A 72,089-nucleotide genomic window follows, 5' to 3' on the forward strand; every position below is an offset into this window, starting at 1 on the left:
TCTATTTTTTCGCATTTTTTAGGTGTGCGTTCAGCCATGGACGGTTCTAGAAGATGATTCATGTCAGCCGACCCCAAATCATTTTGGGATTAAGGCTCTGATGTTGTTGTTGCTATTCCTAGCCAATTTACACTGCCATGTCAGATGTTTTTTAGTAATTGGCAGATCATTGTCAAATCACCTTAATTGCACATCAAATGAAATTTATGGACTCAATTTGCTTCACTTCATAGTAAAGGTGTTCAGCTCCATATAGTGGTAGGGCCTACTTGCTACTTTCACTGTGAAGCAGAGAAAAAGAGAGGGCTACAAACAAGCTGCTTTGCAATTTCCCAATATTACTAACTGTCTCATACTGCCACCATATTCAGAAAATTAGCAACTTCATCCACATTCATTGTACCTAACACAATCACCAAGTAAGGTGTGAAGCACAAGAACCCTTTGCAACAATGAGCTTTTCGAGCAATGTTCTGGAACAAAATTCTTAAGCGTCCCTATACACTCAGAAGAAATTGTGATACAACTAATTTTGCGAGTGCCCCAATTTGATAACAATATTCAAAAACTTTACCTACATCCTAGTCACAACAATTTTTCTTCGATAGTTAACCAACATCAACTAAAGTGGCTGTGCTTCTTTCTCTTGTGAAGTAGTGGTCCTTCGATGTAGTTCTCGACGCAATTTTCATCTTGGGTCATTCGGAAACAGCCTCTTTGTGTTGCTAACACAAGGGTAAGGCTGCGTACATCCGACCCCCCCCCCCCCCCTTACCCCGCAATTTGCGGGAGCCATTGAGGCACTGGGGTAATGTTGTTGTTGTTGTTGTTGTTGGTTAACCATCATCAACGTTGACCATTAATTTCTCTAAAAATAAGTACAGATGCACCAAAAGCAGACTCTCTATGTTAGGCAACTCAAGGGTTAAGCCTGCGCATATTCCACCTATCCTGAAGGCCTTAACCCACCATTTCAGAGAGCTTTTGAAGCACTAGGTAATGTTATAGTATAGGAGGCACTAGGTAATGTTATAGTATAGGTAGAGATACAATGTGAAATTTGACATGTTTGGCTACCCAAAACAATTATTTTATGTTGTCATTTTTAAAATATTGTAGCTATGGTATATTGTGAGAAAACATGAGCCGAAGTAGTCATTTGTTCACAAAAGTCAAATGGGACAATATAAATGAGATGGGGGAGTGTAGCTTAGGAATTTTAAAACATTATCATCAAACTGGAATTGGTTTCCCAATTGTTTTAGGGTGCTATTGTTTTAGGAATTTAAAAACATTTGGGCAGGTCGGGGCCCAAGAATAAAACATAGGTACATGAGAAAAATCTATTCCATGGCAGTGTCTCAAAGCATAAGCATCTGGCATGGATTCATAAAGTAAGCTGAAAGAATTTTGAATAATAGAAGAGTAAAACATGTTATAGTAAACGACAAAACCACCTCTTACAAATTGAACAGAATTGATGAACGCAAACAGTTTCTACTTTCTAGAAGTCTATTTGTTAGATGGGAATTGGGAGTAGGGAGAGTCGCCTGAATGCTTTGATGGCAAAAAAGTTTAACCATGTTAGCATACTGCATATAATTACTGGCAAACTTGCACCATCAAAATACAATTAAGTTCTTCTGAACTAAAGAGGCATACTTGAGTGGAAGCAAAATTCTAAAACATCAACCATGAGTACAAAAGTTAAGTGGGATCAAGAGCATCACGTTAAGATTCGTTTAAGGCCTGTCTATGTTAATCCAATATTAAAAAGGAGTAAAACCCAAGATCAAATTGCATAACCCTTTGGAACAGACCGGGAAAAGTATCTATAATCATTATCACCTAATTGCTTACAGATTATTACTAAATATATTGCAAAAATAAAGACAAGATAAGACGTTAAATTAGAAAACGACTAACATGTTCTTCCTTCCACTTAGAAGGGCTCATTGGATCCTGCCACCAGTTCACCTTCGGAGGCCCATGGTGGTCTGCAATAGATCATATAATCAAGTCATTAAAAAGGTAAAAATGACCTTAAATATTTGACAACGGACACTTTTAATAATAATGGAGAATTTATCATCTACAATTACCCTTTGATGTCAAAGTTTGCTTACAACTATTTCATAGAAATTCTTTTGCAATAAATTTAGGAGTATATCTCTACAAAACACGTGTATATCCTACCACCATTTTTATATTTGATGTTTTCGTTTTTCGGTAGGTAGTTTGATTTTCAATTTAACAAAAGAGCTACGCAATTTTAAAAACTATCACCACATTGTAGAGAAATATTCATTTGTACGAGTGAGTGGTTTGACATCCCACAATATTTATTTTCATCTCTTGAGAAGGATTGAGTATTTAAGTGAATGACAAAAAATAAAAGAACTAGTTAAAAACAAAGGATTATCGTTAAACGCCCTTTGTCAAATACATCAGTTTCATAAGCACCAACATTTATTAATTGTTCGGTTTCATAAGCTCTAACTTTTATCAATTTTTCATTTTGTATAACACCCATGGTATCAGATTGTAACTTGTAACGGTTGTGAATTGCAGTTACATACCATAATGCAATGGCGCGTTTAATGTCAAGGTTTTATCACAACTTATTTGTATATTTGTCAAAGAAGTCATATTGAGCTAGTGTTGGCTTTTTTAGCCTTAGTATATACCATCTATATTGGGTAACACACATATATATAAGAGAAAATTTTCGCGGAAAGTCAAAAATCATTTACATATTGGGTGGTACATCGTGTAACGGCCAATATTCAATAACATGCTCTAACCTACCTGTATGTCTCCTTTAATACTCTTTCCCCAACCATTTCTAGCACACTCTTAAATTAAATACATAGGCGTATCCAAGGGGGGTGCAGTGGATGCACCCGCACCCCCTGTTTCTTCAAACATAAGTAAAAAGAACAGCGCATATGTTTCAGTAATATTTAGTTGGTGTAGTGGTTTGAGTCCCTATTTCTTTCCCCTGCCATTCAGGTTCAAATCCAACAGTTAGCATTTTATTTTTTTTGGGTCTTTGGGTGGTGAGATTTGCTGGCCCATATGAGTCATATCATCAACAAAAAACGCAAGCATTAATTCCAACCTCTTGCCCATTTCATATATTCATGGCATTATTACTCCGTACAAAAACTCCTCTATAAGACTGTTCTATAGCATTTGAGTTATATTAATTAGTACTTTTAGCTATTTGGATGTATTCATGTATGAACCTTAAAAAAATTTATTTTCATTTAAGCAACTTCTATTACGATATGTTTTAAGTGTTATTCTATATATGATATAAATTGTTATGTTTTCATGTTATGGATGACCAAGATAAATATTTTATTATTTTATTATTTGTAGTGATGATAAAATAATACTCACTCCTATTCACTCATTTCCTCCCTCTTTCCGTTTTTATGATAGTTGAATTTTCTTCCTTCTTTCCTTTTTTGGAAGCTTTTGTGTGGTCCAAAATCAAATATATGTGGGGTACAATGTTTTGTGTGGTCTAAAATCATTTTCTTATTTCTTGTGCAAAATAAAAGGGGAAGAAATGAGTGAATAGAAGGGAGTATTTTCAATGATAAAAAACTTTCGTAGAAATTCGCACCCCCGTTACTAGAATCCTGGAGACGCCACTGATTAAATATCCCTTAACTAGAAGGGCAAATATGAGAAATCTTACAGCAAACAAATTGTACATATCATAATCTCCATGTTAGAAAAGAAATACTATCACTATTCATTTCATTTCCACACATTTGATTAAAATACTCCTCACGTATATTGAACAAATTTATGGAATGACATGTATGGAGTATCAAATAGTCAAAGATGAATTGAAAACACATCGACCTTTTATTTTAGCTTTGTTGAGTAAGAACAGTTTAACGAGAGAGGCAATCTAGACTTGGATGCTGAATTAGAGTGAAAATCATAAATTGTGTAATTATGTTCATCATTCACAAGTCCTCCTTTGTGAATAGCTGCTAAATTGTTCAAATATCAAAGATTTGAATTAACGGCACCAAGAACAACAATAAATGTTTAAGAACGAGAACACGAAACTCTCCCAAAACACAGGTTATTAGTGAGGGTAAGCCAATTGTAGAATGCACGATGGTATGTTTGGGAACTTAGAATTGGAATTGAATTCCATAATTGAGACATTTCAAGCATGTGGAAAAACCTTAGAATTTAGAATTAAAATTGCTCAATTCCTTATCAATTCCAACCCGGTAAAAATTAGAGTTTTTAAATTCCTGCCCCATAGTAGCCATTTTGATTCCTACCACTATCCAATATTCTTATAATAATTTTTTTTTTGTGATGTGAACTCCGTCGCAATATTTTTCTTTTCAGCTTTTTTTTACAGACGCAATATATATTTCTCTAATCAATTTTTTGTGTGACCTCGAATCAGACATCCCCGTCGAATTTCAATTCTAATTCCCATCATTGAGCAATTGGAATTCGGAAATGATTTACATGTGATTTACAAACAAGTTTGTGAAATTGGATTTGGTATGGAATAACAACATATTAATTTCTACAATTGAAATCAAGAAAATGAAATTCATTCTGTATTTCCAAACACTGTCTAAAATGAAACGAAGATCACACTCCCAAACAAAGTTTTATTTATGAAATATAAAATTGCTGCCATAAACATATCAACAAAGCCCGAAAATGAAATCAATAAAATCGAAATGCATGCCCAGCATTAAGTCATCGGAATCAGGAATCACTTGAACAAAACAAATCACAGATAAACCATCCAGATTCGCTATCCAAACATCAATGGAAGCGATCGGAATCAAAGGTGAAACACACAAACGAAAAACCTAAATAAAACTAGGATCGATAATTTTGTTATACGCCGGAAAAAAACGATGAATGTTTAAGAAAAAAAGAAAAGAAAGGGTACCAGCAGCACCGGCAAGACCCCGGCGTTGAACAAGGAGAGAAGGTTGGCTAGACGAAGAGATCCGTGAGACGGTGGCAACTTGACGAGCCGCGGCTACAATGCGAGAAGCCATTGTTTGGAGGTCACAAATGATCGCAAAGTGAGAACTGAGAAGACAGAGAAATGGAGAGGCAAGGTTCACAAATATAGTCAAGTTTTGGTAATTAGGTAAAAATGCAGATTGCTGGCTCACAAGTCACAACTCAAAAGTTGTACTGTATATATTATCGGGCTTTTTCTTCCCCCGGTTTCATCCCGGATGGCTCTCCTTTCGGGGTGTAAACCCAGCCCGTTCGAGTTCGAGCTCGAGTTCGAATGGGTTTGTAATCGGTTCGATAATTTGGGTTTGCATCTAAAACCGGCTCAAAAGTGTAACACCCCTAATCTATATCTATCTATATTATTAAAGGAAGCTTTTTTCGAGCGATTACGGAGAGTCCAACTTTTCTAAAACGCTTTTGAACGTCCAACTTTTCTAAAATTGTAGCAAATTAATAGAATAATACATACTGAGTTTTACATGGATAAGGAAACAATATTTGTACGGGACACAACTATCTTACATATGAAGTCATAGAGATTAGAGACATAGTAATTCCTTTGTAGATCAAACTCCTCAAGGGTTCCTAGAATATTTAAAAACGTGTTATCTCATATAAATAGCATCCCAAAGCTTTTCAAGGTTCATAGAATATTTTTCTGCACGTAATCTTCTATATTGCTATTATTATTATTATTATTATTATTATTATTATTATTATTATTATTATTATTATTATATTTGCTCAATTTTTTATTTATTTTTTATTTTTCAATTACGATTTTATTTCTTCATATAGCTTCTTTCTCCATTGATTAGTTTTTATTGTATTCATTCAAGTATTTTGGTGGTTTTTTTAGGGAATGTTATGTTGAGATATGAAGACTGAAAGTGATGGAAACAACACGATAAGTCGTCACAAGGTTTGTATATACTATTGCTAATAAATTTCTACTTATATATCGTCTACTTTTACATATGTTTCAGGCTTACAACCCTTTTCAATGAGAATTTGTAAACTTTTTTTATGTTTTAGTTTTATTATTTGAATAAATGATTGCTAATTTTTTACTTTGTGGATTTGTGTATAGTATTAGTATCTTATAGCAATTACTCCTTATTTCTTAAGACGCTTAAACAATTGGTTCAACAACCATTTTCTTTTGTAACAGGTGATTGTAAGCCTGGTAAGAGACGACAATCTCTTACTAAAGATTAGAGAGCATTTGTACATGACAAATATAGGTGGAAGGAGATTTTACATAAGTTTATTGCAAGGCACCATCTTTTAAAAATTAATCATCTATAATAGGTGGGTAGCATTATAACTCAACCCAACAGTCTTTTAATAATTAATTTTACCTTTACTATGGTTACCTTTGAAACAGTTTTACACTATTTTTACCTAAAAAATAGGTTTATACAAAACTGGCGGGATATGTATGTGTATGGCTGAATTTATCTAATTACCTCACTCCAAGACATTAAATATGTTTGGCGTTTGCTTCAATGTGCATAAAGAGTACAATTTATTCAAATCGATACTTCGTATAATTTATTTGCTTATTCAAAGTGGGTGAAACATGTTTAACAATGAGTTTTGAAGATCTTACAATGAATAATTTTTTGTTCAAAAAAGGTTCTGTCTAGAGTGTCTACCACAATTACACAAATGACCTGATGAGAATATAAAGGAGCGGGTCGTCCAAAAGCATAACTAAGTAGAATGATTATGAATGTTATAAAATTGCATAAAATGTGTATTAAAGAATTAAAAGGACTCAAATAGGGTAGAAGTATTATGAATAACGGCAAGAGAATGAACCAAAGGATCATATAATTTATACGAAGGAGAAGATGAAGAATTTATTCTATAATTTACTATAAAATAAATTAAAACGGTTTTATTCTATATTTTATAATTTATAATATTAAAAATTACCTGGTAATGCTTATTTTTTAATGAGCAAAACAAGTCTTATCCATAACTTTATTATTAAGGATGACGGACAATAAAGGTAAACCCGTTTTGCACAGTAACAACTACATTTCTTTAGTTATTCTCATACGGAAACTAATATAGCAATAATTGTTATACAATTCTATTATAAACTCAATAAAAAATAGAAATTGACGTATACTCCTATATAAAAGACGAACGTATGCCAAATACCAATTGCTACGACCTACGTGTTTCTTCAACTAAGATGGTGATTAATTTCAAATAAGATGTCACCATGATGATGAGTATATCTGTATATATACACTTTAGCTATTTAGTTATTTTAACTAAATTATTGTTTATAGATGGGTTTAATGTTCGTGTGGTTTAAGGAGTAGTAGAGTTCATAGGGAAAGGCCGAAGTGGTATGGCTTCTTGAGTCATATTTTAATTTCGTTTCATCACCTTAACTAACTAAATATAAGTATATTTTAATCAATTATCTCTTCGTATTACATGACTTTCGAGTTCCCACAACAATAGTTGAATTTTCGAGAAATGTTAAGAGACTTCAATTTTCTAAACTACTTAAAATAAAATATATATACAGTTAATTAGAAAAATTAAACAACTACTATAGAAAATACTCCAAAATCTACCAAAAAAAGAGATCTCTGTCAGTCATAAGTGAAAGTAAAAAAATAAGAACCACAAAAAGAAAAGATCACAATTTAAAAGTGTACATAATCTACATATAAGTCAAATTTTTTTAGATGGGTAGATGGGGTATATATAGAGAATAAGGTTGTCGACAAGATCAGTTTAGAAAAGTTAAACTCATGTAAGTTTAGTTCAACTCTTATACTTAATTTAATGGAGCTGAACAGAAGTAAGGTCGTGTTATTTATGACTGAAATTTCAGTTCAGTTAAAACAGGAACTTTTCGAGTAATATAAGAGAGTCCAACAATTGTGAAAAACTTTCAAGCTTCCACAGTACATTAAGAGTTGGGATTTCCAGCAATATTAGAATTAAGCTCATACCCATTTTTCTATAAGCTAAGCTCATATAAGTCCAATTCAGCTCTATATAAATTCTATTTAGAAAAAAAATTAAGCTCTTATAAATTCACTCCAACTTTTATATGTTGAGTTCAGAAAAGTTAAACTCGTAAAAGTTCAGTTTAGTTCAGCAAAATATAATTAAGTCTAAGAAAAGGGCCTTAAAGTATTATCAAACCAGCCATAATCATAGGATATTACAAATTGGCCCGGGCATCGCCCGGGCATTAAATCTAGTATATATATAAAAGAGAGTTTTTTCGAGCGATCTGAGACGTCCACATCATCAAAAATCAATTTAGGAAAGTATAATTTTTGATGTAAAAAATAAAGTGGAAAATCTTTTAATTTTTATAATATGTATATTTTCTAAATTATATTCAAGTGATATCATATTATTTGCACATATTATATTCAATTTTTGAGTCTCATAAATATTGTTTTAAAGAGCTCTTAAGATTTTCTATCGTTATCTACGATATGAGATAAAAAATAAAGTGGAAATCGTTGGGAACTACTTGGGAAAGAGTTAAGAATATGAACAAGAAAATAAAAAAATAACTAAAGGTTGAACAAGAAAATCAAAAAATAAAAGGTTTTACTAATGGTAGTCTCCTGACACACTACAAAACTAAAGATTTTACTAATGGTTGTCTTCTGAATGCAGTAATAGAGCTTTAATGAGTCGTTATATGTATGATGTAGAGATCCATATCTAATGATCGAGACTAAGTGGTTTTTACCTTCAAAGAAAAATAATATGTATACAATTGTGGTTTTTTAAGAAGAGACATGTATTTCTTGGTATGTTATATCTTTCACATTGAAAAATAATGTAGGTATTATGAACATACTACGTTTAAATAATTAAATTATGTATCTCACATTGAAATAATAGTATACGGTAGGTTGATTCTATAAATATAAATAGGAGGCATCCTTGAAACTTAGGTATTAATCCAAAGTTTTTTGATATAAAAGATATAGACTTTTTAGTATGTTATATGTCTCACATTGAAAAATAATGTAGGTGTTGTGAATATATTATGTATAAATAATAGAAATGTCCCATATATATACATTTTCTATATTATATTAAAGTGATGTTTATTATTTTGATATAAAAACTTTATATTTCATTTGAAAAAAAATATCGTATGAAAATTATATAATTAGATTGTAACAAAAAAATGTTATCATTAGAGTGTATATTGTATTGTATTGTATTTTCTCATTATTAAATCGGGGTAATGTCAAAGTAGGTACAAAAAAAATGGTGTACTTAGTAGTTAGTATGTTATTTGTCCTACATTGAAAAGTAACGTAAGTGTGGTGAATATATTATGTATAAATATTAAAATTGTCCCACATCGGAAGATTACCGTAAGGCACGGTGATCTTATGATTATAAATAGAAGTAATAACCCAAAATCTTTTGATTCCCTTAAGTATTGTCAGAGATAACTCTTAAAAGAGTTTATATTACTGTCTCTACAATAATGATTTCTAACCTAAGTTAATGTTTGGAAAATCTTTTAGTTATTATAATATATACTATGTATTTCTTATTTTATATTCAAGTGGTGTTTCTAATTTTTATATAAAAACTTTTAAATTTCATTTGACAAAATAATGTCGGTAAAAAATTATGAAAATAATATTATTAGATTCATGGTAAGAAATGCTATCATTAGAGTATATATAGATTTCATATAATTTGCACATATTAAAGATGATGTATTTCATAGTATGTTATATCCCACACATTGAAAAATAATATAGGTGTGATAAATATACTACATATAAAAAATAGAATTTTCCCACATCAAAATATAGCATAAGGTGGGTGATTCTATGAGCATCCTTGGAACTTAGGCATCAACCCAAAATCTTTTGAGTCGCTTAAGTATTGTCTTGGAGAGCTCTTAAAAGTTTATATCATTATATTTTCTACCTATAGATTTTATATGTCCCATATTGAAAAATAATGTAGGTGTGGTAAATCCGTAAATATACAATGTTTAAATAATATAATTAGAATTGTGTTAAAAAATATTCTATCATTAGAGTATAGGTTCTTATCATTTGCACATATTTTAATTATGATAAAAAAATAGAAAATAAGCGTCCATGGTAGCATGTGTAATCTATCAAAGTTCAAGGTTACCATGAGAAATTTCCAATATTATAATGATATAGTTAATTAAATTTGCATTTAAAAGAGAGATATCCGTACCAATAAAACAATAAAGGGGGTATTATTTTTTAATTGTTATTTTTATTGTCACGTCATCAAACTGAACGTTCATTTAACAGCCTTTACATTAGGGGGTACCATGGGCAAAAAAATGGAACCTCAAGGGTACCATAGGCAGATTTTTAAAAGTAGGGGTAACATGAAAAATCTAACAAAACTAAGGAGTACTACGGAAAATTTCCGTATCTCAATTATTTTAAATTTTTTTTTGAAGAAAAATAACGTACAAATATTAATGGAGAGTACTTGATCATATTATTAAATTTAAATATAACTATTAGATATAATGAGTAGCAATTGTCTGTATTCGGTATTCGAGATCTGGTTTGTTGTCGAACTAAGTGCAAAAAAGATGGTGTAATTCCGAGTATGTTATTTGTCTCACATTGAAAAATAACGCAGGTTTGATAAATATATATTACGTATAAATATTAGAATTGTCCCACATCAGAAAAAAAATCCAATTTTTGTGAATATATTACTTATAAATAGTAGAATTGTCCCACATCGAAAGATTAATATAAGGTAGGGTGATTATATAATTATAAATAAGAGTTAACCCACGTATATATTAATCTTTTTTTTTTGAAAGAGATATTTTAATAATATGTAAACAAATCATTAGACATATAATGTAAACATTAAACACTTATAACGTTTTTTGTTTGCATTATAAATAAGTTAATTACCCCGTTGCAACGCACGGGCATTCAAACTAGTTTCCGTAATATATTTCTTTAATTTTATTTTCCCATATTTCATATTTTATTTCCCGGGAAAATATCCGTCTCTTGTCTTTTGGGCTCGTTGGGTTCGAAAACGGTGAAGACTCGTTCTTTCCTTGGGTCTCACTTGTTTATGGAGCAACGTGGGTGAGTTTGGGCCTACGTTTAGAATAAATCCATGAGCTTTTCTATAAATAAGAAGGGAAACCAAACCCTTGCTTTTCTTTTCTCATAATAATCAAAACGCTAAACCTAGTTTCTCTCCTCTCTTCTCTCCCTTTGTGCCGTGTGCCTCCACCCCCTCTAGGGTTTCGTGCCGCCCTTCCTTTCTTCTTCGTTCTTCTTCGTTCTTCATCGTTCTTCGTGCCTAGATCGAACCTATTCCTTGGATCTATCTATCTTCTACGTAAGTTTTTATGTTTTTCGCGTAGTTTTTATAGTTTTATAGTTTATATGTATATATTAGTATACTTATTAGATTTGTTCTTTTTTGGCACGTGTGAAGCGACAATGAAGGCGTGGAAGTTACTCATGGAGAGGACGTTTATATCGTTGAAGACGATCTTTAGGATTATTTGCTTAAAAAGGTAACAAGGTGTTTCTCTTTTAATTGTGTTTATGCCGATTGATGTAATTAATATGATTTAATGATTGTTTGCATGATTGGTACATGTTTGATTATTTGTTATCCTGATTAAATATGTTTGATAGACTTATCGCGTACCTATGCAAAGATAATTTCCCTAGACACAAATTAATGTAGTAATAGGGGTCGAACACAAGGAAACGGGAATTACATCGTGAATTGCTATGGGAATATTTTTATCAAGGTCGACTTCGATTTTGGGTTTGGTTTGTTTGGTTGATGATTAGTAAAAATTGCGATGTAAATAATATAATAAAAGTGAGTCTAAAGGGTTCGGGTCACTCATGCAAAGGCAAACATATGAACATGATAAATTTGGTACTAATAATTTTGTCAATTGTTTAGGCTTAGAGATACCCACCTTACGACACTAGTATCAACCATAGATCGGGTTCTAGAAAAACTCTCGTCCATGACTAGGCCGTCCTACCACACATGCTTAGTCTAATTCAATTCCGTGTCTCTCGACTTTAGAACGAATGAACAAACTTAATCTACGATTATGGCCGATAACCAAAGATTAAACGTAACAATGCAAACATGTGATGGAAACAATTGAACAATATTATTATAGACCTATTTAAACATGTTATATATTTGATTTTGCATGGCTCCCCTAGCCTTTAGACTAGGAAATTTAGCTACTCATACTAAAATGTAAATTGCAAACTAAATTATAAGAAATGTTAAACATGGTTATATGATTTATATAAATTAGATTAGATGATATAACTTGTGAAAGGAACAATGATAATGTAAAATGAAATACTTGGTTATAATAACTATGTGGTAACTAAAATAATAATGTAAAATTGCAAACTTGGAATTAAAAATACCTTATAGAGGAGAACTTATATGGAAGAACGAATAACAAATAACCAAAAGCTTGAATATCAAATGCTTGAACAATATCTTGAAGTACAAAATGTTGAAAGATTAACTAATGGAATGCTTAACAAATTGTAAACTAAAATGAGAAAACTAATGAGAGAAATTATAATGCTTGAGGTTATTGTAAGTAAACTTGGACGTAAAAATGAGATACCCTAAACCTCGGAATACCTCTCCTATTTATAGGAGAGGAGAAAGAAACGTAAACTTCCAAGATGCATGCGGCCTCGATCGGGGTCGTGTGTTTCTCCACCGTTTGCCTTGAATTCCCTCTTAATAACTTGGAGAATCCTATGTAGGTGATTAATTGTGCGATTAATCACCCGGTTAATGCTTGCATTTGGCATCTTAAGAACTTTTGGAATCCCATGCTTTCCCCTTGACTTTTGACTTGCAATTTGGGCTTGACTTGGATATTTGATCACATTTGTATTTTGCTAATTGATCCAATAAATTCCTATGCAAAAATCCATGCAACTTGAAGTACAAAGTCCATGCAACATCCAATCCTTAGTCCATTTGGTCTTCTTTCCTCTTAACTTGCAATTTCTAGCAACTTTGTAGTATTTTAGCTCCAAAAAACTTGTTTCCTACAAAATATGTCAAACCATCCAAAACAGCTAGAAATGCAAATATTAGCTATAAAACACTTAATATAAATGCTAAAGACATGTAAAATTAAGCTAATATAGGGGTTTAAAATGTATAAAATATGCACTTATCAAACTCCCCCAAGCTAAATCCTTGCTCGTCCTCAAGCAAGAGACCAAATCCCATAAACTGCAATATCCTACACAAGCTAAGCATAATGATTTAAAAACCCAAAACAACATGGGCAAGGAATAAAGCAAGACATGGATGAGATTTACACGACGGCGTAGCATAGAAAAATTTGAATGAACCTTTAAGCTCTTGCATGATCTTTTGACTTATGGACTCTCACGGGGCACTCTAACTCTTTTATATGTGAAAGGACAATTTTGTGAATGAGCACTCAACTATTCTCAACTTATAACAATGTGCCCGCAATCTAATATGGTAAACATGTCAAAACTAGCAAGCAAAGACAAATCAAATGTAAGCATGATAAAGAAGCCAAATTGGTAGGAAGAAGGCAAATAAACATGGGTAAGAAGGGGGAACAAAAGAGTTATGGTAATGTGGAGCTAAGTCAAGCTAGCAACTACCAAAATACAAGGATGCTCAATCCCAATACTAACCCAATTTTGCAATTCAAACCATAAGAAAATTCTCCAAAATAAAATGAATAATGCTTGAGAATTTCTCATATCTTTTCTTCTTCTTCTCTTTCTTTTTTTTTTCTTTTCAATGCATACTTCTTTTTTTTCATGCTTTTTTCTTTCTTCATTTTCATTTTTTTCATCATTTTTTTCCACTTTTTTCTTCCTTTCATTTTTTTTTTCTTTTTGAGCATTAAGACCAAGCTCACATGACTTCAAATAATAAAACATATCCCAGTGAGCAGCCAAACACTATCCAACTAAGCTACGAGCTCAACAAGGGTAGGCAATTTTAATGATGTAGCTAAGGATAAATTTTGTGAAGGGGTCAAAAAGGCTAAAATATCATGTGAATGGCTCCAAAATGCTATAACAAATGAATGTATGCTAACCAAGAGATGACATGAGAACCATACTTGTGCGTTTTGATGTAACACACATTATAAGGAGACACCTACACTCGCCTAAGTGAGACCAAATAAAGATAAAATGGTCTTTAAGGAGGTTCTACCTTACCAATTTTGTAGCTTGCCAAAAGTCAAGATCAAGCCTATTCGGTTAATTCTCCATCTCCCACCTACTATGTCAAGACATCCCCATGTAGCTAATATCCCATCATTAAAGAATAAATCATTAGCAACAAGCCATTATTAGGATAAGCAAAGATGAAAGTAGGCTACAAGCAAGCACAAAGCAAAAATTTCTCTCAAAAATTTTCAAATTTTCTACACTACATGCAAACTACACTATATGTAAATGCAATCCCCTCCCCCCCCCCCCAAGCTAAACATCACATTGTCCTCAATGTGCCAACTATCCAAATCACCCAATCAAACCATAAAAATGGTTCAAAGCACAAAACAAGAAGGACTAGAGGTTATGTTCAATGGGTTGCAAGATCTAAACTAATATGCAAAGCAATTAAAAACTTACTCAACTTGCTAGCCCCCCCCCCCCCCCTCCCCCCCACCCAAGCATGAATTCGGGGGATTTCTTCATCAATCAACTAAGAAAATGGTCAAAAATTGAACCCCTTCCCCCCTTTCTTCTTCTTCTTACCACTACCACTTGATTCTCCTTGTTGGCCACTTCCACTTGAATCATCCCCTTGAAGAGGAGTGATCTTGACCACTACCAATACCATCATCATAACTACTAATCCCACCATATCCACCATAGCCTCCATAGCCTCCTTGCAATGCCTCAACCCCATAATCCGAACCACAAAAATCCAGACCGGGTTCATATGTAGCAAAAGTACCTGCATCATTGTTAAAAGGGGAAGGGGGGATAAGAGATGGAGGAGGAAATCCACCCGGAGGATAAGTATAGAATGAAGGGTGTGGCCCCTCAGGTTAGATAACTCCTTGCCTAGCAAAATGATCATAAATAGGATGCAATGCAAGTCGTTGGTCATCACGAATTTGATTAACACCTAAGTTCATTTTCCGCATCATATTCATCATTTCTATGCTAGAAGGTGACTCAATGCTAGAGGTGGAGTGATGTGCTTGGGAGGATTGACCTCCCACACGCCTCTCAACGGCGGTAGGTGTCTCACCTCTAAGGGCCAAATGGTAGGTCGGTCTAACAACGGGGTCACTTCCACGATGAGGCTTAGTGTGAACCAAAGCCTTAATTTCTTTCGTTTCCTCGGGTAGACGAATGGATTCTTGCCTACCTATCTTCCAAATCATGTTGGGATGAGCATCTTTAAACCAATTACAAGAAAGAAAATATTCATAATCAAGCCGACTCCCTTAGACCTAGACTCAAGCAATGGTTTCAAATTGGTATTCTCTTGGTTAAACCTACACAAATGGTGAGCAATTTTAGTGACCAAACCTCCTAAGACAATGCAACTATTCTTGACATTACATTGTTTGGTCAAGTGGACCGCAAAGTGGTAGGGGATATTGATTCCCCACTTCTCATCACCATTAACATGCAAGAAAGCACCCAAGATTTCTACCTCAATCTTCCTCACCGAGTGAGGTTCATTTCTCCCAAAAAAGGTCCATCCCATAAACCTTTTCCAAATCCTTATGTCGGGGTAATGAATATATTGATGAGGGGTATGATCCCAACCCGGAAAAGGCAAGTGAGAAATGGCATTCCAAGTCAAAACGGGGTTATAGTCATCGGGTGATTCGGTGGGTAAGTCTTTGTGAGGCAAATCAAAGATAGCGGCAAAGTCCGCTAAGTCCAACCTATGATCTTCATTAAACAAGCGAAAGGTAACAAAAACAACAAAATCAGGTTTCCTAGACCTATGAAACTCGAAAGAGCTCAAGAACTCAAGGGTGAGTTCGAGGAAGGTCTTATAATTCATTGTATAACAATGCTTCATACCAAGATTTTTAAACAAAGCCTTAACATTTTTCTCAATTCCAATATTGTTTAAAGATGCTTGGTTGATAAATTTTGTTGATTCCATACCTTTGCTCTTCAACATAACCCAATTGTTGTATTGAGTTTGTGAATTAAAGATCACATTCGGATATTCCGGGTCTTGCCATTGTGGGACTTCTTCCATTTGGACATCCGCTGCTGCATTTGAAGGCTCCGCCTCACCTCTCCTTCTCTTAGAAGCACCTTGTGAAAGAGCTTTTCGTGGTGCCATTTTTCTGAAATTTAAGACAAAATTCATCTTAAGGCAAACCAAAATTCATCCTAATAGGCATAATAGCAGGAATTAGTGAACTAATTCATACTACAAACATGTAATAAGCATTCTACAACCAATTTCTAGCACTAAAAAGCACAAAACCGAATTCCCCCAAATTGATTTAGGGTTTGCATAATCCAATTAATTGATTGAAATGGATGAATTTAAAGAGAAAAGAGAAGAAAACTTACCAATTTGATGTTAATGGGTGATTGAATCTTGCAAAATTGATGAAGAACTTGAAGTTTCTTGTGATTTTAGATAGAAAAGTGAAGAAAACAATGAAGATAGGGAAGAGGAGTGTACCGTCGGGTTTGCAAATGAAGGATAGAAGCTTTTTTTTTTACCCGTCAAATAGCAGCACAATTTCCACAAAACCACGACCCCGATCGGGGCCCCCCAACCCCGATCGGGGTTGACTGCAAATCCCGTTTTTGACTTCCTCGTTTATGGGCTTGAATTGTTTTCTTTTTTTTCGAAAACCACGTCCCCGAACGGGGTTTTTGCATGGGGAAGCGTGTCAAGTTCACTCCAAATTTTCCTTTCTTCATTTTTCACCTAAAAATTACAAAAAGAAACATCGTTAAGTCGAGTATTTTATTACTAATCTACAAAAAACAATAAATTGCAGAAAATTAAAAACAAAAATAAATAAAAGCAATAAAAAGCTTGGGTTGCCTCCCAAGAAGCGCTGGTTTAACGTCCCGCACGATGAAATGCTTGAGTTGGTTTAAGCTTTCTTTGGTAGAGGTTGAACGGTCATTTCCTCTATCACACCAACGATCACATTCTCATGGTAGAGCTTCAAACGATGACCGTTTGCCTTGAATTTTTCGCCCTTGGTGGTCATCACTTCAACGGAACCAAACTTGTTGACATTTGTGACGGTATATGGACCGGTCCACCGTGATCGTAACTTTCCCGGAAATAGCTTGTATCGGGAATTGAATAGCAAGACCTTATCACCAATTTGAAATTCCTTGTTTAAGATCTTCTTATCATGCCATCTTTTTGTTTTCTCCTTGTAGAGACGGGAGCTCTCATAAGCTTGCAAGCGGAATTCATCGAGTTCATTGAGTTACAACAACCGCTTCTCTCCACTCAATTTCGGGTCCATGTTAAGCTCCTTAATTGCCCAAAATGCCTTTTGTTCCATCTCAACAGGAAGATGGCACGCCTTTCCATAGACCAACCTATATGGTGAAGTACCAATAGGTGTCTTAAACGCGGTACGGTAGGCCCATAAGGTGTCATCGAGCTTCATACTCCTATCCTTTCGTGATTTGGCAACAACTTTTTCAAGTATGGACTTGATCTCACGGTTGGAAACCTCCACTTGGCCACTAGTTTGTGGATGATAAGCCAAGCCTCTTATATGATAGACTCCATATTTTTCCAACAAAGCATCAAGTTGTTTCTCACCGAAATGAGTACCACGATCACTAATGATTTCTCTTGGAACACCGAACCTTTGGAATATGATATTCTTGAACAAGTTAATTACGGTGCGAGCATCATTGGTAGGAGTAGCAATTGCCTCTACCCATTTAGAGACATAATCAACAACCAAAATATACCGATTCCCTTTTGAGGAAGGAAACGGTCCTTGATAATCTATGCTCCAAACATCGAACACTTATACTTCCAAGATACCATTTAGAGGCATCTCGTGCCTTCTTGATATGGAGCCCGTCCTTTGGCAAGCATTACAAGCCATCAGGAAATTCTTGGCATCTTGGAACATAGTTGGCCAATAGAAGCCAGATTGCAACACCTTTGCAATGGTCTTGGATGGTCCATGATGACCACCATAAGGAGAATAATGGCATCCTTCTAGTACCCCTTTCACATCCCAATGTGGGATACATCTCCGGAATAGCCCATCGGAGCAATGTTTGAACAAATGTGGATCATCCCATTGGAAGAACTTGGCATCATGTAAGAACTTCTTCCTTTTTTTTTGGTGTAATGTGAGTATATTATATATCAAAAACTAAGAAAAATAGTTACAAGAGGGGCAGGGATCGAATCCCATTACAAGCACTCAATTCACTCCCATAATTTGCAGCCAACCACAGCCTGGTTGATCAGCAACATTTCCACACTTCACTTTAACTCTTCTCTTGACATCTTCCTCTATTCGTGCTGCTACAAACTCAGACCTCATCAAAACATCATTAACTCTAGCATTGTTCCTTTGGTACCAAATAGAATATGTAACTGCATTGAACATGGCTACCCTTACCTTCCATTGAATACTATCTTTCTGAGTTGCAATCAGATCAGTCACTGTAGGGAAGCCACCACCATACCACTTTGCTAAGCAAGATTGAACTTTGACAGCATACACACAGGAAGTAAACATATGCTCCACTGTTTCAGACTGTAACTGACAGAGCAGGCACAGATCATCAGGACAGCATCCAAATCTCACTAGTTTACTCTTCACATTCATACCCTCTTGCATTCTGAGCCATGTGGTCATAGAATGCTTAGGAATGTTCCAATTACTCCAAACAATTGCAGGCCAGTCAAGATGAATGTGATCAGGGGAGAGCCAATCATATCCACTCCTGATAGAATACCCTTTAGGACTCCCAGTCCAGCTGCCATTAGCATAACCAGTCTTTAGCTTGTCTTTTACTTTACAAATATTCTTCCACACCCAGGTAGCATCAGTAGGAGGAGTATAGCAATGCCAGTCATGATCCTTGATATATACATCACTAACCCATTTGATCCAAAGCCTATCTGCTTTACAATAAATCCAATCAACCAGTTTGCCCGGTGGCTATATTCCGGTATCACTCGTCTAATCCCCAATCCACCTTCCTTCTTAGGCAATGTAACCTTATCCCAGGCTACCATTGGAACTCTATGGTACTCATAGGAGCCATCCCATAAGTAATTCCTACAGATTGCCATGATGTTGTTTATGATACTCTTGGGAATTATGAACATTTGAGCCCAATAATTTTGAAGGGTATTCAAGATCGCATTGATAAGTGTCACCCCAAAGATAGGATAGCTTTTTAGCTCCCAATCCCCTTATCCTAGCTACCATTTTTTCAGTAAGAGCACTGCATTCAGATTTTGTAAGTCTTCCTGCCCTAATAGGCACTCCCAAATATCTGAATGGCATTGTGCCTTCCTTAAAACCAGTCACCATTTTTATCCCTTCCTTAATATCTTCAGCAACTCCATTAAAGAAGATTTCAGACTTAGCATTATTCATTGCTAGTCCTGAAGCCTTAGAGAATGAAGAGAAAGCTCTCATAAGCAACCAGATAGACTAAGGTTTTCCTTTACAAAAAAGCAATAAATCATCTGCAAACATGAGGTGTGTAAGCTTTAAATTCTTGCATAAAGGGTGATACTGAAATGGCCATCTATCAGTGGCAAATTTAATCAGCCTGGACAAGTACTCCATACAGATAGTGAATAGAAGAGGTGATATTGGATCCCCTTGTCTCAATCCCCTTTGTCCTTTAAAGTATCCAAAATTACTCCCATTCAGGGATAGGGTAAAAGTGGTAGATCTTACACATTGCATCACCAGCTGAATAAAATGAGTAGGAAATTTAAGCCCATGAAGCTTTTGTTCTACAAAATCCCACTCAATTGTGTCATAAGCTTTCTGCAAGTCTATCTTGAACAAGCATCTTGGAGTCACTGCTTTCCTTGCATACAGGTGGACAATATCTTGGCAAATGAGCACATTCTCAATGATAGACCTGCCTTTAATAAAAGCTCCTTGGTTCTCATGAATGATATCAGGAAGAACCAGGGCTAGTCTGTTGCACAACAGCTTGGAAATCACCTTATAAACCATATTACAGCATGCTATAGGTCTAAAATGGCTCACAGTAGTTGGTCTATCACACTTAGGAATGAGGGTAATATTAGTAGCATTAATCTGATTAAGCATACTTCCAGAGGTGAAGAAATCTATGATGGCACTACAAATATCATCCCCAACAATCTCCCAGGAATCTCTGAAGAAGCCACTAGTATACCCATCAGGCCCAGGAGCTTTATCTATAGGGATAGCAAACACCACCCCTTTAATTTCTTCTTTAGTAACAGGAGCTAATAAAGAAGCTATGTGATTCTCAGTGCAAAAAGGACCTGTCTGCAGAACCACACTTCTCACTTGTTCAGTCCCCTTCTGGCTATCCAGCAGACCCTGATAGAAATTCAGGAAAGCTCTTTGAATCCGATGTGATCGATCTGTAGATTACCCCTCTCGGTCCTCAATTTGAACAATTTTATTTCTCGGGCATCGTGACTTAATGGCAGAGTGAAAGTAAGCGTGTTCTTTGTCACCTTCACCGATCCACCGAGTCTTTGCTTTTCTCGCAGAAAACTATCCCTTGCTTTAGACCAATACTTCACCTCTTCCAGAGCCTGCAGTTCAACAGCTATTAGGTCAGTTCTATCATAATCTTCCTCAATTTGTAATTGGACTTTCTCCAGATTGATAATAGCTTGGTTTGCTCTGAGTTCAACATCAGAAAAACAATTTCTTATTGTTCGTTTCCTAAGTTCTCCCTTAAGAGCTTTCAATTTCTTCACCACCCCAAACATTTTAGAACCTACAATTTGCTGACTCCAAGTGTGCTTAACAATCTCATGAAATTCCGGTGCACTACCCCACATATTAAGAACTTCTTCCTTTGTTGATATGAAAGGTTGGGTGGAAACTCTCTCCCAACTAGGTAGTTGGCTATGTCGGCATACCAAAGAGTATTGGCTTCCAACATCATTAGAATATCGTCGGTGAAGGAATCATCGATAGGTAATTCAATACCTCCATCATTGAACCTCAAACGGGATAAGTGATCGGCAACAACATTTTCGGCCCCCTTCTTGTCTTTAATCTCAAGATCAAATTCTTGCAAGAGCAAGATCCATCGTATCAACCTTGGCTTAGCTTCTTGTTTGGCTAGGAGATGCTTCAATGTGGCATGATCGGTATGAACAATGACTTTGGAACCAATCAAGTAAGAGCGGAATTTGTCTAAGGCATAGACAATGACAAGTAGCTCTTTCTCCGTGGTAGCATAATTAATTTGAGCCGTATCCAAGGTTTTGCTAGCGTACTAGATAGCATGGAGAACGTTGTCCTTTCTTTGTCCTAACACGGCACCTACCGCATAGTCACTTGCATCACACATGAGCTCGAATGGCAAGTTCCAATCCGGTGATTGGATGATAGGTGCGGAAATCAAAGCATTCTTGATCCTATTAAAAGACTCAAGACAATCGTTAGTAAACACAATGGGAGCATCTTTTAAAATAAGCTCCGTAAGGGGTTTGGCAATCTTAGAAAAATCTTTAATAAAACGGCGGTAGAAACCCGCATGGCCTAAGAAACTCCTTACACTCTTCACATTTACCGGTGGGGGTAGTTGCTCAATAACTTGGACCTTAGCACGGTCCACTTCAATTCCTCTTTTCGAAACAATATGACCAAGCACCACTCCTTCATTTACCATGAAGTGGCAGTTTTCCCAATTCAAAACCAAATCAACCTCTTCACAACGCTTCAAAACTTTGGACAAGTTAGTCAAGCAAGCATCAAAAGAAGAACCATAGACACTAAAATCATCCATAAACACCTCCATGATAGACTCAATGTAGTCGGAAAAGATGCTTATCATGTATTGTTGGAAAGTGGCGATGGCATTACAAAGACCAAAAGGCATTCTACGGTAGGCAAATGTACCATAGGGACATGTAAACGTGGTCTTCTCTTGGTCATCCGGGTGAATGGGTATTTGAAAGAACCCGGAATAACCATCTAGGTAACAAAAATATTTGTGACATGCCAACCTTTCCAACATTTGGTCAATAAAAGGTAATGGGTAGTGGTCTTTCTTGGTGGCGAGATTTAGCCTCCTATAGTCAATGCACATTCTCCAACCCGTCACAATTCTAGTTGGAATTAACTCATTTTTATCATTTTTGACTACGGTGGTTCCTCCCTTCTTAGGAACCACTTGGACCGGACTCACCCATTTAGAATCGGAAATCGCATAGATAATTCCCGCATCTAACAATTTAAGCACTTCCCTTTTGACCACTTCTTGCATGTTAGGATTTAGTCGTCTTTGACCTTGGACACATGGTTTATGATCTTCCTCAAGATTAATTCGGTGCATGCAAAATTCGGGACTTATGCCTTTTAAATCGTCAAGTTTATAACCAATGGCTTTCTTGTGAGACCTTAAGACATGAAGCAATTTAGCCAATTGACTCTCATCTAATTTAGCACTAACGATTACCAGACACATCCCCTCATCATCTAGAAAAGCATACCTCAAATTGGAAGGAAGGGGCTTAAGCTCGGGTTTTTGTACCTCAAGATCTTGAGGTGTAGCAACCAAGCCTATAAAGTGTGAGCTCTCCTCCAATGATAGCTCCTCTCCATCCAATTCTTGCTCCAAAGCATCAATCTCCTCATTTCCAATCTCATCATCACCTGCAAATGATTCTAAAAGCAAGAGTGCCTCCAAGGGATCTTTAGATAAAGATCGAGGGGTAGAGTCTTCTATAACAATGTCAACAACATCCAAAATGTCAATAGAATAATAAGACTCTTCTATCATTGGACTCTTCATGGCACTATTCAAATTATATGTGACCTTATCGTCACCCACTTCCAATGTAATTTTACCGTCCTTAACATCAATTAACGTACCCGCGGTGTGTAAAAATAGTCTTCTCAAAATGATTGGGATTTGGGCATCTTCGGCCATGTCAAGAACAATAAAATCAACCGGAATGAAAAACTTACCAACCTTAACGGGAACATCCTCCAAAACTCCCAAAGGGCGTTTTATAGAACGGTCCGCCATTTGCAATGTGACACTAGTGCATTTTAAGACTCCCATATTAAGCTTAGCACAAATAGAGTAAGGTATTACACTCACACTAGCACCTAAATCGCATAAAGCTTTATCAATTTGGCAGGTGCCAATTGTGCATGGAATAGAAAAGCTACCGGGATCTTTTAACTTAGGAGGGGACTTGTTTTACAAAAGAGCACTCACCTCGGCGGTGAGAGCTATTGTTTCAACCTCATCAAAAGTCCTCTTCTTAGTTAAAATGTCTTTCATGAACTTAGTGTAAGATGGAATTTGAGTGATTAATTCGTTAAAAGGAATGGTTGCCTATAAATTCTTCACAACTTCCATGAATTTACTGAATTGAGAATTCTTTTGATGCTTTGCCAATCTATGGGGGAAATGGCACTTTGACTTTTTCCGCGACCTTTGCTTCAACATCTTTCTTTGTAGGAGCATCCTCCACTTCCTTGGCTTTCTCAACAACAACAAGTGGGTCATCCACTTTCTTGGGAATTTCTTCATTTGCATTATCATTTGGAGAAATCTCCAACTCAACAAGTACCTCCTCATCTTCTTTGGGCATGGATGGCCCATCATATTTTGTACCACTTCTTAAGGAGATAGCATTAAGGGTAGCATGTGGTTGCTCACCTTGAAGGGGTAGTTGACCCGATTTCCTTGACGAGCTAGATGAGGGCAATTGAGCCATTTGTTGCTCCAACATTTTGATTGCGGCATTTTGAGCTTGCTCATTCTTTTGAATTTGAGCCAACAATTCCTTTTGCATACGGACTATCAATCCCTCAAGCTTACCTCCCTCTTGATTGTTTGTTGTGCATTTTGTGGTGGATTTTGTTGGTAATTGTTTTGTGGGGGCCTTTGTTGATTTTGATAACCCGTTGGAGGGATATACTTTTGTTGTTGAGGGACATAGACATTTTGTTGTGGTGGAGGTTGAGGGTTAAGCACATTGTTGCTAGTGTAAGACAAATTCGGATGGAATTTTGTATTCGGGTTATAAGTGTTGGAAAATGTACCCGGTGGGTATGAACTAAAAGCTTGAAAAGCATTTACCTCTTCGATAGGAGCTCGGCAATGAGCGGCATAATGACCCGCACTTCCGCAACCATCACACACAACGATTTGGCTTATTGAAGGCATATCATTGACTTGTTGAACGGAATCTCTAGCATCCCTTTCCGCCAATTGTTGTTGGAGCAAGGCAATTTGAACTAGCAAAACGGAGTTGTTAGAGGATTCTTCTTTACCTTTGGATGGCATAACTCGGAAATTGACATATTGGGCATCATGGACCACCATAGATTCGATCATTGCATGAGCAAGGTCGGTGTCAATTTGATCAAACCGCCCATTGTTGGCGGAATCAAGAATCCTTCGGGACTCGGCACAACAACCATTGTAGAATGTTATTGTTAGAAACCAATCATCTAGCCCATGATGTGGGCATTGTCTTTGAAGCTCTTTATACCTCTCCCAAGCCTCATATAAGCTCTCAAGAGCTTGTTGACGGAATCCGGTGATTTGTCTCCTCAAAGTTTGAGTTTTCTCCGGTGGAAAAAACTTTTGATAGAAAGCAAGAGCCAAAGTTTCCCAATTGGTGATTCCCATGGCGGTGCAGTCAAGGCTATTGATCCAAAGCTTGGCCTTGTCCTTAAAAGAGAAAGGGAAAAATATTTCCCTTATTTGGGCTTGAGTGACGCCCGTTTGACGGATCATGGAGCAATAGTCGCAAAAGTTTTGCACATGCAAATTGGGATCCTCCAAAGGACTTCCCCCAAATTGCTTCCTCTCCACAAGGCTAATGAAAGCCGGTTTGATCTCGAAGTCCAGCACGGTGATTTGAGTGGTTTTGATTCCGGCCGGAAGCATGGCCGCGGTGGGCTTTGAGTGATCGGAAAGTTTCACCATCTTTTTGGTAGTAGATGGTGATGGTGGTGGAGATGATGAACTTGAAACCTCCTCCTCTTCAATGGCTTCTAGATCGTCTAAGTAAGACTTTCTAGCACTTTTGGCTTGTACGGGAGAAGAGGCCTCTTTCACTTCCTTCCAAAAACATCGTCTTCTCCTAAAGGTTCTCTCGGGATCGGAATCCGGTGAAAGCAATTCTCCCTTGCGTGAGGACCTGGGCATAAGACAACAATTTCTAGAGAAGTGATAAGTAATGGTCTTAAGGAACAAGTGTTCCCCAAGACAAAGGAAAACAAGATAAAAATCGACAATTCAAAATGCAATAAAACCATTTTCCCGACAACGGCGCCAAAATTTGATAGGCTTATCGCGTACCTATGCAAAGATAATTTCCCTAGACACAAATTAATGTAGTAATAGGGGTCGAACACAAGGAAACGGGAATTACGTCGTGAATTGCTATGGGTAGATTTTTATCAAGGTCGATTTCGATTTTGGGTTTGGTTTGTTTGGTTGATGATTAATAAAAATTGCAATGTAAATAATATAATAAAAGTGAGTCTAAAGGGTTCGGGTCACTCATGCAAAGGCAAACATATGAACATGATAAATTTGGTACTAATAATTTTGTCAATTGTTTAGGCTTAGAAATACCCACCTTACGGCATTAGTATCAATCATAGACCGGGTCCTAGAAAAACTCTCGTCCATGACTAGGTCGTCCTACCACACATGCTTAGTCTAATTCAATTCCGTGCCTCTCGACTTTAGAACGAATGAACAAACTTAATCTACGATTACGACCGATAACCAAAGATTAAATGTAACAATGCAAACATGTGATGGAAACAATTGAAAAATATTATTATAGACCTATTTAAACATGTTATATATTTGATTTTGCATGGCTCCCCTAGCCTTTAGACTAGGAAATTTAGCTACTTATACTAAAATGTAAATTGCAAACTAAATTATAAGAAATGTTAAACATGGTTATATGATTTATATAAATTAGATGATATAACTTGTGAAAGGAACAATGCTAATGTAAAATGAAATACTTGATTATAATAACTATGTGGTAACTAAAATAATAATGTAAAATTGCAAACTTGGAATCAAAAATACCTTATAGAGGAGAACTTATATGGAAGAACGAATAACAAATAACCAAAAGCTTGAATATCAAATGCTTGAACAATATCTTGAAGTACAAAATGTTGAAAGATTAACTAATGGAATGCTTAACAAATTGTAAACTAAAATGAGAAAACTAATGAGAGAAATTATAATGCTTGAGGTTATTGTAAGTAAACTTGGACGTAAAAATGAGATACCCTAAACCTCGGAATACCTCTCCTATTTATAGGAGAGGAGAAAGAAACGTAAACTTCCAAGATGCATGCGGCCTCGATCGGGGCCGTGTGTTTCTCCACCATTTGCCTTGAATTCCCTCTTAATAACTTGGAGAATCCTATGTAGGTGATTAATTGTGCGATTAATCACCCGGTTAATGCTTGCATTTGGCATCTTAAGAACTTTTGGAATCCCATGCTTTCCCCTTGACTTTTGACTTGCAATTTGGGCTTGACTTGGATATTTGATCACATTTGTATTTTGCTAATTGATCCAATAAATTCCCATACAAAAATCCATGCAACTTGAAGTACAAAGTCCATGCAACATCCAATCCTTAGTCCATTTGGTCTTCTTTCCTCTTAACTTGCAATTTCTAGCAACTTTGTACTTCCTCCATTCAACTCCACTCTACCTGTTTCTATTTTTTACACTATTTACAAATGCACATTCAATCTCGATTTTCTCTCAATACATAAGTGAAAATATATTCATGTGGGATCTTGTTTAATTCGTGTTTACGAGTACATTTAAAATATCTTACTTTTATAATTTTTGCAAATACGTAGCTAACGATATTTACCACGTAAAACACGCGTTGACGAACGTGAAAAAGCAAAGTGATAGAGTGGAGTTGACTGGAGGAAGTAGTATTTTAGCTCCAAAAAGCTTGTTTCCTACAAAATATGTCAAACCACCCAAAACAGCTAGAAATGCAAATATTAGCTATAAAACACTTAAGATAAGTGCTAAAGACATGTAAAATCAAGCTAATATAGGGGGTTAAAATGTATAAAATATGAATGTTTCACATGTTTGTATATGTTTTTATGCATTAATTATATATCATATGTTGCTTATGCGTTAAGTATGGGTGTCATGAGCGTAATTAGGGTTTACAAATAAACCCTAACGGCGGCATGATAGGCGGCCAAGAGTGCTCTCCGAAGTTATAGCTAAAGCTAGTAAAACCTTGATGATGATTCAAGTGTTATAGCTGAAGTTAGTACAACTTTGGGTTGTTACTCAAGTTATGGCTGTTTCAGTTATAACCTTGGAAATATGAATTCAAGGTTATAGCTAAACCTACTATAACATTGAAGTACGAGTCAAGGTTATAGTTGTAACCAATGTAACCCTAGGATTATGGCTCAAGGTTATGGTTGACGTTAGTATAACTTTGAGTTTCGTGTCAAGGTTATGGTTGAGGTTACTATAACTTCAAAGGTATTTGTTGAAGTTATAGTCGAGGTTAGTATAACCTCGCATCTAAAGTTCATGTTATGGTTAAGGTTACTATAACATTTGATCATTAGTATTTGTTTCATATGTAGAGTTGTACCCAGTTGTAGTATAATAATGTGTTAGCTTATGTCTTTGGTTACTCTATTCATATGATAAGTAGTAAAGTCGGTTACACTGTTCTAGGGTTTGAGTCCTGATGTTTGTTCATGCATTCTTGGTGCTGTCAGCTATACTGTGTACTTGTTATTTGGTTGGTTGTATAGATGACAATAGTATCAGTTATATACTATCGGAATGAACAAACGCTACCCTTCGGGGATTCTTATGGTCTATGGTCGGGGGGCAGCAGAGGCAGTTCGTTATACGCTCTGTTCCCCGAGTGTCGTTCGGTGTAGCAGAGGCAGTTCGTTACACGCTATGTGTTTCACCGAGAGGTCTGGCTAGGTCTTAGGCATGTAGACAGTGGTTATATGCTACATATAGTGTGGATGCAGTTCGTTATACGGTCCACAGTGGATGCAGTTCGTTATACGGTCCATACCGATTATGGAGGCAGTTCGTTATACGCTCCATATCTAGAGGCAGTTCGTTATATGCTCTAGTGGTTAGAGGCAGTTCGTTATATGCTCTAACGGCGTTCATTCTATACATTGTGTTTGTTGCTAGGGGCAGTTCGTTATACGCTCTAGTAGTTGGAGGCAGTTCGTTATACGCTCCATTAGTTAGAGGTCGTTCGTCATACGCTCTGAGGGTTGTTTGGATTGGTTGTGGTTACATCGAGTTTGATTGTCCTAAGTTTCTACATGGTGTCGTAACATGGGTTGTTGTCATGTGTCGTCTCATGTGGTCTATTTGGGAGTTATTAATTAGGTGGTTATCCTAGTATGTCCTTGTTTGATGGTAAGTTGGTGTTGAGTCTTCATGAGTATAGATGCTCTCACATGTTTACTAGTTTTGCATTTCAATTATTATTGATTGTTGGTTTCAATTGTTGTAAACATGACTGGAAGAGCATCTAGTTACTCCCGACTGATTGTCGACCCCCATTCTCAGGCTGCTCAGATTGTTGCTGACTGGTTGATGCTTGCTTGGGGAATGTGCGAAGCGATCTTAATAATAAAATAGGAGTTTGCTTTATGTTTTAAGAACCTTTGAATAATGTATTAGTTTGGTTTTGAATTTAGTATCGATCCAGATTTGGGCTTGGTGTTTCCGCCACCTTGACCCTTTTATCAGTATTATACTCTGATATTTACTTTATATTACGTTTTTCCTTTGTTTTATAATCCGGGTTGTTACAGTTGGTATCAAAGCGAACACGCTCCTAACTCTCGCTTAGTTGATGACTAAAATAAATGACCTAGTTAATGAGTGAGAGTAAATGGGGTAGAAACCAATAGGATTTATTGGTTTTCTTATGTTTGTAGAGTGTATGAGTAGTTGTTTGGAGTGGTACTTAGGTCCTACCACTTATAACGAGATTTTGTTCTTACAGAAGGTGCGTAACGCGAATGGTGAGACCGATGCTGATCGCATCAGGTGACTTGAGGCCTCTTTGGCATTTATGGCTGAAGGTTTCACTAATAACCTCAACAAAAACAACAATAACAACAACAACAACCATCTGCAACCAACTGTTTTTGATCGCTTTGCTCGTCACCGTCCTCCTACTTATGATGGTGCGAATGATCCTACTGCTTTGGAGGCTTAGATTCGAGAGATCGAGAAGCTGTTCCTCGCTACTGGTTGTCCTGAGGATCAGAAGGTGGACATCGCCACCTATTATCTGAAGGATGAGGCCGACAACTGGTGCGCTCTTACTAGAGCTCGTATGGAGGTTCAGCCAGGATATGGTTGGACTGTTTTCTCTGAGGCTCTGAAGAAAAGGTTTTATCCCGAGGAGATGCGCTGGCAGAAGAAGCAGGAGTTCCTTCGGTTGCAACAGGGTTCCATGACTGTCGAGGAGTACACCAACAAGTTCGTGAAGCTGTCAGGATTTGTTACTTTTGTTACTATGGACGAGGTGTCGAAGACTCGTTGTTTTGAGAAGAATCTGACTCCCAAGGTCCGGACTGCTATGTCTGGTATTCCTTCGACTTCTTTATAGCAAGCTTATGATCGTGCTCTTAGTATCTATGATTCTGTCCTTTCTACCGAGGTTGAGGAGAGTGCGAAGAATAAGTTCATGAAGAGGCCTTATGTTGCTCCCAGTACTTCCCAGAAGAAACAGAAGTATGAGGCTCGTCCGTACACTCCGCGTGATCAAGGTCAAGCTAAGAAGGATTGGTCTTGCTATAAGTGTGGAAAGGCGTACCACCCGGGTACGACCTGTGCCACTGGTGCTCCGCTTACTTGTTACACTTGCAAGGCGTCGGGACACAAGTCTGTTGATTGTCCCCAGAAGCCCAAGGTTGATGCTCCTAAGGCTGATGCTCCGAAGGCTGGTCGAGTGTTCGTTATGAGTCGTGCCGAGGCAGATGTGGTTACGGGTACCTTTCTCGTTCACTCTTTATTTGCTTTTGTTCTTTTTGATACGGGTGCGTCGATGTCTTTCATATCCGAATCCTTTTCCGTCCGAGCTGGACTCACTTCCTCATCATCCGTTCATACCTCTATATCCCTTCCTACGGATGAGATTGTTTCTTGCTCCGTTCTGTTCGAGGACGTACCTGTCAGTATTGCAGGGGTGATCCTTCCTGTGGACCTTGTCCAATTCAAACTAGGAGAGTTTGATGTGATTTTGGGCATGGACTGGTTATCTCGCTATGACGCTAGGTTCCTGTGTCATGATCAGAAGATCGTGCTTAAGAGTCCTACAGGTTCAAGGGTTTCTTATCAGGGTGTTAGAGTCACACTACCGTCAAATGGGTTTCTGCTATGAAGATGGTTGGCTTGGGTAGAAAGGGTCATCAGATCTATCTGTGCAGTGTTTGAGATATTTCACCAGAGTTAAAGTTAGAGGATATCCCTGTGGTTAAGGAGTTTCCCGATGTCTTTCTTGAGGATCTACCTGGTATTCCTCTTGAGCGAGATGTAGAGTTCTCGATTAAGTTGTTACCCGGAACTGGTCCCATTTCGAAAGCTCCATATCGTATGGCACCATCTGAGTTACAGGAACTTAAGAAGCAACTTGAGGAGATTATCAATAAGGGTTTTATCCAACTGAGTGCTTCGCTGTGGGGTGCTCCCATTTTGTTCGTCAAGAAGAAGGATGGTAGTATGCGGTTGCGCATCGACTATCGTGAGCTGAATAAGGTTACTATCAAGAATAAGTATCCTTTGCCGAGGATCGAGGATTTATTTGATCAGCTCCGTGGTGCAAGTATGTTCTCGAAGATCGATCTGAGGCCTTGTTTCCATCAAACTCCAGTTAGGAATGAGGATATTCCTAAGACTACGTTTCGTTCGAGGTATGGCCACTATGAGTTCATGGTGATGTCGTTTGGGTTGACGAATGCACCTGCTATTTTTATGGATCAGATGAACCACAATTTCAGCGAGTATTTGGATAAGTGTCTCGTGGTGTTCATAGACGACATACTGATTTACTCGAGATATAAGGCTGAGCACGAGAGTCATCTTCGTGTTATTTTGGATACTCTGCATAAGCAGAAGTGGTATGCTAAGTTCTCAAAGTGCGAGTTTTGGCTAAGGGAAGTTACCTTCTTGGGTCATGTGATATCTGGCGATAGAGTTATGGTTGATCCATCGAAGATTCGAGCTATGGTCGAATGGGAGAGTCCAAAGAATGTGAACGAGGTTCGGAGTTTCCTTGGTCTAGCTGGTTACTATCGTCAGTTTGTGCATGACTTCTCTAAGATCGCAAGACCGATGACTCAGTTAATGAAGAAGGAATCCAAGTTTATTTGGACTGAAGCTTGTGAAGCTGCTTTCCAGGAGTTGAAGAAGAGGTTGACTACCGCTCCTGTGTTGACTCTACTAGAAGAGGGCGTTGAGTTCGATGTATTCTGCGATGCGTCTAAGTCTTGTTTGGGTTATGTCTTGATGCAGAAGGGTAAAGTCGTGGCTTATGCTTCCCGTCAGTTGAATGTTCACGAGATGAACTATCCGACTCACGATCTTGAGTTAGCAGCAGTGGTGTTTGCACTTAAGCTTTGGCGACACTACTTGTATGAAGTCTCTTGCAACATTTATATGGATCATAAAAGCTTGAAATATATCTTCACTCAAAGGGATCTTAACATGAGGCAGAGACGTTGGTTGGAGCTGCTTAACGACTATAAGATTGAGCTGCAGTATCATGAGAGTAAGGCAAATGTGGTTGCCGATGCTTTAAGTCGCACGGTGTATCATGCCATGAGATCCGTGATGGTGTTACCTGATGACTTGAGTCGAGAGTTCCAGAAGATGAGCCTTGAGGTAGTTCTTCCTGGTACTCTAGATTTGAGTGCGATGGTTGCTGAACCCGAGATCCTTCATGAGATTCGAGTTAAGCAAAGAGAGGATGAATTCCTAGAAGGAGTTCGAGTCGCTATAAGCGAAGGTCGCGCCAAAGGCTTCGACGTTGGACCTGATGATGGTCCGCGATTCCAAGGTCGTTGGTGTGTGCCTAGATGTGGTCTTAAAATGTAAGATCCTCAAGGAGGCTCATAGTACTCCCTATTCGGTTCATCCTGGTGGTGATAAGATGTACAAGGATCTGAAACTACGTTTTTGGTGGCCGGGTATGAAGAAGGAGATCACGAGTTTGTAAGCCGTTGCCTGATCTGTCAGAAGGTAAAGTTTGAACATCAGAGACCTGGTGGCCTATTGCAAGCTTTGGATATTCCCACATGGAAATGGATTTTATTTCGATGGATTTCGTCATGGGTTTGCCGAGGTCGCCGAGAGGAATGAATGCGATTTGGGTCGTAGTTGACCGTTTGACTAAAGTCGTGCATTTTATTCCGATGAAGGAGACTTGGAGTCTCGAGGAACTAGCGAATGATTATCAGCGAGAGATCATTCATCTTCATGGTGTTCCTAAGGATATCGTCTCCAAGGTATTGCTCTCAGTTTTGGAAGAAGCTGCAGTTGGCTTTGGGCAGTGAGCTTAAGATGAGTACGGCTTTTCATGCTGCAACTGATGGTCAGACTGAGCGTACGATTCAGACGCTTTAGGATATGTTGCGAGCTTGTGCTTTGGAGTTTCAGGTTAGTTGGGAGAAGAGTTTACCGCTTGTGGAGTTCTCTTATAACAACAGTTACCAAGCTAGTGTTCAAATGCCTCCGTTTGAGGCACTTTATGGAAGGAAGTGTCGTAGTCCTTTGTGGTGGGACGTTTCTAGTGAGGCTGTCGTTCTTGGTCTAGAATTGGTTCAGGAATCGATTGAGCAGGTAAGGTTGATCCGTGAGAAGCTTAAGACAGCCCAGAATCGACAGAAGGCGTATGCATACTTGCGGCGTAGGCCGATTGAGTTTGAGGTTGGCGATAAGGTTTTTCTTAAGGTTTCGCCGATGAAAGGTGTCAAGAGATTTTGGATTAAGGGCAAGCTTAGTCCTAAGTATATTGGACCTTATGAGGTGCTCGAGATAGTTGGCAAGGTAGCCTATAGGTTGGCTTTACCTCCGAATCTATCAAAGGTTCACGATGTGTTCCATGTGTCGCAGTTGCGTCGTTATCGCTGTGATCCTTCTCATGTTCTACAGGATGATGTTATCGAGGTTGAGCCTAACCTGACTTGTGAGGAACGACCTGTTCATATTTTGGAACGTCGGGAGAAAAGGCTAAGGAATAAGGTCGTACCTTTGGTTCGAGTTCTATGGAGGAGTCAGAAGTTTGAGCAAGAGACTTGGGAAACCCAAGCGCCTATGAGGTAGTTCTCTTATCAAGTTTTGAGGACGAAACTTCTTTTTAGGGGGTTGGATTGTAACACCCCTAATTTCCGTAATATATTTCTTTATTTTTTTTGGTGAAAAGTGTAATATATTTCTTTAATTTTAGTTTCCCATATTTCATATTTTATTTCTCGGAAAAATATCCGTCTCTTGTCTTTTGGGCTCGTTGGGTTCGAAAACGGTGAAGACCCGTTCTTTTCTTGGGTGTCACGTGTTTATGGAGCAAACATAGGTGAGTTTGGGCCTAAGCTTGGAATAGACCCATGAGCTTTTCTATAAATAAGAAGGGAAACCAAACCCTTGCTTTTATTTTCTCATAATTCTCAAAACCCTAAACCTAGTTTCTCTCATCTCTTCTCTCCCTTTGTGCCATGTGCCTCCACCTCCTCTAGGGTTTCGTGCCGCCTTTCCTTTCTTTTTTGTTCTTCATCGTTCTTCGTGCCTAGATCGATCCTATTCCTTGGATCTATCTATCTTCTTCGTAATTTTTTATGTTTTTCGCGTAGTTTTTATAGTTTTATAGTTTATATGTATATATTAGTATATTTATTAGATTTGTTCTTCTTTGGCACGTGTGAAACGACAATGAAGGCGTGGAAGTTGCTCCTGGAGAGGACGTTTATATCGTTGAAGACGATCTTTAGGATTATTTGCTTAAAAAGGTAACTAGGTGTTTCTCTTTTAATTGTGTTTATGCCGATTGATGTAATTAATATGATTTAATGATTGTTTGTATGATTGGTACATGTTTGATTATTTGTTATCCTGATTAAATATGTTTCACATGTTTGTATATGTTTTTATGCATTAATTATATATCATATGTTGCTTATGCGTTAAGTATGGGTGTCATGAGTGTAATTAGGGTTTACAAATAAACCCTAACGACGACATGATAGGCGGTCAAGAGTGCTCTCCGAAGTTATAGCTAAAGTTAGTATAACCTTGATGATGATTCAAGTGTTATAGCTGAAGTTAGTACAACTTTGGGTTGTTACTCAAGTTATGGCTGTTTGAGTTATAACCTTGGAAATATGAATTCAAGGTTATAGCTGAACCTACTATAACATTGAAGTGCGAGTCAAGGTTGTAGCTGTAACCGATGTAACCCTGTGATTATGGCTCAAGGTTATGGTTGACGCTAGTATAACTTTGATTTTCGTGTCAAGGTTATGGTTGAGGTTACTATAACTTCAAAGGTATTTGTTGAAGTTATAGTCGTGGTTAGTATTGTAAGATTCGTATATCTCTTATTAGACACCTCTAATAACTAAGTGTTTATTAGTTTAGTCATAAACTAAAAGGAACTTATGCATGCATAACAAAATGACAAAGTAAGAAGAAAAAATAATTATTCTTACAAAGAGGGCCGAGTGGTTTATACTAATTTGGTCTCCTACTAAATTAGTCTTCTTAAAGAATAATCCAAATGCCCCAAAACCCTAGATCTAATTGCAAGATATACTCCTTTAGGATCTGTACCAAGGAGACACTCTTAATACAAATACTAATTTGCTACTAGAATTAGTATAAGTGTCCTTAAATTATTACTAATATTATGACATTACTACTTCTAGTAATAGAGAAATAATATTTGAGATATGTGAGATTTTTCTAGTATGTTCACAACAAAAAACTAGAGAGATGAGTTAACCTTAAAGTGTATATCTTATATAAAATGAATTGTGTGAATTAGAAGAGAAAAACTCTCCCAATTCACTAGGGGTGGCCGGAATTTACACATGGGAAGAGTGCCCAATGCTTTTCCTAGTTGCTCTTCACAAGAGTGTAGGCATGAAAGCCTATAATTAGTAGGTAATGATAATGCTTCCCACTAATTAAATAATTAAGGCACAATAAACCCTTTCCCTTTCATTTTCAGGGCACACATAAGATAATATGGATCCATTTTAACTTTGTCAAATGTCAACTTGTATAGTGTGACATATTTGTCATGTTACTAGACATGTAATTTAAATAATGCATTTTTAACTCATTAAAAATCATTATATAAATGAAATAAATCACATACAAAATTAACTTAGTAATTCACAATTACAAATACTTAAAATGGGTCATAAAATTATAAATCACAACTTCATGTATTTATAATAAACCATTCATTCTTTTATTAATTGTTTCATAAACAATAAATAACCTAAGTAATGAAACAATTTAATTACTTAGTACGAATCTTATTTAATCGAATTATAATATGATACGTATTATTACTCACAAAATCATTTGTTCAAATTTAAGGAATTAATTAACTTGTATCGTCATACAATTAATTAATTAATCAATTAAGAATGTTTCCCTAGAGGTATTACCTTAAGGGATCAACTGATCACCACCGTCACACGACAATAATGTTAAACTCTAGTCAGCCAATCATTACCGATTAATGTGGATCAGTTGACAATAAAATGTTACATTCCCTTATGTATTGTTAATATGAGATTTAAACATGTGATCGCATTATTGTCGGAGGACACGTATTCCAACAATATCCCACTTGTCCACGACAAGTGTGCGTTACCAATTCTCTTGTCCTATTACTATCTCCCACTCAATGCAAGGTGTCTTGCAGGTCGTACTTGCATTTGATCATATCATAAGTGGTTTTCTCGATCTGGAGAATAACAGTCTGACCGGAATTATCTACCATAGATACCTTCCGAGCGTGGCCACGCATTTCCAGTTTATTGCTCCTCGAGTGGCCTTAAGATATAAGATAACCCTGACGGGGATGGATAATTCCTATTACACTCTTCCCTTCGAATAGCCACAGCTCATCATGAACCAAAATATGCCCATTAGACCCCAACTACGAAGGTCGCAGAACATAAATCAAAGTCACTCTAAAACTGTGCCATCTTAGGCGAACAATCTTTAGTCAAAGAATCGACTCATAAGAATACCATAGCAGCTCTCGCCACGACCAGGCTTTAAAAATTTTCCAGAACTCTATAAGCGGTCATAAGCCCAGCAGAGTGTCCCTCACAGTCTGCCTATGTGATCGACTAGTCATCTATCATGACTCTATGGCATTTGAACTTGCCATCAATCGCATCACACTCTAGTTGCTTCGAGATGTCACCTCATATAAGTAACTAGGGGCGAAAACTATGTTAATCCAGTTCACTTTAATGGAGTCCAATATTATCTCAACAGCCCATTTGGATATAATAAAGTACGAGATGAGTTAACGATAACTCAAACAATAAATATGATTATCACAAATGAGTAGTCAATACCATATTGCTACTAAATGTCTTATAATCGTAAGTGTACTTATGCACTTACCAAACGCAATAAAAGTTCAGCTGTGAACATACCATGTGTCCAAGTGTTCAAACTTTGTGAATTGCGATTTCCTTCAATTTCATGTTATCCCTTATAGCATGAATTTTACTCTAGACTTCATGTGACACCCCGCGATAAAGCGGAAAATATAACTAATAAATTAAAGCGCGAATTTGTGATATTTTAAAAACTTTTAAAAATTACTAGTTAAAGAATGGCACGCGGGTGCCACTAACGAAAAGAAACAAATACAACAATAGACAAATTTAGGTTATTACAACCCAAGTCTAGAAAACGGGGAAAATATATCCCACGAATAAACATATAAGGGGTTTCTAAACTAGCAACTAAGGTCCAAGGGTTTAGTTCTCGCTAGCCCACACGTCTTCCACACGTAAGCATCTTCACCACCTGTCATTCATGTAAACATGAACGCCACAGTCAGTGGGGAGTAACTCAAGGTTCTCCCAGCCACAATATGTCGAAACGAACATAACAAAGAACATAAACAAACAATCATATTAGATAAGACATGAGTGAATCGAATCATATCTAAACATGGGATCATACGTGTCTAAACCAACAAGGAATAAAGAAATGATGGAATAAACAGGTAAGGCATAAGCAACAAGAAATAAATGGAGAAGAAAGACAAGGAAACCGACACGACCACTTAGCCACGAGCACGTATTTCAAGGAGATATGACCAAAGTAACCATCCAAATAATGCAAGACATTTATCACTCTTAGACTATAATTTCCCCGGGTAGGACTACGATAATAATACGGTCCTAGTCTAAATCTGCAGATTCTCGGGTGTACATCCCGATTCGACGTGCGCCAGCACAACACGCACCCAAGACTCGACTACGAAGGAGACCGAGTACCCCAATCGCGAGTAACAAAGACGAAAGTGGCGGAAAGACTAAGATAAGACTCACTTGCCGTAACAAAGACAAGTGGCCAAAAGCCGTACTTGCCGAGTAACAAAGACAAGTAGGCCAAAACCGTACTTGCGTAACAAAGACAAGTAGGTCAAACCCGTGCTTGCGTAACAAAGACAAGCAGGGCAAAAAGTATGTCAAGCACATACGATGGTAATATGGCATTTCTACAAGAATACGACTCTTACAAGTAATTATTTATAATAACCTTTTCATGCACATGGGACGGGATTATTAATGTCACACCCATACTTATGGCTTGCATCTCACCATAAATACGGATGGAACATCAGTCCCGACGATCATATCGCAACTAGAGGGCCTATGGCTCACCCCTAGTATCCGATAGGACCAAGACTCTCACCACAGAACAATACAAGACATTATCAAGGGTACGACTCACTACAAGTAACTACTTATAATAAATATCTCATACTTGATTTATATTAATAAACATTCCACTTTATAATTTAACATGCCGGTTAAATAAAATATAATAAATGATAATGAATAATTTACGTGATGTGAAATTTACGGGAACAAAGTGGAAACACGCACAAGTAACTAATTTACAAGACTACTATAAATCATGAGATTGGCCCAAACAATTCTATCATGGGACAAGTCCAACAAAAGAGATATGGTGAGCCCAAAAAAAACAAGGTATAATGAGTCCAATAAATAAAACCATATGAACTCAACAAGTAAGACCAAATGAGCCCAACAATTTGTACCAAAAGAGTCCAACAAATAAAACCAAGTGAATGAAATAAATAAAACATAATACGTAAAAGAACAATATTTAACGAGTCATGTTATATAAAACACGGGTCAGAAATTTAAATGTTTCAACCTATGTAATTGGCGCCAAACCCAAATGCCCCATAGCTATGTAACGAGACGAGTACATGGGCATATTTGAGACGGAAATTTAAATAATTAAATAACGGGATTTTATAAGTATAAACCATAAAAGGAAAGTATTTAAATGAACGAATTTAACGAATTGTTTTATAAAGACATGAGACGGAAAATACATATTGACATTTCGGTTCACGGTACCCAATCATCTACAAAGCATTGGCCACCACAAATCAGTCCATAAACACCGCCTGCAAAGGTCGCTAACACGGGACATACATCCATCACTATGACTACCCAAAACAGTGTGAAACGTCCCAAAACCAGCACGACAAAAACCACATTAGCCAACATTTACCCGCCAAGAACGACCCACAAAACTACCCCTACTAAACGAGCAGTAACTCATGAGTTAGACAGACAAAAGGCTAGTGATGCGCGGTTTCGATTACGAAAAACAAGCAGTAGCTAAGGTTCCTTAACCTGCGGCTAATCTGAAACATAGTACTCTACCAATTCTAACTGCCACACACAAGAGTAGTCTGATTCTCACAGCACGTAGCCAAAACGACCTCAACACATATTCTATGCAGAGACAGAAGTTAATCCCAGCACAACAGGAAGCCAGATAACAATGCTGAAAATTCAGCCCACCACAGCCTAACGCGGCCACGAACAACCGACACCCGACTACCATTCACACCATCCGACTACCCATGGCCACCCCTCACACCACTTCTTAATCCAACCCAAAAATCAGTCCAAAGCGGAACCAAAAGACGCATAAAAATCGAGCCCGGCCCAGTCCTAAGGCGCATAACAGAGACCACCCCAAAACTGAGCTCAAACACACAGGGCTCATGACGGAATATCGGGCTCAAAACAGTCCCATGTCAAACACCATTCAAGATGAGAAACATCATACAAATGCCAAACAATATAAAGGTTTAAACTTTAATAAACAAGAACATTTAAAAGGACACAAAAGACGGAAATTTCGACGATTGTCGAGTAACCTATCACCGTTACCTTTAACGCTCCTTATTCTCCGAATAAACGGTCCCCAAAGCTTCAGTATCCCACCGGGTCTTCGAAATCTTCAGTAAGGAGCAAGAAAAAGAAATGGTTGAGGCAAAATCCGAGACTTTAATAAGACGGCGAAAAACAAAACCATCACAAAAACGAGTCTTTCTTACCTTGAAAGAATGAGGACGGAGAGAGGAAGCTAAAGGTATAAAAATGGTGAAGTTTGGTTGAGAAATAAGAGAGGAAATGGGGTATGAAGGAGACGGAATGGAGGTGTACTGTAAATGCTGCTGCTTTGTTGTTTCTCGCAGGAATGAAGAAGAAAAGGGGAAGTGGGGTTTGGGTGTCTAATAATGACCACAAATAATAATAGCAATAATATACTCCGTATAACAATAACAATAAATAATAATTATATATAATAATAATAATAATAATAATAATAATAATAATAATAATAATAATAATAATAATAATAATATGTAAAAGTAGAGTGTGGGGTGGATAGGGGTGTATATGTCGATTTTCGATTGGTCCGTATTTAGATAAGATTCCCAATTAAAATGTGACGGTCTAACGTTAGACGAAAATTAAGACGGAAATTAATATTACTACTGTCACCATTATTGTCCGATCAAAATATATAAATACATTTATTTTCATATAAATTATGTCTCAAGAATATAATTTAATAACACGTATTTTTATAAAAATGAGCTTTTATATAATACGTTCATAAAAATCGTGTTTGACATAAAATTAATTAAATTAAATAATTCAAAAATATATAATAAAATGATTAAATGGTTTAATAAATTTTAAATGTCAAAATGGGAAATTCGCGGGTGTTACACTTCATACTAGACTTAGGTTCTTTAGCTTAAAAGAAGCTCTTACTGTTATCATATAACTTGTGATGTGGGTTTCGGTGGACAACACTACTTGTAGTTTTAAAGTACACCACTTAATCACAACGTACTTAGGTTTATTTCGTAGAATCTTGCAATGGATGACTATAAAACACCTTTTCTAGTCATTTACATCTTAGGTCAATAACATCAGCCTAGGATTTTCATAAATCCTAATGAGTTCGGAAACTTGAGTTTGTGTAACCTCTTAACACACAACTAAGTATCCTTCCAAACTCCAGAACAGACTATTAGTTCTCCTTGAGAATTCATGATGGTTCCTTGAGGCTTATCAATGACTCCCATATGGGTTAACTTGTTATCGACTTATCATGCTCCAAGCATTTGATTCATCTAGGACATGTGTATAATGGCATTACATGATTATACCAATGGCGGAAACATTGGTTATTGAATTCATGTAGACAACAGTTCTTAGGTTTAGTAAATAACCATGACTCTATCATGGTAATTCTATATTCATCGACATGAATAACCTACTTAACTGATTGATTTCTTTAAGATGAAGGATCATTATAAACATGAGATACCTATCTAAGTGCCAATCCAACATCCCATGTTTTAATAGATTCACATGATGTCCAATATCATCCAGAATTAAAAACCTAAATACTTCTTTATAAAAGACAGTATATGCTCGTCATTCCCAATGAGTAATATGTTATGCAATTCATGAAGGATGAATGCTCCCACTAAACTTCATGTCTAGGCATGACTGTCACCGACTCCCACATGTTTCGTTTTTGACAACTCATTCGAAACATTTCATGAATTGAAATAATCATTGCTTTACTAAGTATTTAGATAAAACCATATATGTCATTCACATATTTCTTTCAAAATACCCATTTGGAAGAGGTTTTAATATCTAATGTATTCATTTTCATAATGAGGTATAGCAATGTGTTTGAATCTTTAGCATAGCTAACAATTAACTTAGCTTTCGTAGACATTGACATGTCTCTCTATGCAACTCTTAATCATAAATTTCTATTTACTTTGGATTTGACTCAACAATCCCAAATAAATCTATTTACTTGCATAGATACCATTTTGGTCTCATAAGGCTCTTAAGTAAAATGTCGAATTTTAAAATCTCTAGTTATATCCCTTCATAGATCAAAATCTTACATTTCAAGAACATCTTCTTTTGGTCTCCTCACGTAGTTCCCTCAAGAACATCTTCTTTTGGTCTCCTCACGTAGTTTCCTCAAGAACATCTTCTTTTGGTCTCCTCACGTAGTTTCCTTAAGAACATCTTCTTTTGGTCTCCTCTACAAGAAGCGTTTGTGGCTAAATTCACTCCCACTCTATCTTTAGGAAAAATGCCCTTTTCCTCCAAAGATAGCTTATGAGCCACAAAAATTGATGGTGAAGGAGGAAAACTAATCACATGTAAACTTAATAGTGATTTAATGGAGACATATTAAAAGGATAATATAGAGTAGGTGATTTAAATTTGAAAGGTGTATATGATAAGGTTGGTAATATTTCCCTAGTTCAATAACTCAATATAACTTTATGATTGATCTTACATTAGTAAATTGTGACTTTAGTCACAATGGCATGAGGAGAATCGAATTCATAGCTCATGGACATATAATGACTCAATCATTATAATTGTCTATTACATCAATTTAAGGTGATAAAATCTTAATGTTTCTCAAAGCAAGTAGTGTATGATGACAAATTTTAGAACAAATGATACGATGAAATAAGTGACTTGGGTTACAAACCAAGTCACCAATATCCAAAATACAACCATTGTTTAAGGAAACAAACAAATTTCCAAGTCGAACGAGGAAATCAGAATAGCTCTAAAAATTCAACATGAAAGTAAAGACAAAACAAAATAAAGCCAAGCATCCACCGATCTAGCACCATGGGCGGCCACATCTAGCTTCCCTCAAGATCTTCTAGGCTTGCTTTTCTTTGCCCTTGTCCTTACTAGGATGCCCTAATTACAATAAAAAGGGGTAAATATCACAACTTGTATCAAAATACCAAAGTTGAGATTTGAAACATAAAAGATAAGGATAGTAATTTACCTATTGGAATAACTTTTCCAGCTTTTATATCGCCAAGGTACTTTGAACAATTTCTCTTCCAATACCCAACACCATTACAATAGTGACATTTGTCCCCGGATGGGGCACCCTTCTTGGGCTTAGAGGAGCTAGCTTCACAAGCTTTTCCTTTGTTCTTGTAGGGAGTTTGCTTCTTTCCTTTATGACCACCTTTCTTAAAATTCCCTTTGCTCTTTTGATTAATGTTGAGCACATCCTTAGTGGTGCTAGCATTTAGCCCCATGTCCCTCTCGGCTTGCACAAGCATTTTGTGCAATTCATCGAGGGACACTTTCAAGTTTTGCATATTAAAATTCACCCTGAATTGAACATATGCCTTAACCTTGTTTAAGGAATGAAGAATTCGATCAATGATGAGTTCTTCGGGAATCTCTACCTTTTGCAATTTTAGAGTCTCAACATGCTCCATCAACTTGAGAACATGAGGGCTAACTTTTTGGCCCTCCTTAATGTTGAGATCAAAGAATGCGGATGCCGCTTCATATTGAATGATCCTCGGAGCTTGTGAAAATATGGTCACAAGTTTCGTATAGATCTCATAGGCGGTGCTAATCTTTATAGCACTCCTTTGGAGTTCGGCCTCCATAGAGAATATCAACACATTTTTGATCGCGGCCGACTTCTTTTGGTAAGTCTCATAGGCTTGCCTAGCGGCGGGAGTAGATCTAGCGGTAGGTGCGGCGGGAGAGGCCTCGGTAAGGTAACGAAGCTTATCGTCACCCTCCGCGGCCAAGCGAAGTTGTGCGTCCCAATCGGCGAAATTGGACCCATTCTTTTCTAATTTACAACGATCCATGAAGGATCGGAGCCAAGAAACATTGGTGAGAGTGTTTGAGCTAGTGGCCGCGGATGAAATTGGAGTTGCCATTGCAATTTAGAAAACAATTTCGACTACAAAACAAGAAGTGAAGGAATTAATAAACATCTATTGTTTTAATAATACTTGTAAACATTTTAAACAAGTTTTAAGCATTTATATAGTGACATCTACCCAACTATTATAAATGATCCCGAGATCCAAATTCATATTAACTCGGGCACGGTGAGCCGATTCATCCCTTATCAATATAACTCGGTGGATTAACTCTTTAATCGATTCTACTTCTAGAATTCTCGGTCGATAAAAATTACTTTAATATTTATCTTTAGCCCGGAACACATGCGACTACGGTCACGAATACTTCCGTTGAGCTCAATCCAAATTTCGATGTAATAACATTTTACTACCCACTTACCCAACGTAACAAGTTTAGCACCCCGGTGAGCCAAGCCTACTTCCTTATGAAATTGAGACTCATGGTTCTACTATTTGGTAAGGCTAATTCTCAATTATTGTTTAGTGAGAGGTCTTGTCAATTTGTTATCTATCACATTTTAAGTGAACTAAAGCGGTGAACTACGATAATTATAATTGACACGGTCGATGACTCGATGAAATAATATGCATATGTAGTTGCGGCGATTTGGCTATGCATGCAAACATATAAAAAAAAAATGCAAAGCAAAAACAATAAAATCCTAGTATGGCCTTCCTAAAATAGTACATCAAATAAACTATTTACAAATTCGGAAACCAACTCCTTTGGTCCCTTGAACTTTATTTGGCACGCACTTCAAGGTAAGACCGTCTTTGTCGGACCACCTTCTCGAATTGCACCGTCTTCAAGGAACTCCGAAATAAATAAATTACATATATTTTCTACTTTATACATTATAAAAGAAAAACAAAACTAAATAAAAAAATAAAAGTGATACGAGATCACATTAATTACAACCAAATCGATATCCCCATTCATTTCGGGAAATACCAATTAAAACTAAGGCCATACTAAGTACAAATTACATAATTCAAAATTATATAAAATAAAATATGACAATCATAATAAAAATGCAGCATTAATATATGTATGAAACATGCCATGTGATGTGCCAAATTGCCCTATTTAAGTTAATATCGTATCGGTCCGGTTTTATGGATAATTGTGACTATTAACATATTAAAATCACACAATATTACATAAATCAAATCTATGTCCAAGTTAATTATCCCAACCTACTTAGGACTCAAAAATTTAGTCTTCACTAAACATTTGACAATAATTAAACTTGATATTTTATTATTGCTCTTTAAACACTATTATTCATAATAATAAGGAAATAATTCCCAATAAAGTCATAAAAATTTGAAAATTTCAAAATCAAAATTTTGTATATTATGGAAAATTCCCAACATTCTAAAATTTTAATAAAAATTTGCCCTTAATTAAATTAATTTATTTCACAAATAAATCGTATAAAACACAATTTTAACTTTTTAATTCCAAATTAAACATAAAAAATTATGTAATGAATCAAAATTAAAATTTTGAATATTCTAAACAAGTTTTTAGAACCTGGAAATGACAAATTTTATCCCAAAAACTAATTTTTATATAAATGACTATTAAAGATGCTATTTATCAATTTATAACTCATAAAATCAATAACCAATTAAATCTTATGAAATTTAACATGCAAATTTAGATCTGATGTTCATATCACATATATAACATTGGGAAAAATTTTCATGCCATAAAATTTATTTTAGCTATTTTTGCCAAAATAGTCACTATTTATTCGATTTTTACATCTAAAAATCATAAATCATGCAAAATTAAACCATTTCATCTCAAAATTTTCATACAGTTTATAAATATTGCATGTGATAACATACTAAAATTTTATGAGCATAAACGAAGTCTAACCATTTTTAACCAAAATACTCTATTTAATCGATTTTTATCATGTAAAAATCATAAATCATGCTATATAAAACCATTTTATACGAAATTTTACATACAATGTGTAAAATATGCATGTGAGTTAGTGTAAACATTTCATGGCCAGAATCATAGTCTAACTAATTTTAGCATTTTAAGTGTCTTTTTATACAATAAAATGTAATAAAAATACTAATAATCATTTTAAAGAGCAATAAATTACCATAAATCATCAAAATGAGTTAAAATCCATTTAGGACCAGAATATTTAACATCCAAAATTTTTGTGGCATTTATATTCATAAATCACAAAATTTTAGTTTTATATGTTAACATATTAATTAACACGGAAAAACAAAACCGATTATGCATGCAACAACTCTTGCTCTGATACCAATTGTAAGATTCGTATATCTCTTATTAGACACCTCTAATAACTAAGTGTTTATTAGTTTAGCCATAAACTAAAAGGAACTTATGCATGCATAATAAAATAACAAAGTAAGAAGAAAAAACAATTATTCTTACAAAGAGGACCGAGTGGTTTATACTAATTTGGTCTCCTACCAAATTAGTCTTCTTAAAGAATAATCCAAATGCCCCAAAACCCTAGATCTAATTGCAAGATCTACTCCTTAAGGATTTGTACCAAGGAGACACTCTTAATACAAATACTAATTTGTTACTAGAATTAGTATAAGTGTCCTTAAATTATTACTAATATTATGAGATTACTACTTCTAGTAATAGAGAAATAATACTAGAGATATGTGAGATTTTTCTAGTATGTTCACAACTAAAAACTAGAGAGATGAGTTAACCTTAAAGTGTATATCTTATATAAAATGAATTGTGTGAATTAGAAGAGAAAAACTCTCTCAATTCACTAGGGGTGGCCGGAATTTACACATGGGAAGAGTGCCCAATGCTTTTGCTAGTTGCTCTTCACAAGAGTGTAGGCATGAAAGCCTATAATTAGTAGGTAATGATAATGCTTCCCACTAATTAAATAATTAAGGCACAATAAACCCCTTCCCTTTCATTTTCACGGCACACATAAGATAATATGGATCCATTTTAACTTTGTCAAATGTCAACTTGTATAGTGTGACATATTGGTCATGTTACTAGACATGTAATTTAAATAATGCATTTTTAACTCATTAAAAATCATTATATAAATGAAATAAATCACATACAAAATTAACTTAGTAATTCACAATTACAAATACTTAAAATGGGTCACAAAATTATAAATCACAACTACTTGTATTTATAATAAATAATTCATTCTTATATTAATTGTTTCATAAACAATAAATAACCTAAGTAATAAAACAATTTAATTACGTAATTAACAATTAATTAATAAAAGCTAACACACCAAAAAAATGACTAGAGAGAGAAAGCGAAATTTGAGCGACAGAAACCCTAAACCCTAGTTCTACTTTTCATCTTAAATTCTGCATTTAATTTGCAATTAATAATGGCGATCATGGTTTTTAGTGAAAACCCTGAATCATCTTCGTCAAAATCAAAAACCAAAACACCAAAAACAACACGTAAGCAACCAACGCCTGCGAAGAATGTTATGGAAGTACCGTCAGCTGGGGAAAATCCTGTACTGTCAGCTGGGGGTAACCCAGTACCTTGTTCGGGTGATGCAACCAAGACCAAAACAATGGCTGAATTGACAGGGATACCGGTGCTGAACTTGAATGAGAATGGAGCAGATCAATCAGGATGGAAGCAGAGGAAAAATGGAAAAGATGTGTCGATTATGGAGCCTATTATTGAAGATGAGGAATTGTGTGACTTGCTGCAGTTCACGTCTGAGGACATCAAAACTGAGGTTGACTTCTGGAGCACTGCTGTTTATGGTTATATACTTGGTGCTAACCCGCCATGGGAGATGGTTGAGGATTATGTTTATAGAATCTGGGCTCAATATGATGTGGATAAAGTGTCGTTTATGGAGAATGGCATTTTTTTAGTCAGACTTAAGACACTCACATAAAAGGAAAATCTGCTGAATTATGGACCATATTTGTTTGAAAACAAACCAATTATTCTTCGACCATGGTCAAAGGATATTGATTTGATTAAGGAGAAAGTGGACAAAGTACCTGTTTCGGTGAAACTATATGGCATACCCATTAAGTTCTGGGGTGACTGCCTCCCTAGTATTGCAGGTTTAGTGGGTAAATTTGTAAGGAAGGACCTTGCTACACAGGACAAAACCAGACTGAGCTTTGCTCGTGTAATGGTTGAACTTACCATTGATCAGGTTTTGAAAGAGAAAGTTCGATTTTTGGATGAGGGTGGTCATGTGGTTGATGTTAGGATTGAGTACGAATGGAAACCTATCTCCTGCTCTATCTGTAAAGGGTTGGGTCATGGGTCACAACATTGCAGGAAAGCTAAACATAAGCCAACTCTAAAACCAGGTCCAACCAAGGTGAAGCCACAGAAAATCTGGAGGCCTGTCCAGAAGCCTGTGGTGAACACTGTGTTTGATCATCCTACTGCTATATTCACACCTGAGGTATTTCCTCCTCTAGCTAGTATGGTGAAATCCACACCTGCTAGGCATGTCATGAGAATGAGCAGACAGGAGAGTTTTGCAGGTTATAGGGCAAAAGGTGGCACTGGACCTTTTACTTTTATTGATGCCTTGAATAAACTGGCTACTCCAGGGGGGGGGGGGGGGTAGTGCAGAGTGGGAAAGATCCCCCTCCACTAGTCTTAGATGCATAACATTGGATTTTGGAATGTTATGGGGCTAAATGATATTAATAAACAGAAAACGGTCAAATGGTTTTTGCAGAATAATGGAATAGCCCTTTTTGGAATTTTAGAAACTAAAATAAAGCCTAGTAAGCTACTGAATAAATGCACTAACCTGTGTGAGGGGTGGAGTGTTTCTACTAATAACAGCTGGCACAAGGGGGGGGGGGGAGGATTTGGATTTTCTGGAAACCTGAGTGTTTTCAGGTTCAGTTCCTGTCCTATAGTGCACAACATATCCACATGAAAGTTATATCTAGAACTGATGATAAGGTGTTTTTGTTAACAATGATTTATGCTTTTAATGGGGTTGATGAGAGACATAGTCTATGAGATTTTTTGAAGTAGACTGCTACTACTTGTACTGAGCCTTGGCTCTGGTTAGGGGATTTTAATACTGTACTGAGCCCAATAGAAAGATTAGGAGGGAATTCTACAGAGATGGAGATGGAACAGTTCCAGGAATGTACCTCCTTATGCTGTATGGATGATATTCAAGCTACTAGGGCTCTGTATACTTGGTCAAATAAGCAGGCACTACAGGATAGAGTCTACAATAGGCTTGATAGAGCAATGGGAAACCTTGAATGGATGGCAGCTTATGGAAACTATAATGCTCATTTTCACCCGGAAGGACTGTTTGATCATTGTCCTTGTACTATTGTTGATAGGACAAGTGATACTAAATGCAGGAGGAATTTTAAATAATTTAATATGTGGGGGCAATCTCAGTTATTCAAGCCATGTGTTGCTAATGTGTGGAATAGAAGGAAAGAAGGGACTAAAATGTTTCAAGTTGTGAAGAAGTTAAAGGAGTTGAAACCTAATTTGAAACAGCTAAATAAGAATTGTTTTTCTGATATTGAAACCAGTTTTAATGTGACTGGTATGTTGCTTGACAAAATCCAGAGAGAACTGGTGGTTAGGCTTGGGGACCATGATTTAATTCAACAGGAATGTATTGTGGCTCAAGAATTGAGGGAATTACAGAGAGCTAGAGATAGTTTTCTAATACAGAAAGCGAAGATACAATGGTCACTGGAAGGAGATATCAACACTGCCTATTTCCATAATGCTATAAGGAAACGAGTAATGCAAAATAAAGTTCTATGTATTGAGAATCAACATGGGGTTTTATGTACTGATGGAGCTCAAATTCAAGCTGCATTCCTGGATTATTATCAGGATCTTCTTGGATCTAATAGTCTGGTGGATCCTGTGAATATCAATGTTGTTCAACGAGGGAAATGTTGCACTACTAATCACTGGACCCAGTTGAATAAGCCAATCTCTGCTGAGGAAGTTAAAGAATGCCTGTTCAGTATTCCTAAAGACAAGTCACCTGGGCCTGATGGCTATACAAGCCAGTTTTTCAAAGATGCCTGGGATATAGTAGGGGGTGAAGTTTGTGCAGCAATTATAAATTTTTTTGATACTGGCAAGCTTCTAACTCAAATAAATGCCACCTCTATAACTCTGATCCCTAATATGGATAGACCAACTTCTGTTAAGCACTTCAGGCCAATAGCCTGTTGTAATGTCCTCTATAAAACCATCTCAAAACTGCTATGCAAGAGGTTGGTTGGGGTCTTTCCTGATATAATTAGTAGAAATCAGGGTGCTTTTGTACATGGTAGGAGCATCCTTGAAAATATATTGATTTGTCAAGACTTGGTAAGGTTATACAATAGGGGTACCTCTTCTCCTAGATGTATGTTCAAATTAGACCTCCAGAAGGCCTATGATTCCATAGAATGGAATTTTATTGATGAGATGATGGGTGCTCTAAACTTTCCTGACAGGTTTAGGAGATTGGTGATGACTTGTATCACAACTACTTCCTTTTCTCTGAATCTGAACGGGTCTATGTTTGGTTATTTCTCAGGTAAAAGAGGTCCAAGGCAAGGGGATCCTATCTCTCCCTTGCTTTTCACCATCTGTATGGAGTACCTGTCTAGAATTTTGGACTATGCTACAGATAAATGGTTCTTTAGATACCATCCTTTGTATGGAGCACTGAGGTTAACCCATCTCCTTTTTGCTGATGATTTATTATTATTCTGTAAAGGAGATACTAGATCTATTATGTTGCTTTTAAGAGCTTTCTCTACATTTTCTGCTACTTCTGGGCTAAAGGTTAATCCTTCTAAGTCTAAAGTGGTATTTTGTGGTGTGGATGCTGCTGTTAAGAAGGATATCTTACAGATTTCTGGATTCAGAGAGGGTCACCTCCCTTTCAAGTACTTGGGGGTCCCTATCCAGCCAGGGAGGCTTTCTAAGCAGGATTGTGCAATCCTGGTGGAGAGAATTGTGAATCGAGTAAGGAGTATAGGAGATAAGAAGATGAGCTATGCAGGGAGACTTACCCTGGTAAATTCAGTGTTGAATACCCTACACAACTATTGGGGATCTATTTTCCTGATTCCAAAATCAGTCATCAAGATAATTGAAGCTGTGTGTAGGAACTATTTCTGGGATGGAGGTACAGAATATAATAGAGCTCCTCTTGTTGCCTGGAATACTATTTGCTCTAGTAAGAAGGAAGGGGGGCTAGGTGTAAAGAATGCTGAACTATGGAATGCTGCAAGTGTTGGTAAACTAGTGAATTGGATCTATACTAAGGCTGATAGACTTTGGGTGCTGTGGGTGGATCATGTATATTTAAAAGGTCAAGGATGGAACAATTATGAACCTCCTCCTGATTCCAATTGGAATAGGAGGAACATATGCAAAATTAGGAAGTTGTTGGCTATGGGATATGTAGGTGATCAGTGGACTCCTGATGTGAAGGGGTATACTGTGAAGTCTGGGTACCAACTGTTGCAGGGGCAGCACCCTCCTGTACAATGGTATAAGGAGGTTTGGGATAGCTGGTTTTTACCCAAACACTCTTTCATAGTATGGTTAATTAAGCATGAAGCCCTGAATCTGAGAGACAAATTGCACAGGCTAAATATTTGTGAGAATAACTTGTGTGTTATCTGTGAAAAGGAGACTGAAACTCACCAGCATTTGTTTACTCAGTGTGAGTATAGCAGATGTGTGGTGTTGCTGCTGGAAAACTGGCTGAAGACTGCTCTGGATGGGAGTGCACAGGGTTTGTCTCAACTGCAGCAGGACATTTGCAGAATGATACAGCTCACAGTCTGGTACAATCTGTGGATGGAAAGGAACAAGTGCAGACTTGAATTGGCTGTCAGAAGACCTGAGATTTTGGTGAAGGAGATTAAACAGTTCATTTGCATGCGTGTTAAAATGAAGATGAAGATGCAGCTGCCTGTTAGTAATGAGAATAGACTTTGGTTAAGTTTAATTGATATTGTATGACCAATTTAGGAGTAGGAGATATTATGATCAGATGAATGTAATGAAACGATGTAATTGATCTTGATTATATTATATAAAAGCTCACATTTGACAAAAAAAAAAATTTAATTACTTAGTACGAATCTTATTTAATCGAATTACAATATGATACGTATTATTACTCACAAAATCATTTGTTCAAATTTAAGGAATTAATTAACTTGTATCGTCATAAAATTAATTAATTAATCAATTAAGAATGTTTCCCTAGAGGTAAGACCTTAAGGGATCAACTGATCACCACCGTCACACGACAGTAATGTCAAACTCTAGTCAACCAATCATTACCGATTAATGTGGATCAGTTGACAATAAAATGTTACATTCCCTTATGTATTCTTAATATGAGATTTAAACATGTGATCGCATTATTGTCAAGGACACATACTCCAACAAGTATAACCTCACATCTAAAGTTCATGTTATGGTTAAGGTTATTATAACATTGATCATTAGTATTTGTTTCATATGTAGAGTTGTACCCAGTTGTAGTATAACAATGTTAGCTTATGTCTTTGGTTACTCTATTCATATGATAAGTAGTACAGTCGGTTACACTGTTCTAGGGTTTGAGTCGTGATGTTTGGTCATGCATTGTTGGTGATGTCAGCTATATTGTGTACTTGTTATTTGGTTGGTTGTATAGATGACGATAATATCAGTTATATACTATAGGAATGAACAAACGCTACCCTTCGGGGATTCTTATGGTCTATGGTCGGGGGGCCAACAGAGGCAGTTCGTTATACGCTCTGTTCCCCGAGTGTCGTTCGGTGTAGCAGAGGCAGTTCGTTACACGCTCTGTGTTTCACCGAGAGGTCTAGCCAGGTCTTAGACATGTAGGCAGTGGTTATACGCTACACATAGTGTGGATGCAGTTCGTTATACGGTCCACAGTGGATGCAGTTCGTTATACGGTCCATACCGATTATGGAGGCAGTTCGTTATACGCTCCATATCTAGAGGCAGTTCGTTATACGCTCTAGTGGTTAGAGGCAGTTCTTTATACGCTCTAACAACGTTCATTCTATACATTGTGTTTGTTGCTAGGGGCAGTTCATTATACGCTCTAGTAGTTGGAGGCAGTTCGTTATACACTCCATTAGTCAGAGGCCGTTCGTCATACGCTTTGAGGGTTGTTTGGGTTGGTTATGGTTACATCGAGGTTGATTGTCCTAAGTTTCTACATGGTGTTGTAACATGGGTTATTTAAAATGTCGTCTCATGTGGTCTAATTGGGAGTTATTAATTAGGTGGTTGTCCTAATATGTCCTTGTTTGATTGTAAGTTGGTGTTGAGTCTTCATGAGTATAGTTGGTCTCACATGTTTACTAGTTTTGCATTTCAATTGTTATTGATTGTTGGTTATATTCAATTGTTGTAAACATGACTGGGAGAGCATCTAGTTACTCCCGACTGATTATCGACCCCCATTTTCAGGTTGCTCAGATTGTTACTGACTAGTTGATGCTTGCTTGGGGAATGTGCGAAGCGAGCTTAATAATAAAATAGGAGCTTGCTTTATGTTTTAAGAACCTTTGAATAATATATTAGTTTGGTTTTGGATTTAGTATCGATCCGGATTTGGGCTTGGTGTTTCCACCACCTTGACCCTTTTATCAGTATTATACTCTGATATTTACTTTATATTACGTTTTTCCTTTGTTTTATAATCCGGGTTGTTACAAAAAGTCTCTAAACTTGAAGGTTCAAGTTCAGAGTCAGTTCGATCTCGATTAAATCATTGGAGTATTTTCTTTATCTTTTCCACTTTTAAAATTTTTGAAAATATATATACATTTATTTTATTTTATTTTTTTGGTGAAATGTAAGGTTAATATTATAAAAATAATAAGAAAAAACGAAACATTTACAACTTTAGAACAACAAAAACGAGATAGTTCACTAATTAGATGGGACACAACAACACCCATCTACATCAATAAACCAATCAACTTCCATCATCCTTATCCCAACACTCTATCCCTGAAATACCTCGCATTTTTAGTCATAGTCAACGTGGTTGAAGGTCGAGTCAACGGGTGGAAACACATTTTTATTAAATATTTAAAATGGGATTATTTATTATTTATAAGTCGGAGTTTTAAAAAAAAAACGTGTATGAGGTGTGGCTGAGGGGAAGTAAGGGAAGTGAGGTGTTTTCTAGGAAAGACTTAGAGCAAGTCCAATGGTGAGTTAGAGCATCTCCAATGGTTGAGTAAAAGGACTTGCTTGCAATTTTAAGAAATTGTAAGCTACTAGCTCAACCATTGGAGTTGTCCATGTAGATTGGCTTTGCTCAAATAATTTTGAGCTAGTAGCTCCATGGAGCTACTTGCTTAAATGGACCCACAAGAAGAATATAGCCAATAGGAAAATAGTGTCTCATTTATAAAGTTTTAATTTTATTTTTAGAAATTAATAATTGAATAAATAAATAGGAGAGTTTGTTAGGTCGGTCTTGTCAAGCTAGTAGTAAATTAGCTTTACCATTGGAGTAAATTGTAGTTTGAAGTTGTTTTAGCTCAAAAAATGATGTGGCAAAGGTAAGCTAGTACCAACTAGCTTACCATTGAAGATGCTCTTATAACTTTCTAGCTTGGTAATTCCACATCATATTTCAAGCTACAGCCCTTAATTCTTAAACCATTCCAATGGTAAGCTATAAGTTTCTAGCTTTGTTTTTCTTTAATAAATAAAAAATTAAGAATATATCAAACCTAAATTTATTTAGCTAAATTTCTATTAGTTTATTTGTGATAGTGGGCTCATTCAAGCTACTAGCTTCATTAAGCTAGTTGCTTAAGGCAAGCCATTCTACATAGCCATCTCCAATGGTGTAGCAACTAGCTTGTAATTTTAAGAGATTGCAAGCAAGTCCCTAAGCTATACCATTGGACTTGCTCTTAACTATACTGGATATTTTATTAATTAATTACATAATAAGGTGAACTTCGTAGAAATTTCTGGAGTAACACAACAATACAATAACGATTAATTTGATGATAGTGATAAAGATTTAAATTAAGAAACTGTAATTAGTAGAATAGAGAGGAGTTCGAAAACGGTACCTTGTTGTTGCGGATAGCGTTGGCTTTGTATCGTTGCTTGTGCGGTGTAGCAGGTATTCGATTGCTGGAGTTAAATTGCAAGGGGATGTGAAGTTTTGGCGGTTGAATTGAAGAAGACGAAGCAGCTTTACAGAATATGCTATGGTGAAGGGCCTGAAGGGTTTTGGCGGTCAATGATGAATACGTGTTTATGCTGAAGGTTTTGGGCTTTTTGGCGGTTTGTATTTTTGTTTTTATAATTTTTCTACTAACGTCGGTTTTAGTTAGAAACCGACATAAACACATATCATGGCGGTTTTTTACTCCAAAAAATTATACCTTTGTATTAACTTTTAACGTCATTCTTAACGTCGGTTGTTAATAGAACCGCCACTATTAAACTATGGTGGCGTTTCCTATTTAGAACCGCCATAAAAAGCTTATGTTATCACGGCGGTTCTTACTTAAACCGCCATTATAGACCTCCTATATACAAAAATATTTCCTTCCCGCCAATTTATTGGGCTTTTCACGTCGTTTCTATTAGAACCGCCACGATAACTGTGTCGTGATAGGGGGTTTTTCTACTAGTGAAACTTCCTAAAATCTCACCTGAGTTTGTATATAAACTCCCACCATCTTTCACATATTATTTATTTGCCTCATAAAACTCACATAAAATCTGAGAGAGAGAGGGAGAGAGAAGATGGGAATTAGAGGAACATTCATCTTTTCCATCTTAAGATTAAATTGTAAGTTTCTTAATAATCATCTTTTACCAAATGTTTATGTTTTATATTAACACCGTTGACCACCACCTTGGCCACCACGACCGTGTTGACCGGCTATCTTGTCGTTGACCGGCGTTGACCTGACAGAGGGACCACCGTAGGGCTGCAACGGGTGAAGCCTTCGGGTTGGGACGGTTTTGATTATTGTCCAGGGTAGTTTTGCATCTTAAATTATATTATATGATTGGTTAGTAATTGTATGCGATATTCTAGTTGTTTAGGTGAAGGATTTTAAGAGGAACACTTTTAATTCTTAATTGCTTGAGTTGTGAGATTTGCTTTCAAGGTAGGATAACTACTCAATCAATATTGTTAGGTTCATATACCCTTATTAGACTCTTCTAATGGTGATCTAAATAACTTGTTGATTTAGAACTAGTGGATCTAGTTGCATGCATAACAAAAGAAAAGAGGTAAAGAAGAAAACAATGTTCCTTACATTGTTAAATGGTTTGAAATGGGCACAAGTAAGGTCTCCTACCTTCACTTGTTCTTGAGCTTAATATGTAAGGATGATTTCCAAAAATCTTCAAGTTCCAAGTGTAGGAACACTCCAATCGGTTGCACCCAAGACATTCCCATAACACTAATTCATATACTAACTAGGTATTATGAATTAGTAACCTTAAGTTTGGATCCAATATTATTTTCATTACTACTATAGTATTTTTGAGGTTATATTAGATCTAGAACAAAAATATACATAAAACAATTTTATGAGAGAAGATAAGAGAGAGAGTATAAGAGTTTTTCTTCTAATGAAAAAATGAGAACCAATCTCTTGTGATATGGGGAGGGGGTGCTGGTTTTTGAGGCATGGGGAAGGCAAGGCTTTTGCCTTTTTTTCTTTCCAAAGACTATGGACTAGGTTTAGGTTGTTTTTAGTGTGATGATTATGTTTTGTGCCTTAAAAAAATCAACCACACAACCCTAGTCTACCCATCACAAAACCGGCTCCCACTACATAAAATGGACTCCATTTTATTTTTATAATTTGTCATTTGTAATATGTTGTGACATGTGACATGTAACATGTCATTTGTAATATAAATGCATATTTAACTAATTAAATATCATTTCAAATTAAATAAATTACATTTAACAAATTAACAAGTAATTCACAATTACATGTAAATAAAATGGGTCACTTTAAGACTAGTTAATATAATCTACAACATCTTGTAATTATAACTAACTAATTACTCTTATCTTTAATGTTTCATAAACATTAATCAATCTTAGTAATATATCAAAATAATTACTAAATTGAATCTTATTTAATCACATTAGAATAAGATATATAATTCTCACTTATAAATAATTTTGTTCAATTTAAGGATTTAATTAATCCGTATCAATATACGATTAATTAACTTTTCAGTTTGGGAATCGTCCTATAGGTGTGACCTTAAGAGATCAACTGATCATCACCGTCAAACGACAGTAATGTCAAACTCTAGTTAGCCAATCATTACCGATTAATATTGATAAGTTGACTATATAATGAATCATCCCTTACGTATTCTTATTATGAGATTTAATTATGATGTTTAATCATGTAATCGCACTATTGTTGAGGACACTTACTCCAACAATCTTCCACTTATCCGAGACAAGTGTGCGTCACCAATTCTCTTGTCCTATTATATCATCTCCCACTCAATGCAAGGTGTCTTGCAGGTCGTACTTGCATTTGATCATATCTTGAGTGGTTTCCTCGATCTGGAGAGTAACTGTCTGACCGGAATTATCTACCGTAGATACCTTCCGAGCGTGGCCACACATTTTCATTTCACTACTCCTAGAGTGGCCCTGAGATTTTAGATAACCCTGACAGGGGGTGGACAATTCCTATCGCATTATTCCCTTCGTATAGCCTGTGGACGTGGGCCACAAGCCGGTCTGTGGATTTGGGCCAACTACCGATCTGCGGTCACCACCTGCACGCCAAGCCAATCTGTGGACATGCAGCGGTCTAGAAAGCCACGCTCGGTGACGTAAAAATGCTTTCGACCGGATCGCTTTAGATCGGTCGGTTTCGTCTTGGTAAAGGTCTCGAAACGATTAGAGATGTTCGGAGTCGCCACCAAGCATTTGTGGGATGCTTGGAACCCGTTCGAATCTACTTTATACCTAGGTCAATCAAGGCAAAAAGCGGTGTTTGACATAGGTACTAAAGATAAGGAGTCGTCCCCCTTTTACCATTCTATGCCTAAAATGACTCATGTACGCCCTGGATAAGGCCATCCACTATCCAAAGGTTCTGAGTAAGGGGTGAGGGTACGTATTGGGAAGCCCTTTAAACGGACACCCAATCCCACCCGCGTTAGCGGCCTCTACTGATCGATCGTGGTTGTTTAAGTGCAAAAGTTGATAAAACGGTGTAAATGCATGAATGCACATCCAAAAGTGTTAACCTAACATGTGAGCTTTCTAAGTCGGTTTGTTAATCCAAATATCAAGCATAAGATGTCAAGTTGGATTTAGATTGATTTACATGTGAAAATGGAATTTAAACATCCATTTACCAAGTTCGGGTTATGATGCTTAACACGATCCATTTATTGAAAAAGGTTGTCAAATGACAAAGTGTAAAAAAACGTAAACTTGTCAATATGATCCGTCATGTATTTGGAGTAACCGTGATCGGGATCATCCTAGACAAATGCTAAAATGAGACAGAACAGTGCCAGGCAGCCCTATTAAGGCGCGAGCCTATTGGCGAGGGAAGGGGCTCTGCCCGGGTTTTTGAAATATGAAAACCGACGGCCTCTTGGGGCGCGAGCCATGAGCCGAACCAAGAGGCGTCTCCTGGTTGTAAAAAGCTTGTTCAAAACAATTTTAAAAGGTTGTTAGAAAGGTTATTTGAAATCGTATTTGTGATGAATGATTTGCAAATGTTGTTTGCATGACTCGGAATTATTAATATTATCTTAGTAATATTCGGTGTCGGATTTGCTAGTTTGAAAAGCATAGTTTACAAATAAAAATGTAAAATGTTTGATTTGCTAGTCAAGTTTGTCATCGTACTCGGATTAAACCGACATGGTATAAAGGACCAAGGATGATTATGAATTATGACTAATATATTTACAAATGTAAACAAATGAGAAAAATGGTAAATAAAAGAAAAGGGTGTTGAAATACCCATTAAAATGTAATTAACGAAATAATATCACCGAGTCACGGAATAAACCGTCATGGTATAAAGAACCAAGGATGATTTCGGTAATGGTCAAAATATTTGTCATAAAAATGAATTAAAATGGTAAAAACCGTAAAAGGAAAGAAGTAAAAATAAAAGAAAGTGTTGAAGGAAAGACGAACTCAAACACGTTTGAGTCTGACCTGGACACCCCCTTTGAGGCGCGAGCCTCTTTGCATAGCAAGGGGCTTCTGTCTCAGGCCAAAACTCGGGTTTGGCTCGTCTAACCTATGTTTGAATCGTGTTATGCATTGTTCATGCTTATAAACTCATAAAAACAGTATAAACATGAAATAAGTGAGTTGTTTACACCTTCAAACTTACATGTATTGATGTTTGAGACGTGACGACTTTAGAGACGGTTTTCTCGTTGTGACTACTTGCGATCAAAGAAGTTTAAAAGAGTGCCTTAAAAAAGGATTTTGTTTTGAAAATATGTTAATTAAAAGATGTCGATTGATGAATTGAGTTGGTCAAATGGGTCGGTCGAATGCACGGCGATGGTACCAAACAATATGTGTAAGGCTTGTGTTTACGATCGGTAGGTCGTAAACACGTGTCGATTTTGTGACCTAGGAAGTCGGGTCTAGAAGTTTAAGGGAGAAGGAGGGGGCGGACTCTCACGTAAGGATTGTAGTATGTGATGGTGGGTATTTATAGAGAAATGTGGGGAGGTAGGTCGGTTGTGTTTGCTTAGAGGCTAAGCAGACACCCTAAAGAGGCGCGAGCTACCTTGAGATACAAGTGGCTGTATTGTCTCTTTCAATTTGGACGTGGCCTTTGCTCTATCCATTGTTTGGTTGGTTTGATTTGTGGTATTGAAATGAGATGTCGTGTAACAATATGGGCATCTAATAAGATGATTTTGCGTGTCACTTAAGGTAGGTGTTTTGTGTGCTTGACTCGGGTTTGACCCGTGTGAGTCGGGACTTGAATTTAGAGTCGGTTTTTGGCTCGGAGTCGGTTTTGACTTTAATTAGGGTCATTTTAATGGAAATGACATGATAAAGACATTCATGGCATTATTTTCGACATTCGAGATTTGATTTGACTCGGTTTGACTCAGGTTGACTCGAGTTGCGGGTTTCTGAGTCGGTTTTGGGTCCGAAGACAGTTGTAACTCTAAATAGTGTTATTTTAATTCAAATGAAGTTAGAAAACTTTTGAAATTATTTTTCATATTCGGGTAGTGCATTAAACCGTCTCATGTATAGCCAATCCACACACGCATATCAAAAACACGTTACAGTCGATCATCATCGGATGGTTTTCGGGAGGTGCAGATACTGGGTATCTACAGAGCCCCCACTTTGACTGAGGCTTGGACAGGGCAAAAGTCAAAGTATGGCCTCCAGGTCAATCAAATATTACAACCTAAAGACCATTGTGACGTCAAGGCGACTCAAAAGGGTTTGAGCCAAGGACCTGCCGTTGGGAAGGGCGACGTCGAGGCGACTCGGGGATTCGAGTAAAGGACCTGCCATCGGGAAAATTTTAGAGTCTATCGACTTCGATGCGGGTCGTTTAAAGTCCGTTAGACTACGTATAAAGGCTCACCAGCCATAAGAAGGGATCATACCTGAGGCATCTTTGGGATATGTCCTTGAACTATTTGCGCGCAAAGGCTCGCCAGCCGTGTTGAAGGTGCGTTTTGAGGCTCGCCAGCCATAGGAAGGAGTCATACCTGATGCATCTTCGGGATATGTCCTTTAGTCGTATCTTGTGTGCGTGCAAAGGCTCGCCAGCTGTGATAAGGAGTCGTACCCGAGGCATCTTCGGGATACGTCCTTGAGTTGTACCTTGTTTGCGGACAAAGGCTCGCCAGCTTGTGAAAAGGAGTCGTACCCGAGGCATCTTCAGGATACGTCCTTGAGTTTCTTCTTGTGTGCGTGCAAAGGCTCGCCAGCTATGTTGAAGGTGCGTTTTAAGGCTCGCCAGCCATGTTGAAGGTACGTTTTGAGGCTCGCCAGCCATCGAAAGTGCGCATAAGCTCGCCAGCCATCGAAGGTGCGTATAGGCTCGCCAGCCAAGGATGGTCGAATAATCGACTTCGGGAAATAGCCTGTAACATCGGGCTTATTTCAAGATATTGTCTGGAAATAACTTCCAACCAGGTTGACGTTGATAGGTTCGGCTAGGGAGCAACGAACTCCAAATTGATGGGTGCCCTAAACGAGCTCTGTGGGGATGAATCATGTAAGCAAGGCTCTCTGAAAAACCATTTAGGGAGAGCGCTGCGTCAGGATCATAAATGATGTTGTGAGGATCTTTGAAAGACCTGTGTGACTTCCATTTGAAAATCGGCACTCGTTGGGGAGTTATAAACTTCTTAGTACTCGCCGGGGATATGAGTTGTCGATCGTTGGGATGTAGCATATGCAATGTAATCGACGCGGTTAAAGCCCTTGGACTTTATTGGTCGCTGTTTGTTTGGAAGAACTCAGTACTCAGTTGGAGTGAGATCGTCTTCTTAAGATTACCTACATGGTTAGTGACCACACAAATCCGTAGTCTCATAGACAAACACGTTGAATGCAAGCATATAAGCACGTAAGTACATAAGCATATGAGCAGTTAGCATATAAGCAACTAGCATGTAATATCTCACACGAGGGGAGATAGAAGTTTTGAAAGTTGTGAAGTTTAAAGGCGAGTCTTGTTACTCGTAGATCTGTGATTTGATAGATTGAAGACACGTGACCATTGCGACATTGGCTCATACGGACGCATGCTGATAGACTGACAAATGGGCAGTCGTGAACGTGATGCCAACTCAGTATTGACACGACACGGGGGTGACTCAGACAGACTTTGTACATGTAAGTGCAACTCCTAGCCAAGAAAGGGTGACAATACGTATCAAATCCCTGGAGTAGAAGGTTCGCTCGGAAGGGGAACATGAATTGATTAACTTCTCCAGACATCTTTGCCTCCGTTTGCTTGTTTGAGATCCCTTCTCAAGGTATGATGATTCAGAGAGCGGAACCAAGACCTTGTCATCGTCCGAACCGAGCACTAGGCTATGGGCGTTTTTTTTAGACTGTAGTTGAGACTCGAAAGATGTTTGAGGGTAAAGGATGGGTGGCGTCTTGAAAGAGAAGCCCCCAGAGTGAGAAGGTGGGAATTTGACAAAACAAGGAATGGGCGACGTCTTAAGGAAGAAGCCCCCAGTAAAGAGGTATGAGATTAATTTTCTGCAGCTGGGTGGGATGGTTTTGAGGATTGATGTTGATGGTTGAGATTCAAAGGGGTATGCGGTCGTGTCCTTGTTGAAGGACTGCCTACGTATTCGCGTGTTTGTGAAATCAAACCAGATCGTAGTTCTGCTGGGTGTGAAATGGGTTGCAAATTGAAGGTTTGAAAATTGAATGTGTGTGGGGGTGTGGTTGTGCCCTTGTAATAGGACTGCCTACGTATTCGCGTGTTTGCGAAATCAAACCAGATCGTAGTTCTGAGTGTGTTTTGATAATTGATTTTGAGATGTATGGTTGTGTCCTTGAAGGACTGCCTACGTATTCGCGTGAAGTGAAATCAAACCAGATCTTAGTTCTGAATGTGTGTGCCTAAGCGATTTGTTAAGACCTTAAAGTGTGAGGGTCACGACGGTAAAAGCCGTTTGGTGACTCGTCTGAATGTGTGCCTAAGCGAGTTGTTAGGACCTTAAAGTGTAAGGGTCACGACGGTAAACTCTGTTTGGTGACTCGAGAAATTGATTTGAGATAATTCCTCCTTGATCATGAATCGAAGAGGTGTAATTTGTGAAAATGTTTCTTATCATGTGAGCACACTAAAAAGTGGACCCTAAGGGTAGATTGGGTATGTCCCGTTCTCGGTAGCAAAGCATTTGAGGACTCCGTATCTGGGTCAGGGTGAAAAAGGCTTCGACATTATGGAATGTGGAGCTTGGTAATAAAAGGTTTGTTTAACAGATAAAAATCTGGAGTTGAGGGTCACGACGGTAAATTCCATTTGGTGACTCGAAAGTTGATTGGAAAGAATTTCCTCTTGATCATGAATCGAAGAGGCATAGTTTGTGAAAGTGTTTCTTGTTGTGTGAGCATACTAAAAAGTGGACTCTAAGAAAGCAATGGGCATGATCCGTTCCCGAGAGCAATGTTTTTTGAAGACTCTGTATCTGAGTCAGGGTGAAAATGGCTTCGACATTATGGAATGTGGAGCTTGGTAATAAGAGTTTGTTTGACAAATAAAATTCTGGAATTTGTATTTTGTGGTGTTTAGGCCGGTGGGTTACGGCTTGTAATGTGGTGCGGAATGGGGTCTCCGGTTTGATGTGGCCTGAGCACGAAATGGTTGGTAAATAATGTGGGATCAGATTCCCATGTCTGGACCTTAAAGGTTAAGGTGTGATCTTACGAGCTTGAGGGGAATCCTCAGAAGCCTGGATAGTTCTCCCTATAATAGTCTCTAGAAGGACTTAAGGGTGAAGCGATGTTGGTTATGATCTTGAGGGGAATTCCCAGGATCCTAGATAGGTCCCCTGTAACAGTCTCTAGAAGGACTTAGGGGTGAAGCAGTTTTGGTTGAGATTTTAGTGTTTGGTGTTTTGGACTTGTCGGTCTGGGATTTGGTGTGTTGGACTTGTTGGTCCTGGGCTTTGGACTTGTTGGTCCTGGACTTGGTGTCTTGGACTGACTTGTTTGGTGTTTTGGACTTGTCGGTCCAGGATTTGGTGTGTTGGACTTGTTGGTCCTGGGCTTTGGACTTGTTGGTCCTGGACTTGGTATTTCGGACTTACTTGTACAGGATTTTGTGTGTTGGATGCTTTCTTTGGGATTTTGTCCTTTTTGAGAAAAGGGTTTCAATCTTGTTTTGTTTTGATTTTGGCTTGGGTCTTGGCCTTGACGTTGGGTGAGTAGCCTTTGGCTTTGGCTTTTGCTTTGAGTGAATTGACTTTAGTTTTTGCTTTGACTTTGACTTTGAGTTTGGCTTTGGACTTGAGTGAATTGGCGATTGGCTTGGGCCTTTGATTTTGGCCTTGGCTTTGGTCTTGGGGGTGAATGGTAATTGGCTTGGGCCTTTGATTTTGGCCTTTCACTTTGGCTTTGGGTGAATGGCTATTGGCTTGGGCCTTTGATTTTGGCCTTTCGCTTTGGCTTCGGGTGAATGGCTATTGGCTTGGGCCTTTGATTTTTGCCTTTTGCCTTGGCTTTGGGTGAATGGATATTGGCTTGGGCCTTTGATTTTGGCCTTTCGCTTTGGCTTTGGGTGAATGACTATTGGCTTGGGCCTTTGATTGTGGCCTTTTGCTTTGGCTTTGGGTGAATGGCTATTGGCTTTATTTTTTGTTTTGGCTTTAGCCTTGGCTTTCGCATTGGCTTTGGTTTTCGCATTTGTTTTCGCTTGGACCTATTCGTTCTTTGTTGTCCTTCGTTCGAGGATGGTGAAGGTGCCAGCGGGGATGTACCCAGTGGTGAGAGGTCGATTCTCTGTGTTTGGATATTTTTGTGGGGAATGGTCTTGCCTTCTGTCATTTATTATGAACAAGGAGACCTCCCTGTTTGTTATCTGGGTTCATCACAGGATCCCTTTGATAGAGAGCTTGTTCTAGATCGGGTGCTAATGAAAGGTTTCTATTTCCAGACATGGAATAGGTAAAGAGAATGGACACGGAGTTTCTAGTCCTTTGCTTACTCGGTACGGAACGTCACTCGAGTGTACTCACATTGAATTGGAACATGTTGTTTGTTTTAAATCATTTCTCAAATCAATTCTCGTTGTCAACGGGAACTGGTAAAGTGGAGAATATATGATAGTTGGAAATCGTGCTTTTATTTAGATAAATGAGATGTTAGCACAGACTCGATGAATACATGTGACTCGTAGGGACAGCCCCCAGTTGTCATTTAGGAATAAAAGGAAAGACGCTAGGATAGATATGAGAAAGCCTAAGACTCGGACTCGGACTCAGACTCAATCGTAGATACGAACTCCTAATCATCATGTTCCTCCTCGAAGGTCTTTTTCGCAGCATCCAGCGGCTTGGATGTTTGGTCTTGAGCATTGACCCACTTGAGCACTTCACTCTCGTTGTTGGGAATGATATGAGGACAACAGTCCATGAGGCTCTCATCTCCTTGCAGAATGAGATGTTCATTAGGGTTATCTTCACCACTTGGTTGGCATAGGGATGAAGCCATCAGTTCATGGTTGTCAATCATATTTTGAATAACATGTTTCAGTTTGAAGCATGTTTCAGTATCATGACCTTTTCCTTGATGATATTGGCAATAGGCACTGCCGTCCCAGAAATGGGTTTTCCTCTGTTCAGACGGGTCTGGAGTGGGCCCGGTTGGTTGTAGTTTCCCTTCAATCATGAGCCTTTGAAGGGCTGCGGCATAGGTTATGTTGAGTTTGGTGAATGTCCTTTGAGAACGTTCAACCTTACTGTTTGACTTGAGATATTCAGGAGGATTGTCTTGACTCAGAGGTGCAATTATGATTTTGCCAACTTCGATCATAACTTGAATGGCATTCTTGAGTTTGAAGCAGGATTCGGTGTCATGGCCCTTGCCTTGATGGTATTGGCAATAGGCATTAGGGTTCCAGAAACAGGATTTCTTAACCTCAGATGGATCCGGAGTTGGTCCAATCGATTGCAGTAATCCTTCTGAAGTAAGTATCCCCAGAGCGGTGCCATATGTTATTCCCAGATCTGTGAATACCCTTTGATGTTTTCCCACGATTCCAACATTGGTGTTTTTTGGGATGTTTTTGTGAGTTTTGTTTTTGTTTTTGTTTTTGCCAATCCTGGGCGGAAGCAGGATTAGGTCATTGTCAATGGGAAGTTTTTGGGATGTTACTTGATATTTTGAATGGGATTTTGGTGAGGTGATTTCTTTGTTGGTAGGTTCGTGGATGTGGGAACCATCGGATGACTCCTCATTTTCAACAGCTGTTGGTTGGTGAACGGAGGGTCTGTTTTCTCCTTGGTGGTCAGGTTCATTTTTGGTACTACCAAACCCCTTCTCCAAATTAGCTACCCGAGTGTTCAAGTCATCGATTGCAACTTGCAGCTTTGAGAATATGTTGTTGATGGAGACGGAGAGCATCATTATAGCACTTTGTATGCCATCCTCATCAACTGCATGAATTTTCTCATCGTCAGGAGAGATGAGGTGAGAGCAGTCTAGGAAAGATTCCTCAATGTGTCCAATTGGGTTTTCTGGAGGGTTGTTCTTGTTGTTTGCTGAGGGAGGTAATGGTAACTCGCCCTTTTCAATCATATCAAGGATGGCGCCTTTTAGGGGGAGACACATTTCAGTGTCAAGTCCGCGACCTTGGTGATATTGACAAAACAGTTTTCCGTCCCATCTTCGACCTCGCTTGCTTGGTAAAGGGTCTGGAGTTGGACCAATCGGTTGTAATTTTCCTTGGGAGATTAGCCTTTCCAAGGCTGTTACATAAGGCATACTCAAATCAGGGAAGGACATATGAGGTCGTCTGGTTTTGGAAGCCTTCCAATGTTGGAGCTTGTGTCCTCCACAAATTAGTGTGATAACATTTATAAATCTCTTATAGGTTCACTAGGGTATACTTCGTATTTTATCAGTTGATTAACGATTACCTAATAACGGTTGGCTTGCTAGAAAGTTTGACGTTATTATCATACTGATGGCGGTGATCAACTGGTCCCTAAAAGTCACACCTAAAGGATGTGTTTGAGAGATGTGATTATGGAAATGTAATCACATTGATGCCTTATATGACTAAAAGGTTAGTTCATGTAATTGACTAAACAGTTAGTCAACGTGTTGATGAGACGATTATTTAATGCCGATTAAATAATATTAGCCGAGATTTAATTAATGTCAATTCGTAAATTGAATATAATAAGTTATATTTAATTAATGTATATAATGTTAGCTTGGACGAATTAATATGTTAATTCGTAATTAAATGTAATCGGTTATATTTAATAAGCTAATTATAAATATGCGATATTTATAATTAAAGTATATATTATACGAGATTGTCATAATAAATTATTACAGACCGGTATTAATAAATCGACTGCAAGCTGTTGTATGTAGACTTACTAATACGGAATAAATTAAATGACAATTTATGAATTATACACTTTATATACATTTTGTAAACTACCAAAAATAAGAAGATTTAATCATCTTATTTTGGTAGGTGAAAAAACCGAAAATAAGAAGAAATATCCTCTTATTATTTCGGTTGGATGGGCCGAAAAATTAGAAAAGAAAAATCTACCCTAATCACTCCTAATACACGGTTTAAAGGGAGATTAGGGAGATTATTTTTCAAACCTAATTTTAACCTAATTCTCTCATCAAAACAAAACACAAAAAAACCCTAATTAATTAGGGAATTGGGGATCTATTCTAGCAAGAACAAAGGCATATCTCATATCATCTTGGGTGCAACTGATAGGTGAATATCATTGCGATATTGTTCTTAGGCCGATTTTGCTAGGACCGAAGGTTGATTTCATAATATCTCTATTTTGTTTATGCAAATTTCATTTATGACTAATTTTCATATTTATAATTTCGTTATAATCCTTATAATGTTAATGGAAGTATACCGATATTTTTTATATCCAACTAGGGTTGGTTTTGTCGTTGACATGTAGTCGGCTTTCAAGGAGCTTAACCCTTTGCTCAATATCAGAAGAGGGAAAATTCCCGGTTATCAGTTTGTCCTCAACTTGGGAGAGACGAGTGCTCAAGTTTTCCACGGTAGCTAGGAGTCGTAGGACCATGTTGTTGGTTTCGGCAGAAGTCATGGCAGATGAAGGTTGATCAGCTTCTTGAGTTTCTGTTTGACGATCGATGGCACCCACGGGATTCCTATTTGACATAACGATAGGCGTTATAACTTGTCTTGGCAAGATATTGCACAAACAAAGGCAAGTGCGACATATATGTATAAAAGGCAGTTATATTGTGGAGACGTGACAGTGTGATTAGGTTATGAGTTCATTAAAGATCGTGAATGACCTCTTGTGTTTGAACTCTTGGTGCATGACTTTGAACTTAGACTCGACTGTCGACTTTGGCATAGTGATGCCTAGACAGACGACTTCTGACTTAGTTTGGAGGTTTGTCGATGGAGTGACGTTGTTGGACGAGACATGTAAACAACTTGACCTTTGACCCGTAATGTAGGGGAAAGACGGCTTTAGAACCCAACAGGTTTTGACTTTGCTAAGCCATTGAAGATGTCTCGACAATCAGGCGACACGACCTAGACCAGAAGGTAGGTACTAACTTCGGCGGAGACTCAACGTTATCTAGACGACTTTACTTGAAATCGACTCTAGGCTGAATAGGAAAAGTGGACTGAGGTTTTCGAAAATAGAAATTTTCAAAAAGATTCATTTGTCGTTTTATGGACGGCTTCCGAAGAGTAGGGATCTTTAGAAGGTCCAGTTGAAAAGGTTGTCTTAGGTTTGTTTTCAAAAGACGGTTTAAGTTGGGATTGCGGCGGCTCCGAAAACAAAGTGTTGTTTCCAAAGATGGTTTTTGAAATTCCGAATCACGGATTTGAAAATCGAGAATTGAAGAATTTGGAATCGTCATCACAATGGCCATGGAAACGGTTAAATTTGTGTTCAAAGAATTTTAAATTGGGTTGAAAATTTGAAAACGGTTAAATTTGTTTTCAAAGATTGAGTTTTGATTTGAAATCTGAAAACGGTTAAATTGGTTTACAAAGATTTGATTCTGAATTAAAATTTGAAAACGGTTAAAGTTGTTTTCAAATGATTTGAAATTGGATTTGAAGTTTGAAAACGGTTAAATATGTTTTCAAAGATTTGATTTGAAATTTGAAAACGGTTAAATTTGTTTTCAAGGATTTGATTTTGAATTGAAATTTGAAAACGGTTAAATTTGTTTTCAAATGATTGGATTTTGAATTGAAATTTGAAAACGGTTAAATTTGTTTTCAAATGATTTGATTTTGAATTTGAAATTTGAAAACGGTTAGATTTATTTTCAAAGGTTTGATTTGAAATTTGAAAATGGTTAAATTTGTTTTCAAAGAGTTTGAAGTTGGATTTGAAATTTGAAAACGGTTAGATTTATTTTCAAAGATTTGATTTTGAATTTGAAATTTGAAAATGGTTAAATTTGTCTCCAAAGGGTTTCAAGTTGGATTTGAAATTTGAAAATGGTTAGATTTGTTTTCAAAGATTTGAAATTGGATTTGAAATTTGAAAACGGTTAAATTTGTTTTCAAAAGATTTGATTTGAAATTTGAAAACAGGTAAATTTGTTTTCAAAGGGTTTGAAGTTGGATTTGAAATTTGAAAACGGTTAGAGTTGTTTTCAAAGATTTGAAATTTGATTTGAAATCTGAAAACAGTTAAATTTGTTTTCAAAGATTTGATTTTTAAATTGAAATTTGAAAACGGTTAAATTAGTTTTCAAACGATTTGAAATTGGAAAGTATGAGGATTGAGTTCGTCATTATGACGGGTTAGAAACCGTTTTAACCTTTGAAAGACGCTATGCAAATCAAAAATTGTGAGAATTGAAATCGTCATTACGACGGCTTAGAAAAGCCAAATTTGATTTCGAAAACGTGATTTGAAATTTGGAAAGTTGCACGGGTTAAAATCATCATTACGAACGTTTGAAAAATATTCTTGTTTGAAAATTGATTTCGAATTTCGAAAATTCGAGCGTAGAATTCGTCATTATGACGACGTAAAAGGGCGCTTTGAGAATGCAACGATCGGCGATAGACCGAGGTTTGTAATGGCCATTATAACAACGTAAAAGGGTATTTTGAAATGGTTTGTGAAAACCGGGTTTGAAAATCGTCACTACGACGGTGTGATAAATGTGCATTTGAAATGGTTATAACAACCGGGTTTTGAAATGGCCATTATAACGGCATAAAAAGGGGTATTCGAAAATGGTTATAAAAACCGGGTTTTGAAATGGCCATCATAACGGCATAAAAAGTTGCGCAACGGTCGGCAAAAGACCGAGGTTTGAAACGGTTATAAAAAACCGGTTTTGAAAATCATCATTACAACTACCTAAAAAGGCGTGCAACGGTCGGCGAAAGACCGAGGTTTGAAACGGCCATTATAACGGCACGAAATGGTGTTTTTGAAACGGTTGTAGAAAACCGGTTTTAAAAGTCGTCATTACGACAGCCTAAAAAAGGTTTGCAACGGCCGGCGAAAGACCGAGTTTTGAAACGGTTGTGAAAGACCGAGGTTTGAAACGGTTTTGAAAAACCGGGTTTGAAAATCGTCATTACGACGGCATAAAAAAGGTTTGCAATGATCGGCGAAAGACCGAGGTTTGAAACGGCCATTATAACGGCGCAAAAGGGTGTTTTTGAAAGTTTGAAATGACACGGAAGGACTTATGATCACATAACACATAAGAACTCACAGTTCATTATATTATGCATAATGTTGACACGGGTTTTGGCTTAAAAGGGTGGGTTACACACCAAGCAATTAAACCCCGATTTGCGAGAGAGATACCAATCCAAACAAAATGTGTAAGGAGGGTGCCCTAGCCTCGTGTTTGAAGGTAATGAAACCTCTTTGACGAAACAAAAATGTGTATAGTCAACGATATGTTTGACTCAATCGGGATTCGAAACACGGGGATGAGAAAACTCACGCCGACGAGACAAGCCAATTGGTCGAAAAGGGTTAGGTTGTGGGCCCGAACAAGGAACCCGACTTATGAGCGTAATATCAATTAATGCACTTTAACCACGACCTCGTTCGAGTTTCACCTCTAAGGATCACAAAGACATAAGTGTCCTAATCATCCCCAGCGGAGTCGCCAATTTGTGGACGTGGGCCACAGGCCGGTCTGTGGATTTGGGCCACCTACCGATCTCCGGTCACGAGCCACCTACACGCCAAGCCAATCAGTGGACATGCAACGGTCTAGAAAGCCACGCTCGGTGACGTAAAAATTCTTTCGACCGGATCGCTTTAGATCGGTCGGTTTCGTCTTGGTAAAGGTCTCGAAATGATTAGATATGTTCGGAGTCGCCACCAAGAATTTGTTGGATGTTTGGAACCCGTTCGAATCCACTTTATACCTAGGTCAATCAAGGCAAAAAGCGGTGTTTGACATTGGTACTAAAGATAAGGAGTCGTCCCTCTTTTAGCATTCTATGCCTAAAATGACTCTCGTACGCCCTGGATAAGGCCATCCACTATCCAAAGGTTCTGAGTAAGGGGTGAGGGTACGTATTGGGAAGCCCTTTAATCGGATACCCAATCCCGCTCGCGTTAGCGGCCTCTACTGATCGATCGTGGTTGTTTAAGTGCAAAAGTTGATAAAACAGTGTAAATGCATGAATGCACATCCAAAAGTGTTAACCTAACATGTGAGCTTTCTAAGTCGGTTTGTTAATACAAATATCAAGCATAAGATGTCAAGTTGTATTTAGATTGATTTACATGTGAAAACGGAATTTAAACATCCATTTACCAAGTTCGGGTTATGATGCTTAACAAGATCCATTTATTGAAAAAGGTTGTCAAATGACAAAGTGTAAAAAAACGGAAACTTGTCAATATGATCCATCATGTATTTGGATTAACCGTGATTGGGATCGTCCTAGACAAATGCTAAAATGAGACAGAACAGTGCCAGGCAGCCCTATTAAGGCGCGAGCCTATTGGCGAGGGAAGGGGCTTTGCCCGGGTTTTTGAAATATGAAAACAGCCGGCTTCTTGAGGCGCGAACCATGAGCCGAACCAAGAGGCGTCTCCTGGTTGTAAAAAGCTTGTTCAAAACCATTTTAAAAGGTTGTTAGAAAGGTTATTTGAAATTGTATTTGTGATGAATGATTTGCAAATGTTGTTTGCATGACTCGGAATTATTACTATTATCTTAGTAATAGTCGGTGTCGGATTTGCTAGTTTGAAAAGCATAGTTTACAAATAAAAATGTAAAATGTTTGATTTGAACTAAATATGTTAAGTTCATTTCTTTGTAATTAGTCAAGTTTGTCATCGTACTCGAATTAAACCGACATGGTATAAAGGACCAAGAATGATTATGAATTATGACTAATATATTTACAAATGTAAACAAATGAGAAAAATGGTAAATAAAAGAAAAGGGTGTTGAAATACCCATTAAAATGTAATTAACCAAATAATATCACCGAGTCACGGAATAAACCGTCATGGTATAAAGAACCAAGGATGATTTCGGTAATGGTCAAAATATTTGTCATAAAAATGAATTAAAATGGTAAAAACCGTAAAAGGAAAGAAGTAAAAATAAAAGAAAGTGTTGAAGGAAAGACGAACT

General features: G+C 37.2%; 1 protein-coding gene and 1 non-coding gene across 2 annotated transcripts; both read left to right on the plus strand.

The window, feature by feature from the left end:
* Positions 1-24,762: 24,762 nt before the first annotated feature.
* Positions 24,763-24,869, plus strand: LOC141650858 (small nucleolar RNA R71). The gene has a single exon (XR_012546870.1). It is a non-coding gene; the product is annotated as a small nucleolar RNA R71 (small nucleolar RNA).
* A 4,484-nt stretch (positions 24,870-29,353) lies between these two features.
* LOC141649458 (uncharacterized) lies at positions 29,354-40,134 on the plus strand. Its single transcript, XM_074458148.1, has 6 exons — positions 29,354-29,416; positions 29,554-29,907; positions 29,950-30,324; positions 31,557-31,805; positions 32,759-32,845; positions 40,129-40,134. The coding sequence occupies exons 1-6, from the start codon at positions 29,354-29,356 to the stop codon at positions 40,132-40,134; spliced, it is 1,134 nt and encodes a 377-aa protein (XP_074314249.1).
* The last annotated feature ends 31,955 nt before the right edge of the window (positions 40,135-72,089 follow it).

Source organism: Silene latifolia, chromosome 3 (genome assembly GCF_048544455.1).
Source record: "Silene latifolia isolate original U9 population chromosome 3, ASM4854445v1, whole genome shotgun sequence".
Taxonomy (NCBI): Eukaryota; Viridiplantae; Streptophyta; class Magnoliopsida; order Caryophyllales; family Caryophyllaceae; genus Silene; species Silene latifolia.

Coding starts and splice junctions, on each gene's coding strand:
- LOC141649458 (XM_074458148.1), top strand. CDS start 29,354: ATGGTGAGACCGATGCTGATCGCATCAGGTGACTTGAGGCCTCTTTGG. Junction 29,417..29,553: donor TTTGGCATTTATGGCTGAAG/GTTTCACTAATA, acceptor TTGGAGGCTTAG/ATTCGAGAGATCGAGAAGCT. Junction 29,908..29,949: donor AGAAGAATCTGACTCCCAAG/GTCCGGACTGCT, acceptor ACTTCTTTATAG/CAAGCTTATGATCGTGCTCT.